The 70,786-nt window shown below is 36.3% G+C and overlaps 6 protein-coding genes across 13 annotated transcripts; 3 read left to right on the top strand and 3 right to left on the bottom strand.

Moving 5' to 3' along the window:
- The first annotated feature begins 10,339 nt into the window (after positions 1 to 10,339).
- On the top strand, positions 10,340 to 12,453 carry LOC137746593 (putative N-acetyltransferase HLS1). The gene is made up of 3 exons (XM_068486606.2): positions 10,340 to 10,728; positions 10,855 to 11,051; positions 11,292 to 12,453. Exons 1-3 carry the CDS (start codon positions 10,540 to 10,542, stop codon positions 12,154 to 12,156), a joined length of 1,251 nt encoding a protein of 416 aa, XP_068342707.2. The 5' UTR covers positions 10,340 to 10,539; the 3' UTR covers positions 12,157 to 12,453.
- A 9,387-nt stretch (positions 12,454 to 21,840) lies between these two features.
- LOC137748257 (phototropic-responsive NPH3 family protein NPY4) lies at positions 21,841 to 26,735 on the bottom strand. Of its 2 annotated transcripts, none has more exons than XM_068488381.2 (5): positions 26,304 to 26,735; positions 25,225 to 25,883; positions 24,421 to 24,490; positions 22,974 to 24,137; positions 21,841 to 22,752 (listed from the first exon to the last, which is right to left on the bottom strand). In XM_068488381.2, exons 2-5 carry the CDS (start codon positions 25,284 to 25,286, stop codon positions 22,165 to 22,167), a joined length of 1,884 nt encoding a protein of 627 aa, XP_068344482.2. In that variant the 5' UTR covers positions 25,287 to 25,883; positions 26,304 to 26,735; the 3' UTR covers positions 21,841 to 22,164. The 2 variants fall into 2 exon arrangements, with proteins under 2 accessions (XP_068344482.2, XP_088541164.1); XM_088685038.1 differs by having other exon boundaries at positions 25,225 to 25,880; positions 26,304 to 26,733.
- Positions 26,736 to 34,745: 8,010 nt separating this feature from the next.
- Positions 34,746 to 37,789, top strand: LOC137748303 (uncharacterized). 7 transcript variants are annotated; one of them, XM_088685028.1, is made up of 7 exons: positions 34,746 to 34,892; positions 35,335 to 35,515; positions 35,686 to 35,744; positions 36,280 to 36,439; positions 36,694 to 36,766; positions 36,880 to 36,945; positions 37,422 to 37,789. In XM_088685028.1, the coding sequence occupies exons 4-7, from the start codon at positions 36,408 to 36,410 to the stop codon at positions 37,506 to 37,508; spliced, it is 258 nt and encodes an 85-aa protein (XP_088541154.1). In that variant the 5' UTR covers positions 34,746 to 34,892; positions 35,335 to 35,515; positions 35,686 to 35,744; positions 36,280 to 36,407; the 3' UTR covers positions 37,509 to 37,789. The 7 variants fall into 7 exon arrangements, with proteins under 7 accessions (XP_088541154.1, XP_088541160.1, XP_068344538.2 ...); XM_088685034.1 differs by having other exon boundaries at positions 35,686 to 35,749; XM_068488437.2 differs by having other exon boundaries at positions 35,601 to 35,744.
- A 155-nt stretch (positions 37,790 to 37,944) lies between these two features.
- LOC137748302 (glucan endo-1,3-beta-glucosidase 12-like) lies at positions 37,945 to 39,711 on the bottom strand. Its single transcript, XM_068488435.2, has 3 exons — positions 39,553 to 39,711; positions 38,306 to 39,439; positions 37,945 to 38,210 (listed from the first exon to the last, which is right to left on the bottom strand). Exons 1-3 carry the CDS (start codon positions 39,614 to 39,616, stop codon positions 38,179 to 38,181), a joined length of 1,230 nt encoding a protein of 409 aa, XP_068344536.2. The 5' UTR covers positions 39,617 to 39,711; the 3' UTR covers positions 37,945 to 38,178.
- An 11,436-nt stretch (positions 39,712 to 51,147) lies between these two features.
- On the top strand, positions 51,148 to 55,587 carry LOC137747011 (formin-like protein 6). The gene is made up of 4 exons (XM_068487008.2): positions 51,148 to 52,867; positions 52,950 to 53,149; positions 53,940 to 54,181; positions 54,277 to 55,587. Exons 1-4 carry the CDS (start codon positions 51,456 to 51,458, stop codon positions 55,066 to 55,068), a joined length of 2,646 nt encoding a protein of 881 aa, XP_068343109.2. The 5' UTR covers positions 51,148 to 51,455; the 3' UTR covers positions 55,069 to 55,587.
- Positions 55,588 to 56,238: 651 nt separating this feature from the next.
- Positions 56,239 to 60,353, bottom strand: BT4 (BTB and TAZ domain protein 4). Its single transcript, XM_068487009.2, has 6 exons — positions 60,019 to 60,353; positions 58,875 to 59,154; positions 58,398 to 58,528; positions 57,730 to 58,036; positions 57,307 to 57,620; positions 56,239 to 56,629 (listed from the first exon to the last, which is right to left on the bottom strand). The coding sequence occupies exons 2-6, from the start codon at positions 59,133 to 59,135 to the stop codon at positions 56,488 to 56,490; spliced, it is 1,155 nt and encodes a 384-aa protein (XP_068343110.2). The 5' UTR covers positions 59,136 to 59,154; positions 60,019 to 60,353; the 3' UTR covers positions 56,239 to 56,487.
- Positions 60,354 to 70,786: the final 10,433 nt, after the last annotated feature.

Here is a 70,786-nt window from a genome sequence, read left to right as displayed (position 1 = left end):
GCTCTTCCAAATTTTCATTTGGTAAGAAAATGACAAGATTAAATTAAAATTGTCTAAATTAAATTAAATTATATAGGTAAACAGTTACAAACTCTTAAGGAAAGTATAACATTATTAGTTCTTTTTTGCCTTAACATACAATTTGTTTTGATATATTAATGCAATGATTTGAAACATTAATACATTTCTTTTTATTAATTTCTCCCTTCAAATCTGAATAGAATTAAATGTCTACATCAAAATGGTAATTAGGGGTATTTTAGGCATCTAAAAATGAAAAATGTGTAAAGGCAAACAAAATTAATGAATTTACTTATGTAGAGCCTAGTCATTGGGTTTTATTCAAATAAAAAGACTATGTTGGGTTTTATGTAAAGAAACTTGAGTTTCAGGGGCTAAAGTCATATTTTCAGTTTACTTTCTAATGGCTCTTCTCAGGTTCCTTGGCGTTTATTGGTTGATTGGGCAAATTGTTGCACCATTCTATCTTCCATGCATATTCGGCTTCCTCACATTTATCGCAAAGAAAATAGGTGGTGGATTGTTTTGCAAATTTTATTGTTGATCACGTTGAGTTTCATTGGTGGGATTCTTGTCCGCCATGCATGGCTGCAGGATTTGCTGATAATCTTTCGAGGCTTCCAAATTTTCGTTTCTCTTAGGAGTTGTCTTAATTGAATTTTGTTTCTAATAGTTTTCTTCATCTTGTTAGGGTAAGGCTTCATGTCTCCTCTAACTTATTGTTTTTTTTTTTTTTTTTTGTTCCCTTCAAAACATTCATAACAATAACTTTTATTTATTTATTTATTATTTTTTTTTATGATAGTAATATTGGAGTTGAAGTGACATTGTCATTTTAATAAAAAAAAATGGCTAGATTTTTCTTCAATATTTCGAAGGATGGATGATGTCAAGTGCAAAAATTAGACGACTGTAATAACATGCATCTTTTGCTGCTGTAATTGGAAAATTATCGAGTGATTTTTTTAAAAGAATATTACTCATGTGTTAGAATATATGAGAAAATACTAGTTATTTTACTATTTTTTAGTGAAATGCTAGGAATGCTACATTTGTAGGCTAAAGTTTGTAAATTGAATGAAATTGAAGTTGATGATTGGATTATTACTAAGTGTTGATTAACGTGCTTATTTTTTTATTGGTGACACGTCATTTAATTTGTAAATTTAGTTTACAAATTTAGTTTACCTAGCATTACTTCTTTTTTTTTTTTTTTAAATATATATGCAAGTTGTGATGGAAAGTTGAATACAACCTCATGTGAATGGGTAAGTATTCTTTGGCTAGTGCAAAATTCATCCTTCCAGAACCATCAACGACCTCCATGAGACCATGAAGCAGATGGTGGCAACGGGGTTCTGGAATGAGCAATCGCACATACACATTAGCTATCGGAAATCCATGAAATGGACACTGCAACACAATGTCTGAATCTAAATGTAGAAAGCAGAACCAGAAAACGAACACGAAGTTACAGCGTTTGAATCCAAATGTAAATATAGGAGTCGCGTGAGGTGTGAAGTGATGTAAGATCCCACATCGCCCAGGGGAGTGATCCTTATATGTATATTCACATCCCTACCTAGCACAAGGTTTTTTGGGAACTCACTGGTTTCGGGTTCCATAGGAACTCTGAAGTTAAGCGAGTAGCGCGCGAGAGCACTCCCATGATGGGTGACCCACTGGGAAGTTCTCGTGTGAGTTCCTAGAAACAAAACCATGAGGGCATGGTCGGGGCCCAAAGCGGACAATATCCTGCTACGGTGGAGTCGAGCCCAGGATGTGGTAGGGGCCCGGGTCAGGATGTAACAATTTGGTATCAGAGCCTAACCCTGGCCGTGGTGTGCCGACGAGGACGTCGGGCCCCTAAGGGGGGTGGATTGTAAGATCCCATATCGCCCAGGGGAGTGATCCTTATATGTATATTCACATCCCTACCTAGCATGAGGCCTTTTGGGAGCTCACTGGTTTCGGGTTCCATGGGAACTCCGAAGTTAAGCGAGTAGCGCGCGAGAGCACTCCCATGATAGGTGACCCACTAGAAAGTTCTCGTGTGAGTTCCTAGAAACAAAACCATAAGGGCATGGTCGGGGCCCAAAGCGGACAATATCGTACTACGGTGGAGTCGAGCCCAGGATGTGGTAGGGGCCCGGGTCAAGATGTAACAATTTGGTATCAGAGCCTAACCCTGGCCGTGGTGTGCCAACGAGGACATCGGGCCCTTAAGGGGGTGGATTGTAAGATCCCACATTGCCCAGGTGAGTGATCCTTATATGTATATTCACATCCCTACCTAGCATAAGGCCTTTTGGGAGCTCACTGACTTCGGGTTCCATGAGAACTCCGAAGTTAAGCGAGTAGCGCGCGAGAGCATTCCCATGATGGGTGACCCACTAGAAAGTTCTCGTGTGAGTTCCCAGAAACAAAACCGTAAGGGCATGGTTGGGGCCCAAAGCGGACAATATCGTGCTACGGTGGAGTCGAGCCAGGATGTGGTAATGGGCCCGGGCCAAGATGTGACAATTTGGTATCAGAGCTTAACCTTGACCGTGGTGTGCCGACGAGGACGTCGGGCCCCTAAGAAGGGTGGATTGTAAGATCCCACATCGGCCAGGGGAGTGATCATTATATGTATATTCTCATCCCTACCTAGCACGAGGCCTTTTGGGAGCTCACTGGCTTCGGGGTCTATGGGAACTCCGAAGGTAAGCGATTAGCGCGCGAGAGCACTACCATGATGGGTGACCCACTGGGAAGTTCTCGTGTGAGTTCCCAGAAACAAAACCGTAAGGCCGTGGTCGGGGCCCAAAGCGGACAATATCGTGCTATGGTGGAGTCGAGCCCAGGATGTGGTGGGGGCCCGGGCCGGGATGTGACAAGTGCGGAGGCATGTGAGTGATGGAAAAAAAAAATGGAACCAAGAAACTAACACTGCGTTGAAGTGTCTAAATTTGTGTTGACCTATTCCAAAATTTAAAAAATATGAAAAATGAGGATGTTAGTTGAAGTGGGTGTCATTCGTAGTGGAAGATTTTGTAATTTTTTTTTTAATTTTAAATGCATTTTAAATAACACCTACATGATTGATGCTCTATTTATAATCAACATAAATCTTGTTGGTATATTGTTTATATTGTAACTTTTATTGATTTTATATAAAATCACTCTTAATGTAAATATATTTTTGTATTAGAAAAAGTAAAAAAAAAAACTTAAATTTGAGTATGTGCATTAGAAATGATTAGAATATGACTCGAATGTTACTTTTCTTGTTAGCATATTTCCATGTTGGAGTGGACTAATTGAAACCCAAATGCAAGTTTCAATTTAACGCAAATGCTATGTGTAGGTTTTTAATTTTTCAGTTTGCAAAAGGAAAAATATTATAAACACTCTCGTCCATTATAGATAACTTACCTAAAAGCACATTGCACTACACGATCGAGCTACTGTTTGACACTTACTTTATCTAATAACATATAAGAATTTTAGGCTATCTCCAATGTTTTTGCATAAATTAAAAGTGATTTAAGTCATACTTGACTTTAAATTTAACTTGGAAAATTATACCATCTCCAATGTACATTTTACTTTAGCTTTTAACTCTTCTTCATTAGAATTGGTTGAACTTAAAGAATTTTTTATTTTAGTTTTATTTTATTTCGAATCATAAACCACCATAACACGTACATTTTATTCCATGACATAAAAATCCATCTTCAATATTCTCCTTGTTGATTCCACAAAGAAGAAGCATCTGGAGTGATCCAAGTCATGCCTTACAAATAGCAATGTCTTCTTCATGAGAAAATTATAGACCTCTTGGCTTCTTTGGTTTCCTAGCTCGAGTATTAGTGTTTTTCATATTGCATGTGATGAAGCTAATTGGATTGAGGATTACAAGTATTGTTACATGGATCTTTCGATGATGTGGGAGAATAAGCCTATTTACAAATTTACTACTATATACATACAACTTGCAATAATCTCACTCAAGTTGGAGCAAGGATGTCATGCATGCCCCACTTGTCAGGCGAACTCACTACTAGACACAACCTTAGTAACCATAGTAATCATGTTGCATCGAACTAGACCTAGGAAACCAAAAGAGCCATGAGGAGCAATGTTGGAGCACATATGTCACATATGCCGATCAACCTCCACATGTTTTGTACGATCATGTTGCTTCGAATTATGAGCAATATCAGCAATCGCTGTTGTTTTCACAATAGCGATTCATAGCACCCTTGGGTTTGAACACAAACTCCCTCACAATTTTTTCAACCACAGTAACTCATATACACTATGAAACATACTACGAAACTCAACTTCTGAAGTTGATCTAGCAACCATTTATGTTTTTTGCTTCTCAAAGTAACCAAATTACCACCCACAAAATTAAAGTATCCAGATGTAGATCGATGATCAATGATAGAACTTACCCAATCTACAATTGTATACCTTCTACATTCAAATGAACATTTTGGAGAAATTAAGCCTCCGTCAGGAGCCATCTTCAAGTATTTCAAAATACGGATTATTGCACCTATATAAGCCTCACTAGGCAAGAGCATAAGCTGACTTACCACACTAACTACATAAGCAATCTTAGGTCGAGTGTGAGACAAGTAATTTAATCTCCCCACAAGCATTTGATACCGTTTTGTATGAGTAGGAAGTTGATCCGTAAATAAGCCCTGATGATGATTTAGCTCAATCGAAGTATCAAGAGGTTTGTAATCTAATATACCTGTTTCAACCAACAAATCAAGAACATGTATTCATTGAGACAAATAAAAAAAAATAAAAAAAAAACCATGCTTGGATCATGCGACCTCGATTTCAAATTTATAATTTAGTTCACTTAATTCCTTCATCTGAAACTCATTAGCTGGGTACTTTTGAAGACGTTGTACCTCATCTTGATCAACATCAGTCATTATTATGTCATCAACATAAATAATCAATGCATTTAGCTTGCTAGCTAGAAGATTCTGAATGTCTCTCAAAGCGTAAGGTCGTCACGATTCAACAGCCTGCACTGCTCTCGTTCTTTAGATGACTTCGATTCATCAAAGTCAAGATGTTAGGGTTTTGTGCGTTGATCTCATGTAGTGTCCAAGGGATCAGAGTTGTGTTAGATTCAAATCCTGCCTACAGAGGTATGATTGATAATCTGGCCTTCACGTTTGCTCTGCGCGCATGTTTGAATTAGCAATCTCAGTTGGGATCGAAACGGATGTCCACGTGATTAGATGTGCATTCGGAGTTATGGTACTCAAGTTCCGAAAAAAGAAAGATAGGGACTTAAGTTTGCGAAGTAGTCCCGGCTAAAGTTCTTCAAGACCTTCATTTGCCTTTCAATGACCATGAAGTTAAGCGGTTCTCTACACGAATACCATGTAAGTCTTTTGAAACTCTTCAACAAATGCGTTGATCTTTAGTAAGGTCTCCTATATCTGATCCATGATGGGAGGAATTCTAGTAATGAGAGCACTGTTGTTCCCTGGAACGGTTGATGCGTCATAGACTTGATTCGTTGCACCTAGGGTAGCAAGGGCATCAAGAAGCGGATTATTTCTTATCATGGCGTTAACTGAACTTTCTTCGACAAACATGATTGTGGTAGAGTAATTTGGTTGGGAGAATATGAGTTCACTTTCATTGAAAGCACCAATTGTTGGAACCAAAATCGCACACCACTGTATGTAGAGGACATGCACAAACTTGACTACCTGTAAAAGAACAAACGATAGTTAGATCACCATAGCACTGATGGGTGTTGGCCAAAGGTTCTCCGACGGTCAAGTTAGTGATATATATAAGACTTAAGCAGTGGGCAAGAGGATAGAGTATACGATAATTGCGTAAGTATAGATGTACCCTAGATGGGTGTATTTATACTAGTCGAGAGAAAGACCTTTTAGGATATATATATATATATATATACCATATTAAACCAGGAGAATCTCAGAGTATATCTTGCATCATTCTATAAATCATTACTTGTAACACACGCCAATCACTAGATTGTAGATATCTCCAAGAATGTAGGAAACTTATTTGATCCCAAGTTGGATTAGGTTTACGTATCTTTCGAAACAAGAATGATCAATCTCCACGAAGTCAATGAACTTACCTACCTTTCCGAAACACAGGATGATGGTGGCACCGTTGGTCTGTTTGTGCAGCTCAATTTGATCGGAGTTGTTGAGTCCATAATCGGACTTCTAAAGTATTCGTATTCCCATTCATCTTGCTCCAGCTCCAAAAAATCATGTCCCACACCATTTTTTACATAAATAGTCATTGCTCTTTATAATCTAGTCACAAGCTTATAAAGGGATGAAACCTTTCTGCATATAATTCATAGTTTATGGCAATCGTAAAATTTTTCTTAGAAGTGCTAATAACAATAATTGATGGTTTTCAATGGTAGACAAATCCAAAACTAAAATCAACCCTAATAATCTCAAAGCCAACCTCCACTTCACAAACCCTAAAGTAGAGCCCCACATATATTCTAAACCAAACCCACACAAGTAGGAACCCATTACATCTTAATCAAATAATCTATTTCTTTTATTTTAATTGAATAATATGTTTCTAGTGATATTTTTTTTTCACTTGTAAGTGAGAGGTCTTAGGTTCGATTATCGTCAAAGAGAAATTTAAACCACATTGTTATTGGCTTATTGTAGGGTTTAGCCCACTTATGTATCATCATAGTGTGAATAATATTGTTTGTTGAAGAAAAAAGCCTCTCACACAAGTTCCGCGTGTGCAATTTGCTTTGTGATTAGAGAGTATATTAAGAGAAGGAATTAAAATAAAATCCTTTTAAATTTATTTGAAAAAAAAAACTTTTAAATTGAAAGACAAGGGCACCGTGTCTTTTTACTGGAATTTACTAGTCAAAACCAAGTTACAATTATTGGTTAAAAAATCGAAAAACAAGGGCGACTTGAGGTTTTGTTGTTGCAGACAAAATGACCCAAGGTCAAGACTTTTTACTAAAATGAGTAATTTTCCCTTAACATAATTTCTTATTCTTAAGATTTTTATTAACTAAGGGTATTTTGGACTTTCAAACTATTAAAATGACTGAATTGTCTTTAAGATATTTGATTGATTGTTAATGAGATTTTTATTGACCATATATTGAGTGGTGCTATCTACACACATTTTTTACCTTCCACACACTCTTTGTTAATTTATGTCATTTGATTTTTCTTCAATTCATTCAATTTAATGGCCGAAAATTGGAAGGAATGTGTGAGAAATAAAAAAATATTCGTGAATAACACTACCTTAAGTATTTTAGGGTTCTGCCACTATTTTGTTTTTTTTGTTAAGGTTGTTGGCTTTATAAAAACTTACAAAAAAATGTCTACATATGTCTATAGTATAAATTAAGTCTAGTGTACAAAATAATGTGTATGAGATATTGCCTCTACGCCTTGCGTGTCTATTATTTGCTTTTCTCACATTTTTCCTCTTTCTCATGTTTTTAATTTTAATGTGCTCAATAATTTTGGCCCATTATCACAAAAGTAGTAATATTATAGCAAACGAAACAAATTTGAAGAGTTTTTTATGCCCCACTTTAACTTCTTCCTCCGCAATCTTAAGTTGAGCCAAATAGGATAGAGAAATGTGCTTCACTATCTATACCAAAGTTTGAGTACCCTCATTGTAGTCTAAATGAATTTAAAATAGTTATTCTATAATCACTAAGTATTTCGGCTTAAGATATTTCTTTCACTTATAAAATGAGTGGTTTTTAAGTTTAATTTTAACGTGCATGACGAGTCCAATACTAGTTTATTCCTTTATCCTATAGGCCTTTTGCAGTAAGCTAAAAAAAAAGTGAGCGTGATACCAATATATTGAACTAATATAAGAATCACACTTCTACAGTAGGTTAAAAACTTGAGTGTGATACCAATTTATTGAACTCATGAGTTCAATATATCAAACTCATGAGTCTGGTACAAACATATTGAACTCACACTAGTATAGGAGTAGTGTTATAGAAATCAAATTCAAGATGTCTGATTCCTACATATAGGTGTTACACTCACCTGAATTGTTGTGGAATGCCTTAGACCTTTTACAATAACTCGAAAAAAAAAAATGAGTGTGATACTAATATAATAAACTCATATAGGAATCGCATTCTTAGAGTAGGCTGAAAATTTTGAGTATGATGGTAATACATGGAACTCATGAGTGTGATATCAATATATTGAACTCATACTAATGTAATAGTAGTGTTATAAGTATTAAATTCAGATGTCTGATTCTTATGTAAAATTATCACAATCATTCAAACTACTATGAAAGACCTTAATATATATCTGTCATTGTATATATACAAGATTATTCCCTAAACCTTGAATCATTTTGCAAGTTTGTCCAAATATAATTTTGGTTTATTGACCCATTTATAATGTTTTAAGAGAAAATGATTGAATATAAATGATTAATAAACCCAATATGCATTAATTTGTTGGCCAAATTTATGGCGACGTGTCCACTTCTTTCGAATTTCCAATCATTGTCGAGACGTTGCATGTAATCTAACGTTCTCTATGGATTGGAAACGGCAGCACTTGGATGCTGCGGCGTCCCATCCACCACGGTGTAAACTACTCGAAAAAAATCGAATCAACGGTTGCGAGATGATCACTTTATAAAAAAAATCACTTATCAACATCTTTTTAAATCGGCGTAGGATGGTGGCTGCCTATCCATGAGTAGGACGGCGTCGCTTAGCTGCCCGTAGAACGATACTATCTCAGTCGTCCATCTGGAAAATATAAAATGTTATGATGATGATATTGATGTGGTTGTCAAAAGCGAAATCCCGCTTTTGCAGGAGTTGCAGCAGCATTACTCATCCACTTCTCGTCGGTAGTAAGTCAGCAAGTACAATCGACGGCCCAAAATCCAGGAAGTTGCCTCCCTAAACAGAGGGCATGAAATGCGCCACGTCGTCAATTTTCACTTGCATTAGATTTGGGAATATCTAAAACCAATTCGTTCTATTCGCTTGTTCTCTTGTCAGGTCATGTCGAAAAAGATTTACATGTGAAGGACTATTACTTCGTGGTATTTTTTTTACTAATAATACATTTAATTATGTAAACAACTCTTCGTATAACAATAAATTATTTTTTATTATTAAAAAAAAATCAGTCGATGATTTTGTTAAGACAGTTTATTTTTTTTGAAGAACATAAATACTTGTATATTATTGAATTAATAAATCTATTTATTTAAATTGAGCTCTCTTACATACGTATGATGATGATGGGATGGGATGGATGGATGGATGAGAGAAGGGGGATTAAATTGAAAGGATAAAGATTAGAAATGGGATGATGATGGCAAACGCCTCCTTTCCCGTAGAAATAAATGATAAAAACTTGGAAAAAACAAAACCACGACTGCGCGCAGCCAAAGCCGCCATTTCCCTTTTAAGTTCTTTTTTCTGTTATGATTTTTTGTTTGTTTTGGATTTCTTATATATTAACCCCCCATTATTCTTTTTTACATTTAACATCATTATTACTTTTATTATCTGATCACATCATTTTGAGATTAAAATTTGCAAAAACAACCACCAAAGTTTTGTTTCCTTTAAATATAGAAAAACGAAAAATTTATATATAAGGAAGCACATGATGACAATTATGAAGTAGGAGTTATTATTAGTATTATTATTTTTATATTATCATATATAGTATAGAACTAGTGCTAGTGTGTTTTTTTTTTTGGTATTGGAGGGGGGACGGAAAAGCTAAAATAGACGGGGACAGAAGAGAAAAGGGGAGATAAAAAGACATAAAAACAGACAGCACTTAGCAGCACCACCGAATTTAACAAAGCTTTCTGCCTTTTGTGCATTTTGTTAATTTAATAAAATCCAAAAAGTAGAACGAAAAAAAGAAAGAGAAGGTGGAGAGATGAAATTCTAGAGAGAGAGGGAGGGGAGATGGGGAGGGAAATAGGGGAAAGGAAAAGCCCAAAAAATCAGGTATTTAAGGGGAAGGGGAAGGGCACTTGTATCTCCACAATCATGAACTAAAAACGGCCCTCTCTCTCTCCTCTTCCAAGTTCCATCCCAATTCCAAAAACAAATTCCCCAACTTTTCGTTTTTCAGATTAATTCTAACTTTAAATCAGTGGGGATTTTCCGAAATCTAATTCTAAATTGTAGGGGATGTTTTTTTTTTAATGTTTTCGAGGATTTTAAGTGGGGCCCGCAGAAACCTGAAGCCTATATATGGTATTGCGATGATGGAGGTGAGATGTACAGCTTGCTCTGCTTACCCTTTCTTGCTTACAACTCACGGTATTTCCGCTCCCTCCTCCCTCTCTCACTCCCCCTGTATAAACACACACCTTCTTCTTCCCTTCCCATTCACCTCCGTCCTGAAAAACTCAGGTGCGCCGAGTAACTAATCCGGACGACTTCGTTCTGATATACGCACCCCAATCTGATCATTAAATATGGGTGAGGATAACGGAAGGGTTTTTAGTTTAGTGGTGAGGGAGTTCGACCCGAGCAAGGACTGCGAAATGGTACAAAACGTCGAGAGGCGGTGCGAGGTCGGTCCCAGCGGCGGACTCTCCATATTTACCGACCTCCTCGGCGACCCGATTTGCAGGGTCCGCCACTCTCCTGCCTATCTCATGCTGGTACGTAATAACAAACAACCGGCCAACCGTATTTACAACTTCTTTTCTTCCCAAAAATTAAACGAAGAATTGATTGGTTTAACTTAGTTTACAAATATTTGGTGCTGATTATTTGAGTTTTTGTAGGTGGCAGAGCTGGTGGGGGAGGAGAAAGACAAGGAGATAGTGGGGATGATAAGAGGTTGCATCAAAACCGTTGCATGCGGCAAGAAACACTCTAGAAACGGTAAAAACGTTACCGCTGATGATGTTACTCCCAAGCCCCTCCCTGTTTACACCAAACTCGCGTACATCTTGGGCCTCCGAGTCTCTCCTTCTCACAGGTACACTACTTACTACTCTACACACCCTCCTATTTTGTCACCGCACCCGACTTAGATAGACGGGATACACAGTTACAGTAACGTCACATTATAACGTTCCAACGTGACATTGTGTTATTAACGACGGGTGTACCTAGTCATCCAAGTCCTTCTCAGCCCCACAGAAAATTAAAGAACAGAAGCTTCATTTCCCTATTTTTTTAAATATTAATTAATTTATTTATTTTTATTCTGTTACAGGAGGATGGGAATAGGGTTAAAGCTAGTGCAGAGAGTGGAGGAGTGGTTCCGAGAAAATGGGGCGGAGTATTCGTACATGGCCACCGAGAACGATAACCAAGCCTCCGTGAACCTCTTCGTCGACAAATGCGGCTACACCAAGTTCCGTACGCCCACCATCCTCGTCAACCCGGTCTACGCCCACAGGGTCAAACTCTCCTCCCGCGTCACCGTCATCCACCTCTCCCCCTCCGACTCTGAGGCACTCTACCGCCGCCGTTTCGCCACTACAGAGTTCTTCCCCCGCGACATTGACTCCGTCCTCAGCAACCGCCTCAGCCTCGGCACTTTCCTAGCAGTGCCGCGTGGAAGCGTGACGGCGGAGACGTGGCCCGGCGCGGATCACTTTTTGGCTGACCCGCCCGAGTCCTGGGCCGTCCTCAGCGTATGGAACTCGAAGGACGTTTTCACGTTGGAGGTCAAGGGCGTGTCGCTTGTGAAGCGCATGCTCGCGAAGACGACGAGGTTGGTGGATCGGGTCTTTCCGTGGATGCAGCTGCCGTCGGTGCCCGACATTTTCAGGCCTTTCGGGGTCCACTTCTTGTACGGGCTCGGAGGGGAGGGCCCACTCGCGGCGAAGTTCGTGAAGGCGCTGTGCGGCCACGCGCACAACTTGGCGAAAGAGCGCGGGTGCGGGGTTGTGGCGACGGAGGTGTCGAGCCGGGAGCCGCTTAGGTTAGGAATCCCGCACTGGAAGAGTCTATCGTGCGCCGAGGATTTGTGGTGCATCAAGCGGCTCGGGGAGGACTACAGTGACGGCTCTGTGGGTGACTGGACTAAGTCGCCACCCGGCATGTCTATTTTTGTCGACCCCAGAGAAATCTAATTCCGTAAAGAATCCAAATTAGTTTCCAACATTTTTTTCCTTTTTTTTTTTTTCAATTTTATTTTGGGTTTTAAATTTTGGGGTTGCCATTGTAACTTCCCTGTGGCCCTAGGTGGGTAGACTGAGCAAATGTTGGGGGTGGGAATAGAAGAGATGAAGGAAGAGGAAAGGATATGGGTTTTGTTTTTCGAGTTGTAAAAAGGATATGCAATCCCCTCAACTTTATATTTTCCTTTTGTTAGCCAATGTATCTTTTTTGTAAATTGATGTGGCTTTTTAGATCCTCTTCTAGCCAAACGCAGCCTTTGGTTTCTTGTGGGGTTCATTTATCTTTTCTGGGTTTTGCTTTACCAACTTTCCAAAACAACAATTCTCTTCAATCTCCAAAAATGCGATTCGGACCAGAGTTGATTTCGACACATCATTTTGCTGCATATTCTCTCTTTTTTTTTTTTTTTCTTTTTTTTTTTTGTCGTTAAATCAAATCAAATAAAAAAAAAATTAACGAGTGAAAAACAAGTGTGGATAAAGAGAAAATCCAAAAGTGGGTAGTCATTTATCAACGAGGAAATCTTGGGCTACGTGACCCTTGTTGGAATATCCTCTTGAATTTGTGCATGCAAAAGAAAAATTGGGAAAGCATATAAGCATAACTAAAGCTTTTTCCCAAATCACCTTTGGGGCCTTGATTATACCATATCATTTGTCCTTGATTATATGCTAGGTAGGAGAAGGGGATCCTTTTTCCTAAATTCTCTTTTTCGTTAATTATGTTCTAATTAATTAGTATCTTTCTAGTTATGGGCAGTGGCAATATTATAAACATTGTGACATTGACTAGACTCTAAATTTATGAGATGTACTAGTACTGATGTTACATTCATATTCACATGTAGGACAAGATGCACATATCATATATCTTAACAAACATTTATATATAAATAGGTACGAATTCATGGACCACTTTTTTATTTTGAAGCAGGTTTTTATGAGATTCACTTTGTAATATATTTCAACAATCCGAACCGTTCATCTTTTAGGTCTTCCCCCAAAGATCATGTTTACAAATCACTCAAATTTAAAATCATACGATCATTAGATTAAGGGTTAGACTTCCTTGGTAGAACTGTATTCCTACACTTTCTTCACTGCAAATGAATGTCCTAATGGTTTTGGGTTTGTCTAATTTTATGCAAGGATAAACATGAATGATGTTCTAAAAGATAGGTGATTAGGATCGATAACCTACACTACAGAGTAGGACCCACAAAAACGTGTACAAAATTATGTAAAAAAATAGTGCCACCAATTCGCCCCCATATATATATATATATGCATGTATCTTATGCATTAAGCTAGCAGGCTTTTGAACATTGATTTTTGGTGTTACATGCTTCACCAAAAAAAAAGTTTGGATGGAAATGCCTCTCAAACAAAAAACTTCAAAAGCAGTCCAAAATAATGCATCAAATGTGGCAGGAGTATTTTCGTCAATTTAATAGTGTTTTTTAAGAATTAATTCTTTTTGTGCAGTTTTTTATTTTATATTTATTAGTAGCTCACAATAGGCTAGCAATAATGTGATTCAATCAGTTGTTCATTAAATATTATTTTCTCTATTTTTAAACACGTTCAAAACATCTTAAGAGGTGTGTTATGCCGGTTATAAAAAATGGTCTTTTGCACGCGCATAATAATGTGATTAAATTAGTTGTCAAATAATTTTTTTTTTAACAAACGATATTATTTGACTTTCTTTTTGTCAATTCACGCATATAAATACATTTAAAACATACAAATCACGCTTTCAAAAAATATCTTGTGTACCTGTGTGAGCGCGTGCTTGAAAGCTAGTGTATATATATAATAGTGCCGTAGTAGTAACAGTAGTACACTACTCTTTGTGCGGATGAACTTTCAACTTTGTGGTTCGGTGGTGTCGGGGAATTCTTTTTTCTTTCTTTTGGGTTGTTGGTTGTATTTGCTTTTGCATAACGATGATGATGAAACCGATGTTTACTTGCAGCAAAAAGATGATAACGAGAGCAATGCAAGCTACATATAAATGGAGGAAGGTGAAAAGAAAGTTTTCTCTAGGTCACCGTCACCTTATGTAACCAATTCATTCATGTTAGCGCGTGGGTTTATTTATAGATATTGTAACTTAAAACGTAAATATGATTCGTATGCTTATATTATAACACATGAAGTAAAAACTTTACATAACGATGTGAGAGCTAAATTTTTGGCAAAGTACGATCAAGTGGTGTGTTTGAGTGTTCCTTTTTCTGTTCTTGTTCCTCGTCCTTTCCTCAACAAGCATTAAGAGCAGCCATCACTTTCCCTTCTCGTTATGGTGCTTCTCATTTGGACTTTGGGACATCTTGGTGCGTGCATATCATGCCTTGGATTAGGACGTTTTATATTGAAACTTCAATTATTGCTGGAGTTTAGAGACTCTTAGTGTCCCACATCAGGGAACTTTTAGTTCCCATTGCCATTTATATAGGTCTAGTCCTTTGTTCTAGTAATTAGAACTTGAACCGTTTGGAAATTGATTGAAACATTGGGTTTTATGGTTGTGTGGATTAGGTTTGTATAATATAGCTTAATACAATTAATATTAATTAATCAAGACAAGGACCTTGGGGCCTTGGAAGTTAAAATGAATCCAAGTTCATTAATTTTAATTTCAGATTAAGTTTTTTAATTAACATATTAATTAAGAAATGTTTGATTAAGAGACACAGCTCTTAGAAAGAGTTGTGTGTTTTCAAATACGCTCAACAGGTATTTGAAAGGGTGTGAAACAACCTATATATTTGCAATCACAGTTTCCAAATAGGATCATCTTTTTCTTCCTCTTTCTCTTTTGTACAAAAATTTCCAGAGAGTAAACACACAAAACAAGTCGCTAGAATTCTATAATCTAGTGTGGGTTATAGAATTAGGAAGTTGTATCCTTGTCAAGCAGACGTCGTAGAACCACAAGCACTAAAGTAGAACGGAAATACTGTTAGAAGGACATAGCTTTTGCGCTAGTCTCTACCCATGGTTAATCAAGTTAGTATAAATTTTATTTCATTTTGTATCGCAAGTATTTTTCGTCAATAAAGTATTTCAAGTTCTGTTATTTCTGTTATTTTTATCTATTTCTGAATTGTTCTCCAACAATTATACTATATATACACACATATATATAAAATAAGAAAATAAGGATATTGTGGAGCATTGTGCAGTGATCGGTTACGTGCCTCTTAACTCCAGCTCGCTATACCAAAAAACAGACGAAAGCTTTTGCATGGGAAAGTGATGGTACATTTACCCTTCAATATATCAAACTACACAAATTAAACAATGTAGTACTGTTGCGCATGCCCCAAGTGTTGTTAGTAAGTGCTAAAAGATAGCTTGGTACTAACAATTCTAATAACTCTCTTTTGGGTATGTAACTATCATTGTTTTGGTCCATTATCAACATCTTCAAAGTACTTTTGTTTGTTAATAATTATCGATATATTAATGCAAAGGATGACAAGTTACTATCAAGTGAGGACAATAAACAAACATGTTGGGTGGTGAAGAATCTATGAAAAATTAGAAATGGAGTGATTGACCCTATCGAGAGTTCTACAAATACACCGGTATATAGTATAAATGGATTAATTGGACGATTAAATTTGCATAATCACATTTTAACAGTTTTAATTCAATTATTGAAATATCAATGCATTACATACATTAGTGTATTCTAGAAAAGCTTTAAGATTATATTAATTTGTTGCACGCAAAAAGGTATAGACATTGGTGGTAAGTGAGTGAGTGAGTCTTGTGGCCTTCGCCGAGTTTGTGCTATAAAATATCATATGATTCATGAACAGATCGAAGAGGATGGATTGGTTGAAATATGAAAAATTAATGTGAAATCTGCAGTATGACTTGCTCAGTGATTTCCAGGTCATGCATGAGAAAATATAAACATATAGAATCTTAATTACCAAGTCCTTTATGCAAAGGGATTTTTATTGTTTTCAATAAAAAGGGATTATGTGTGAGGCCCACTCCATGTCGAACTTCAATGATCCGAACCATTTATTTTGTAAGTTTCGATTCATAGATCATCCTTGCAAAAATTCAATTCAATCCGAAACCATTTGCTTGTTTAATTATCAAAATAAAATTTCATTGTTTCTTATATGACAAAGTATTTGTTAATTTTTTTGAACCCAATTAGATGTCTTAAATATTTCCGATTTGGCTAATATTTTGTAAGGATGATCTATGAGGTACAACTTGAAAAATAGACGGTTTGGATCGTTAAAGTTTGATGTGGTGTCAACCCACAACTAATCCCCATTTTTATAAAATAAAATAAAATAAAAAATGAGGATCCCTTCCCTTAAAGGCTTCCTCAATGTAATTGAGGGCAGATTTAAATATTCTATATGTAGGACTCACTTAAGTGGATCATGAAGAAATATCAATCATACTATAATGTAATTGTAAAGAAACCTTTTAATTTAATAATTAACCGTTGCTATATGGGAATACCTCCTCCTTTAGTTAATTTGGTCAGGTTTTCTGTTTAACAACGTCTAGAATCGAAAACTGAAAAAGTTTGCATTATAAAAAGTAACCCATCAGTTTGATCACTTTCAGAATGATTTAGAAATTGGGCAATGATCTATTGGGGCTGTTACCAACTATTGGTTTACTATAATCTTGTCAGTTAACAAACAGAGCGAGTGCGAATCGGCTTCTTTTATACAGATTAAGAGTGAGCAACAACATGTATATGACTTGTTTGGTATACATGTGTTGAGTTTAGTATATAGAACTTATGTGGCACGCAAGGCGAGTAACTACTAAACTAATTACGTTCTTCTACGATATTGCCGATGCAGGTGTGCCAATTCGCTATTGATCTTGGACGGGGGTGGATAGGATGAATGTAGTGTTGTGGTGATGAAACGCGTTATTGACTTTTGACCAAGGAAGGAACACTCTCAACCTTGGATTCTAGAACCTAAAGACAAGGCTATGCAATTCACTACTAAGTTTAGGATCTTCTGCACTAGGTTTGGCTGCTTTAACCATATGTGTAAAGATATAGGTGTGCCGAAGGAATCAGGTTGTAGAGACAAATATGCTCAAAGGAAATGAGCATCTTTACGGTAAAAGTAGTTCGGCCGTCTGAATGCCAAATTATGGAATTTTACTACCTGCAAAAATAAGGATAAAAACACTTTAACTTACTCCCAAGAGAACAAGGTAATAGTAGTATAAACAGCTCAAGTAAGGTCGTTCTCTACAAGAATTGATATGAATAATTTGTAATTAAATGAATCCTTAATTAATTATTTGAAACAGATTTATAAGAAGAATTGAGATTGTGAAATTAAAGATAAAAGAAGAAATAAAATAATCAAAAGTGAAAAAGAATTATGTTCGGCAAAAACAGAAAAGAATAAAATAGTTTTTGGAAAATTTAATTATAAATGGGACTAGGATTTACCGTCGCCATTAACAATCTTATATAATTCTACCAATTAGTTATGAATAATACATGCAAACTTTGAAGATTGGGTTTTTTAATGCATATTCTCCTCGTGATGTTCAAGCAAAAAAATATATCTAACATGCAATTTGTCTGTAATGTTCAGATCAAATGTAAATGCAAGACTCATTAAGTTTTGTGAAAACCCTTCGAAAGGCCATGCAACCCTTAAGAGCGTAATGTTTGCCGTAGGTGAAGTTACAATTATCAATCACAAAAAGCCCTCCTCAATATTTCAAGGTGATGTTCCAATAGAAATTACATCAAATTACTTGTCTAAATATCCTAATGGTGATCAAGCATTAAGAAATATATAGATAGTTTAAACGCAGTGATTAATAATTCAAAGTAAGCATGCATAATTTCATAAGCAAATTGATAAAAGACTACATACTCATGCTAAGACTCGTGACCTCGCCCTAGTAAAAGGGAATTAGTTATGCATTACCATAATTGAAAAGAAAAAATATCATTAAGAAGAAAAGATAGAAAACACCCCTGAAAGAAAAATACAAATTGTCAAAGCCAACCAAGTTCTCTGAATTGATGCGTAGAGAAACCTTAATGGTCAGGTGGTGCTTATAAACAACACCTTATTCCTAAACCTACCTAATTAAGGTCTTCTAAAAAACAAGAAAACAAAATAACAAAAGGATAACTTAAAATTACAATCCTAATCTAACTAGGCAATCTACCTAGTCATAAATACTTCACGTTTTTGGACCGAACCAACACCAAATCTGGCTCAAAAGATTTTATTTTTAAAGATCAGGGCGTCCTCTACAACTTCGTAGAAGGGTCCAACTCCAGAGAATGTCATATTCATGCTCAAAAGTCACAACTAAGTCCAATAGGTCAATCTGCCAACATTGAGCGCTGGTCCTTTAACTACTCCAACTAGAGATTCTCCAAAACTCCATCATTTCACCACTTTTTGCATATAATAAAGTCACATGTACTACATTTGAAATATAAAACAAAGTATTAAAATCTCACCAAAATAATAACCAAAATATACTAAGAATAGGGTAAAATATATAATATGAAATCGTCATAACCAAAATCTGTAATGCACTTGTGAGTAACTAATCATGGGACACCTCACTTCACTGGGAAAACTGATGAGGTGACCTCTTTCAGCGAAAGTATCTGTAGGCTCTTCACCGGCTAAGACTTAGGATAGATAACTAATCGAAATGGTAGTGTTGTTTAACCAAACTGAAGGTACTCCTAGATCGACTGATTATAGGGCTCAAGTGATGTTCAACCGAACTGAATGTGTATAGACAAAGGAGTTAGTGAACCAGTTAGTGTCTTTATCAGATTTAAGAAGATTCCGTATAGAGCATTTGTATGTTGAGTTGAAGATCCTTTCTACGTTGTAAAATCACTTGTATTTATATAGACATGCTTTGCCTTGGATGGTAAGTTGTAGAAACAATTTTAGTTCCGCGTAGAAACAATCTGGAGCTTCATCCCATCCTAATTTCACGAATCCTCGCAAATAATTATAACCATTTGATGGTGACTATCCCACCTTGATCCTGATCTTTATTTGAAGGTAATGATTATCTTATGAGAAGCCTAGAACAAAACATCATCGGACGCTAGCCATGTATTTTAGCCAAGACCACGTGACAAATGTGTACATGCTAATCCCATCTTTTACCAGCCAAAGATGACCATCTTTTGTCTCATCTTCGTGCTAGTTCTTTGGCTGATCCCAACCTAAAGCCTATGTTCTCCTGTTTGCATATCCATATACACCCAACCAACCTCATGCATAGTAAAACTTCTGTCGCAAATAAATTGTATATATACTTGTTGACATCTGATTACGTACTTGTCTTCCTTTTGTCTGAAAGTAACATCAAAATACATGGCAACAACACACATAAATTCCTTGCACCATTGGACTCTTCTTACTCGTCCGTTACGCAAAAGATAATTCCACAATATCATCATGGTAATTCATCCAAGATAAAAATTTGAATTTCCCTCAATTAATATTCATTATTATATTCGATCCAACGACCTCGATTGCACGATCCAATTACATAATATTGAGTTCAAACAACATGATTGAACTGAAATAGAGAATTCTCAAATTTTAGGGCATACTTAATATGGAAGTAACGGTTTTTTTATTTAGAGAGAATTAAAAGAGAATTAGCTATGAAAAAAATTTCATCTCTTCTAATCTTATCATTTTAAGGAGTTGTGTTTTTTTTTTTTTTTTTTTTTTTTTTTTTTTTGGTCAACACATTTCAAAGAGAATTAAAATCGATAAGTTTTCTTCATGCGCAACTCACCTTCTATCCTTTAGGTGGCCATAATTTCGTATGTTCTCCCTTTAACATCTTTAAATTTGTGATCCATTTCAATGCAATTATGTGTACCAAACGATTAAAAGTGGTAGGATTAAACACTTCGGAATTTTTAGTACATATATTAATCTTTAATGAATATCGTTGATTTGCTTTTCCAGGTTGTGTTCTTGTAATAAAGTTCGTGTGTTGTACACATCTCTTATGTATTGTTGTCTTTTTTAAAAGAATATCTTGATGAATAAGAGAAAGTTATTAACTATATATTTCAAATTAACCAACTATTTTACCCTTATTTTATTTATTGCAACATCTTTTTCAAGTGGGATTCAAGGAAGATTGTGAATACATAGATGGACAAACATAGGGAGATCTTCTCTTCATATTTTCCCCTCCCTCTCTCTCTCTCTCTCTCTCTCTCTCTCTCTCTCTCTCTCTCTCTCTCTCTCACACACACACACACACACAAAGTCCAAAGTGAACTGGTACTGTACGTGATCTCTGTTGTCTTCAAAAGTTTCCTGGGTAATCCTGAGAAATGTTTCCATCGATCTTAGCTGACGGCCAATCAAAACCTAATCATGATTCAGTTGAAAATAAATGGTCATAAACGAAGAACCAACCCTGAATTTAAGCATCTCCATACTTATATGTACCCAACAAAGATAGATTATTGTAAGAAAGTTCGTATTGTATCCTAAATTCCTAATTAGTTCCTACGTGTACGATGCTCACGAGCACGTGTAATCCAACTTAGCAACAAAACAGTAATCTTGGCATAAAACCGATTATTTTAGGATTAACAAGGAGCACTATAAAAAGAATTAGGTAAGTTGGGTTGAAAAATGTAAGGCAACTTCTAATTACCAGGGTCGTTTTCATTAATATTTGGTAAACCAAACCTAATTGCATTTAATATATTAAGATATCTAGCTTAGCAAGTGTGGAAACTCACTATCCAAGTCCTGTCTTTTTTAAGTTGAGTGGGAAAAGATGTTCAAAAGGAAAAGGATTTTGTCAAATTCATTATTTGGGTTGACACTGCCCCTAATTTTTTTTGGTGGAGTTGTGGTAAAAAAAGTTTGGTTGGCCTTATCTTTTGCTGGTCTTCTTGGCAAGTCAATGGCCAAACGGCTAAATTAAAGCCTTTTTTGTTTAAGTGGTGGTGTTTTGTGGTGTGATGTGAGTTTTGTAGAGAGCATCTTCTTTTGAGGTCTTCCCCTTTGTTTAAGTTTCAATGGACTATGCTAATCATGGAACTTTTCTTTTTCAATCCTCGTTGAGGGGCCAAGACCAAGATTGAAAAAGAAAAGTTCCATGATAAGCATAGACATTAAACAATGGGAAGAAGCATGTATGAAGTTTTGGGTCACAAGCAACATAGGATAACACTCTCTGGAAAAGATTAGTTTGGCAATGCCACAATTTGCCAGACTCTGCGTCTAATCCATTGACGAGTTACTAACTAGAACTATATTTGTATCGAGTTCGATACCTAGTTGATGACTTGCGTATTGTGTGGCTTTATCTTCCTTCCCCTTATGGTAGAATATTGTTGCCTAAATAATGATTTGATGAATGGTTTAGACTCACAGTGCTTTATCACCGGAGATATATTCGTTTGTCTCTACCGCGGTTATCATGTGACTAGACACAAGAATTTACGCCCGGTTGTAGCATAAATTTTCTCTATATGGTGAGATTACTGGACGGTAAGACACTTGGATGCATATATAGGACATAGTCTTGCCTGAAAATCACCTGATATTGCAGCAGTTGCTCTGCTTAGACTAGAAGAGCTGATGACAATTGCCAATTTTGCACTAGAGTAAATAAAATCCCAGGGAAGATAGATAGGCAATTACAAGAAGAAACTTCTACTTAGCTGTTAGAACTGAAAACCAACAGGTAGTCTGGGAACATAAATGTGATCATGAGCTCTTCTTACAAGAAATGAAATACCGAATCTCTTTTCTTCTCCTACAACACGACCTCTTTGGCTCAAAATCGCAGTAGAAAAACAGCTAAAACATGTCAGTTGATTCTATTCTCCTGATGTCAGATACGCGAGGCGGTTTTACAAGTCAACAGTGTATACTTTTAATCTACTAAGCATGCCTGTAACTAAGATACCGAATTCCTCCTACTCCTCGAACGGGTGAATTTTGTTTCTTCTGCATTGCTAGAAGAACCAGGGCTCTCTGATGTATTAGAACTACTGATTTCACCACTCCCTTCTTTGCTTGACCACAGCTTAGAAAATATCTTTTTCGACATGAACATACCTTTCACTTTACCGGATGGAACTTTATCAAGATTTTTTGAAGCACCGGGGTTCCCATTTCTATCACTTCCAACTCCAACTCCTCCATTCACTTCGCCTAACCTTAGAGTAGAAATCTCACATTTTAAACCCTTGATTTCTTCTGCTGTCGGCACAGCATCCCATTCGTCTTCTGTGTTGGTTGTAGACCTTGAGCTCCCATGAGACGCACCAGGGAGCAAGGCCCTGATGGAGCCTTGTAGATCAGGTGTACTGTTGCCACCGGATGCCGAAGCCCTAATCTGTTCAAAGAAAAGGACCTGCACAACAACTCTTAAGGGCAGCCGCTCATTTTGCACAGCGTGCATGCAGGCATCTACTGACAACTTCCTGCAGTCCATTAATTTGCACATTCTCTTCCTCTCACCCTTGCTGATCCCCGGGTGTTCCTGCATCGACACGCAATGGATCAGTTACATTTCAAAACTGAGAAAGCTCCCTACTGTTAGCTTTTATGTGAGTCTCACATTTAGACATGAAATTATGTTTACAAAATTCAAGTGATTAATGATTATGGTAGTTGTGCAGGTTTCATTGGAACAAAGGTACACTGAAGCCTCAACAACCCAAAAAATGAAATGGGGGGGAGGGAAGAGTATCATGAACTAACCCTTAGATACATGTCAATGGCGCGGTAAAGACCATCATGAGTTGGTCTCGAGAAGCTTGATACCATTTCAGCAAGATGGACAAACTTTGACACGGGTAAGTTGGGATCACGTGAAATCTCAGTAAGATAGCCGTCAACCAGCTTTGCCACCTTCACCTTGGAAGAATCCGATAACCTTGGACTTCTAATCTCCTGGAATTCACTTTCCATTGAAGGATCAGTCTGAGCACTTCGATCGTGTGTCACAAACTCTTCAATTAAGCTCTGCACTATATCAACTTCATATTTTATTGCTTCATCAGTTGGGGCTTGAATCAAAAGATCAGAAACTGTAGCCTCGTCAAGCTGCTGGCCAATTTTGCGAATTAACTCACATTTTTCGACCTCTCCACATTCCAACAGTCTTGCCGCTTTTAACAATTTAAGTAAGAAACTGCAAGGAACACTGCCTGCAGGAAGTAAGGGGATTACAGTCTCCACCAATGATTTATTCTTTAGAACATCCCCCTGAATCATACCCTTGCTAAAACCTGACAACCTTCTGGTGGTATATGCCTTTAAGGCTTCCCCTATTACATCACCAGATATTCTTCCTTTGGTCTTAATTATTGTTATCACCCGCTTGTATAAATCAAGTTGAAGCCCACAGAGGTCTTCCACCCACCAGTCTTTTGGAACCATCTGTTGTTTTGCCACACCATTCCAGTGTGAATCATCCCCATTATTAGACGGTAGTTTTTTGTGGTTATATGTATATGACCACTCCACCTTGGAAGTATCAATGGTAGCCTTGGAAGCTATGGAATCGAGGCAGTGGCTCACCACCTTAACTTCCTCAGACCATGGAAGAAGAGACCTCGTAGTCTGAAGAACAATAATCAAGTCTTTCCAGCTCCGGAAGATGCTAGAGTTTAGGAACACTTCAACCTTGTAGACTAGGTTTCCTTTATCAATAGTTTCGTACATCTCCAGGTACTCTGCTGCGCATCGAGTTGCAACCACATTGTATGCATTGAGAGTGACAGTCATGCCATAACAGAACTTGGCACATATTTCAAAAGCAGCAGGTCCGCCAGGAATATCATGGATGTGGATTTCATCGCTGTTTTCATTTGTGGTTGCGACCAGTTTCTGCAGGCGTGCACTCTTGGACAGAAGAGGAAACTACAGAAGCATCACAGATATATTAGAATGGATCATAACTAATGTTTTATATTAGAATGGATCATAAGTAATGTCTTAAAGAGCCTAACAAATTAACTAAGGAACTATTGGTGTCCCGAAACACCATCAATGTGTCTAAATTCAATGCAAGTTTGGCTGGTTAAGTAGTTATGGCAATCAAACAGATGCCATTACTGTGTACCCCATCAATCCATAATGTTAGAAAACAACAAGCTACCGACCAAAAAGTAGGATCCTGTTTAAGACCAAACAGGTTTCATACCTTGTGCAAATAAAACTTCACATCTCCGACATTAACAGCTACATCAGTTGCCAACTCAGTTGCGACATATCTGGATGCACAAATGGTCACGCGTCAATCATAAACTTGACAAAAATATGCACTTAATCGAATTAGAGTAACCTGAGCAAACACATAACAAGAAGCAGAAATTACACGAGTAATGCTAAGCAGAAAAATGTAAATTTTCTTTTAAGTTTAACAGACAGCACGGGCCATACCCTTTTTAAGACTACAATTTTAAAAATTTAGTTTAGAAAGCATTATTGAACATGAACAGTGAATAATTAACTTTCATGGGGGAAATGGTTTTGCCTTAACAGTGAGATTTCACATAGCTCTACAATTTTATTTAAACTGATATCACGTTCGAACATTTCCATCATCAAAACTTCAAATACAGTAACACCGTTGAATCATAAGATGACACTAAAGTCGCATTCCATGACCTTGCAGAACTTAAATCTTGGTTCCTCATGTACCTACACAGGCAACAAATCTACACCTGAAAGGCGAGCGAGTCTAAAACGTGAAACAGGATTATTCAGAAATTCCGAAAGTTCTAACTTTTACCTAATCCATGTTGAGTAAATGAGGTCAACTACATTGTGCCTCCACTAAGAGTAAACATCTAAATTTAGGAAAGGACATTGGTACGCATCTCACAAACTACGGCAGAGGGCTAAATATACCTACAACCGGGTTAATAGCACACTTCGATTCATTTTCCAGCAAAACTAAAGAAAAATAAACCATGTTGCTCAGGTGACAAGATCTGATACTAACCTTATATTGTCTCCATCGGTCTGAAAGAAATCCGGTTTCGATCCAAGTTTCATGAACTTCATTTTTGGCAAGGAAGAGATCTACTTCTTAGTTTTCTCTCCTCCACAATTCCTGATTCCTACTAATGCTGCAAATATTCAACCACTGCTGTGAATTCGATACCAAAATCCCCCCAAAAACAAGGGGAAACTCCCCGAAAGTGGCGATTGAACAACTGACAACTTGGATTTTAAAGGGGGAAAAAAAAAATAACAGATCTTAGGAAAACTCTGGTGTTGTTCTACCTACTGTGACCGAATCCTTCCCACAAAATGTTCACTTCCCTTGAATGAAAAGAAGGGAAGGGGTTGCTTCCTGAAATGGTTACACGACCCAATGACTCCGGAGAAACAGGGCCAGCTCAGGAGACATTAGCCATTACCAACTGACCATCCCAAAACATATATAATTCTCAAAAATCCAGAAGCAAAAGAAATTTTAAATAAAAAAAAACCCCACTTGCTTAAAACTGACACCACCGCCCCTGGCCCTTATTTGTTTATCCTTCTCTCACTCCAGATATTTGCCTTCTCAATACTTTTATTCAGAACCCAAAACCCTCCACAATCCACATTCCACCACCAAAAAATGTTCTTTCCTCTTTGAAATCAGAACACCTGCTGCAATGGCAATTAGCAAACAATGTCTGTGGTATTAGTTGAATTAAACCACCAGGAAAGTAGACAGAAAGCATCAATGTTTGGGGTGTTTAAGAATCAGCATCAAACACCACCAAGTGGGGGGGAAAAAATAAAGATGATCAGAATTGGTCAGAATATCCCATGTCGCTTACCAAAAAAAAAAAAAAAAAAAGAATTGAAATTTCATCCAAAGCAACTCATGCTGCAGATTTCTAATATGCGACCACGTGGTTTTCGGGGAAGGATTCAATGACCAAGATTTAACGGCTAAAAATTCCTAAACATTTCGCCTATGCTGTGATACATATACTAAATGCAAGAAATCTAAGCAAGCACAACTCAATATTAATTTTTGAATTTGCATAAATTTATTTAAACAAGAAAGCACCGAAAACCCACCTGAAATGAAGATCAAGGGGACCAAAACGAGCAAAAAGTTGTCAACTTCTAAAAACTGAAGGATGGTTTGAAGCAAATGGACCAGAATGTGTGAAGAGGAAGAAGAAGGAAGCGTGAGAGTGGGAAGTAGTGGGTTGTGGTCGGTAAAGTACAAGGAATCAAATATTCAGTGGCAGAAACAAACAAACGCAACGAGGCTGCACGATATATGAGTATATCCTTTATCAGAATTAGGGGGAGAGAGAGGGGGAGAGAGAAGGCAGCAGCTAGCAAAAGCTGAAATCAGCCCAGAAAGTAGAAAGTAGAGAGAAACCAGGCAAGCAGAAGCGAGAGAAAGAGACCATCCATAAAAAGGATGAGGTGTTGCTTATCTTTGACAGCCACCAGAGCTAGACAGAACACATAAAGCCAACCTCAGTCTGTTCCCACTTCATTCTCTCTCTTTCTCTCTTTTGTTTTAACCCCTTTTGAATCAGCACCACCGCCCCCACCACGCACATCATTTTCCGCTCCCGACACGTCTAAACGGTTAAAGATGAAATCATGCAACTTTTTTCTTTTTCTTTTCTTTTCTGTAAACATGCGACTTAACTATAAACATAAACTCATAAATCGACAAACATTACTTGTTGCTTTGTCGGTATTAGTTTAGTGGTACATACTAAGGGAGATGCAATTAGGATTAGAATGAAAATTAGTTGCAAGTTCGGCTAAATTTCCACTAGATATTACTTGTTTATTGTTTATATATAAATACTAAATTTTATCAGAGTTGAAATTGAAACATTTCACTTACAAGTAAGAAAGAATTTACTAAATCGTATCCTAATTGCAAGATGATTTATGTTTTTCATTTCTCAACCACTGAGGTGGGCCAGAAAAACATAAGAGCCAATATCTAGCTCCACCCTTGTTTATTTTCTTTTGACAACAATAGAGAAATCGATTTGCATATATTCAACTCAGTTCGACTCTAAAACCGATTTGCATATTTACAAAAGACCGATCGCCTCAACTAGCTTCATATTTTGATTGCCTTCTTCATTAAATTCGATCGATTTACAAACCCAATTACTCCGTAAGAACACTGTAAAACACATCCAAAGAACTAGCTATATGCCTCACTCCCTCCCTTCACTAACACCATGTCTTCTTATTCATTAATTCCTCATTCTCTCGCAGCCACACCTCGTCTTCTTCCTTTTGACTTATTTCATTTGTGTCAAATCTTATAGGTTTAAGTACGAGGAGGGTTGGCTTTTTTGTTTTAGTTGGTACTTTGTTTCTCTCTATGAGTTGTTTCGTGCTTCTCAAGGGGTTTTTTGCATGATGCATATGCACTTCTGTGTTGCTTCTCTTTTTTGTTATTTTCTTAAAAGAATTTGTCAAATATTGTCGATCATGTCGAGGTTATAAGAAAAGTACGTAAGTTACCTCCCTTTAGGAGCATTTTATATTTTCTCAAGTACTCTCGAACTCTCTCATTCAAGGCACTAAACGAATAAGTTTTTTTTCACCTCTCAAACGGATTACATTTTTTATTTTCTAATTTTACACTATTAACGTGGTAAATTTGGGATTTACATATCGGATTTTATTGAGCTCGAGCAAATTGAAAGCGCAACATCTGTTGCTTGAGCTAGAAAATAACCAACTAGGGCTACAAATATGGTCTGAAAACCAAATGCACATGAAAACCACGTGATCCATTGATGCATTCCATTGCTATGTACTCTACTGATTCAGTGAACCTAGGGCAGGATATGACTTCAGTCAGTCTTGTTTTCTGGAAAAATCTGATTGGATAATACCTCAATTGTTTATTGTCTGGTCCAATCAAAATGCTGGACCTATTTTTCTTTTTATCTTATCCAATCTTTTATATTCCCTCACATGTAATGCTCCAATCCACTTCTCCAATGTCACTACCAGATTAACCAAAGTTTTATTCAATCACTAGGGTTAGTTTTATCATATATCGTATATATATATTCTCCTCTAAACACACATCCCCAGATTAATGTCTTCATAGTTTAATTTTTAATGCATATATATATGTATATATTTCTTAGCATCGAGAATCCAATGAACGTAATATATATACACACACACAAATATATATATATATATATGTATGTATGTATGTATGTATGTATGTATGTATGTATGCAGCAGATGGGAATATCAAATGTGAAAGAACGTTGCACCCTTAATTAAGATCTATATACGAAGATCCATGCAAGATGAGATTGATTCCTGAAAAGATGTCTGGACTCTCAACAAATTCTGAAACAAAATTTGAGTCACAAATCTTTGGTAAGATCTTCTCCATGAGAATTGGTCGGGTTGAGACAGGCATTATATTAGGGTTTAGTCAAAAGGTTTTCATTATATCGTCAGACATTGCAAATTTGCACAACATGTTCTACAGGTCATTGGAAGTTTTTAATTAGGTCCTACATTATCAATGGAATTGGAATACCACAGAAATCTTATAGGGATGTGACCACAAGAAGAAGATAGGGGGAACATTGTGGATGCCAATTGTACTTTGATTGACTTATATATGTACACTGTGACCCATACCATGTGGCCTTGCTAGTTAGTTGAGTTTCTTTGCCCAACATTATCTAATTTATTTGTTTTTGTTTCTGATAAAATTATTTCCTTCCAGCTTAATGGAAAGTTCGCTAGCTATCAAGGTAAGGGACCACTTGAGTAACTGTAATTAAACCTACTTATGAACCTGGTTGTGTGTTTGTGTGACTGAGATAGTTCAATTTATCTTCATGCAGATGATAGTGACTTTTCAGATTCTAAAACAACTAGATAATTTAGTGTTGAAAATCAGAATAGTGCAAAATAAACGAACAAACGAATTACAAAACTACGATATATTAATCAATTAACTGAGGAACAAAAAAACGCTACAAAAAATCTAACAAGATGCAAAACTCGAAGAGGCAACATCTTGTCAGACTTACATCTAACTGAGTTACAAACCACCCTATTAAAAAAAAAAAAGCTAACGCTAATCTCAATAAGTAAGCAATACAAATATTCACTTACAAGAAAATTTTAAGACATAAAATACCACAGATCCCCTTAAATAATAATGAAGCAAAAGGCTAACTAATATTATTTTTCCAAACACTAGGGCTTGAGTGGATTTCATACGATCCAAAGTAGCTACTTAATTTACGTGACTTGTAGTCCAAAATCAACCAAATGAAAACCTGGGTTAAAGCAGAGATGATGAACTGGGCTTAAATTATTTGCAGACAACATTATAAAGAAGGGGGAAGAAGCGGTTTATGCGAATTCAGGTAATTATGGAAAGGCACATGGCCACAGATTGTTTTATAATTCAATGGCATCAGAAAATTTAATTATAAATATGTTGTTATAATATTGTGAGGACCATATGGAGTCATTATGGTAGCTAATGGTTTCATGACAATATATATATAAATATATAGCTTAATTAGAAAAAAATATTCTGACATTATAGTCTGCGATCTGTTATCTGTAATCCTTGTATTTTGATGCTGAAATCTTTTCCAAAGTTCATATATATTCAATATTGTAAAGCCGTTCCATCCGTTAAGCCGTCCTAATTCTTTCCTTTTGATCCCTAGCTAGCTACTTAGTTAGCTAGATCGATGTTAACAAACTAAATCATATCTGCCAAGATTAGACAACATACAAATTGCATCTAGAAAATGGTAAGTTAAATTCACTGCCAACTAGTCTGGTGTTGATAACCCTAAAAAAACTTTAGAATCTTTCCCAGTTGGATTTCATGCCTTTCTTAATTAATTTTAAGTTTAGGAGGTGTCCACTCTGTTTAGCACATCCTTTAGGAAGTACTACTTCTATTTCCTTAGCAAGCCAAAAGCATGAAATGATTTTTTCCATCATTTCTAGGTTGAGTATGGGCACAATATTATTCATTCCTATGGCTGCCCTGTTGGCCTAGAGGCTATTGTTTGGCTTAGTGACTTATAATCCTAAGTTTTTGGAACTTGCTTAACATGTTATCCGATCCAAGCCATGTTTCCAAGATGACATGTCCTATTACACCAACTTCTTGTTGGTTTGCACGTACGATGCGTAGTGAGGCTACATCTATATGTTTATCTTTCGAATGTTCACTTTTTACATGCATGATGAAAGTATAGTAGTAATTTGATATACATTGTTGACTTATTCCTAACAACTTAAAATTTAAAATTATTGTTGTCTAGCAGTAATTAAGTTGGAATAACGGTTGGCTTAATATTAATATAATATAGTGTGCATGTCAATGCCCCAAACGTCAAATTTTTTCTCTTTTGGTTGTAACCTTCAAGTTTTTGGTCTACTGAACACTCCATGAGCAGCTCCTATTGAGCCCATGAACTCAAAACTAAAACAAGCATGTCCTACAACATGATTTCTGTATTGTTAATTACTTGGTTTCTTTACATTAACCTTAATTAAGAGTTAAAGATACTTTGTTGCGTGGAACTTGGTTGTGTGGTCCAAATCCTGAAAGTTAGGCTTTCGTTTTTCAGCTTTATAGCTTTTTGCCGAGTGCCAGCTGCCGAAGTACTTACCAAAATCATGAGTTCATGACCATGGTTTTGTTCCATAAATAAAGTACACAAAACCAAGTTCAATTTTTATGTATTCCGTCTTGGTAGTATGGCAGTTTGCCCGCATTGCTTAGAGGCCAACTCAAACTCAAGTCCATAAGAGTAAACATCTAAGAAATTCGCAACATCGTTCCATCTTGGTGCTTCTTTTGTCACCCTGTTTTTCCATAACTTAACCTGTTAATTCATTTACGAATTAAATTATTTATTTGAATAAAAATTGTTTATATGAGTTGTGATAATGATATATTTATACTAAGAGGTGTGGAGAATAAATTGGTATCAAGCTCTCTATTCATAAGATTCAAATCTGAAACCCCTCACTTGCAAATAAAACAGAATATCACTAGACTATAAAACTAAACGGTGACTTTTGTTTTTATTTTGAAGAGATGCAACTTTTGCTTCTTCAAGAAAGGACACAACCTTTCTGAAGTATTGCATAGGAGTGAGTTCAATTCAGTCTTAGTTTAGTTCGGCTTTTTTTTTTATTTGGTTAAGTTTTTTATAAAATTGGAAAATTATAATTATTTTTTAAAACATGAAAATTCGTTCTAGAGTCGAAGGCGAAGAGGCTGGAAGAGAAGGCCCAATTTTTGGGAAAATTGTGATTATTTTTTAATGGATTGTGTCGTGCCAAACCTATTGAACGGGTAATGTGACCTGATTCGAACTTGATCCATTGAAATTAACGAGTAATATGACTCAACCTATTACCCGTTAAAGAAATTATATTTTACTTTAATAAATAATCAAATGAAAAACGTCATTCTAAATTAGTATCTACATACCACATTGCACTAAATTAGTATCCACACACCCCAAACCTTAAAACCCTAATCCTAAAAACCTAAACGACGATGTAACCATTGTCAAAGCATAGAAAATGAGATCACAAGTATCAACACAGTTTTTTCATTTTTTTATTATGAATTATTATTCATTTTCAACTTCACCTAAAAAATAGGGTTTGGAGGGTTTGAAAATTAAAACAACAACGTACCCATTGTCAAAGTGTAAAGGATGTGATCACGAGCGTTTGCATATCTTTTGACATTTTTCACACTTATAAATTAGTTATTATGAATTTTAACGTAATTTTATTTTTCCTACAAAATACAAAAGCACATTAAAAGAATAATTCATTTATAAGTGTGAAAATGTCAAAAGATATGCAAACACTCGTGATCTCATCCTCTATGCTTTGACGATGGGTATAGAGTTGTTTGGATTTTTGAAACCTTCAAACCCTCATGAACAGTGTTTTTAAGGGAGTTCAAAATAAATGAAAATTCATAATAATTAATTTATAAGTGTGAAAAATATACAAACACTCATGATTACATCATTTACGCTTGAAGATGGTTACACCGTCGTTTCAATTTTTAATTAAAGCCCTCCAAACCTCATGAATAGTGCTTTTTGTCTGAGTGCAAATTAATAAAAATTCATAATAATTAATGTACAAGTGTGAAAAATGTATAAATATATATATATATATGTATACAAATATTCCTAATGACAAGCTCTACAACTTTCGTGGAGAGGTCAACTCCGAAATTCAACATTATAATCTATAAATCCTAGATTTATATTTAATCGTATATTTTATGTTTATACTCCATTCTTCTTACTGGATTTTGTTTTTTCATATTTTCATTTTTGAAAACATGATCTTTTAGTTGATTCAAAAAGATGAATTGTTTGGATCGTTGACATCACGTTCAAATTTTTACAATCAACGAAAATATTGCTCGGAGTTTTTAAGATTTATAGAAATTATAAAACATTGACTCATATTTCAGTTAATCATAAATATCGGAACCTAATATTAACAATCTGAATTGTTCATAAAGGAAGCATTAAAGCATATGGCAAGGGGCCATAAGTAGATAGTCTTCAATGGAGTCTGGAACTTCAAGACCTTAGAGGGCTTTCGATTCAACAAAAAAACAATAATAACAACAATATTATTCCAATAACTACGAGGAGCATGTGATCCAATAAGTAAAGCACGTGCAGTTTCAAGAATATGTCGAATTGTACCCTTGACCACACCATTTTGTTGGAATGTATGAGGGCAAGTCGTCTCATATAGAATGTCATGAGCCTCAAACTAGTGTTCAAAATTGTGATTTACATACTCTCCACCATTATCAGAATGCAAGGCTTTTACTCTTAATTATCAATACGTATAAACATGTCATATGTGTGCAATCAACCACGAAAACGCAATGTAAAATGCCATCCTAAATTAGTATCTACATACCATGTAGTCACTAAATTAGTATCCACATACCCCACGCCCTGAAACCCTAATCCTAAAAATCCAAATGACGATGTAACCATTATCAAAACATAGAGAATGTGGACAGTATTAACATAGTTTTTTCACTTTTTATTATGAATTATTATACATTTTCAACTCCATCTAAAAAATAGGGTTTGGAGGGTTTGAAAATTTAAACAACAATGTACCCATCGTCAAATCGTAAAAGATGCAACCACGAGCATTTACATATTTATTTCACATTTTTCACACTTATAAATTAGTTATTATGAATTTTAACATAATTTTATTTTTCGCACAAAATACAAAAGCTCATTAAAAGAATAATTAATTTACAAGTGTGAAAATGTCAAAAGATATGCAAATGCTCGTGATCACATCCTCTACACTTTGAGGATGGGTATATAGTTGTTTGGATTTTGAAACCTTGAAACCTTCGTGAATAGTGTTTTTAGGGGAGTTCAGAATAAATGAAAATTCATAATAATTACTTTACACGTGTAAAAAATGTGAAAGTTATAAAAACACTCGTGATTACATCATTTACGCTTGGAGATGGTTACACCGTCATTTCGATTTTTAATTAAAGTCCTCCAAACCCTCATGAATAGTGATTTTTGACTGAGTGCAACTTAATAAAAATTCATAATAATTAATGTACAACTGTGAAAAATGTATATAAAAAAAAATACACACACAAATACTCCTAATGACAAGCTCTACAACTTTCGTGGAGAGGTCAACTCCGAAATTCAACATTATAATCTATAAATCCTAGATTTATATTTAATCATCGATTTTACGTTTATACTCTATTCTTCTCACTAGATTTCGTTTTTTCATATCTTCATTTTTGAAAACATGATCTTTTAGTGGATTCAAAAAGATGAATTGTTTGGATCGTTGACGTCACGTTCAAATTTTTATGATTAATGAAAATATTTCTCGGAGTTTATAAAGTGTTTATAGAAATTATATAACATCGACTCATAGTTCAGTTAACCATAAATATCGAAACCTGATATCAACAATCTGAACTGTTCATAAAAAAAACATTAAAGCATATGGCAAGGGGCCATACGTAGATAGTCTTCAATGGAGTCTGAAAATTCAAGACCTTAGAGGGCAATCGATTCAACAAAAAAAAACAATAACAACTACGAGGAGCATGTGATCCAATAAGTAAAGCACGTGCGGTTTCAAGAATATGTTGAATTGTACCCTCGACCACACCATTTTATTGGAATGTCTGAGGGCAAATCATCTCAAGTAGAATGTCATGAGCCTCAAACTAGTATTCAAAATCATGATTTACATACTCTCCACCATTATCAGAATGCAAAACTTTTATTCTTAATTATCAATATGTATAAACATGTCATGTGTGCAATCAACCACAAACCATCAGAATCCACGTGGTATTCATGTGCTAGATTATAATCCCTCGTGCTCATGCGAGGTTTGGGCCGGGTTGTACACCTCAATAAAATGGGCCCTCTTTTTCAGTTAACTTGAAGAAAGAAAGACAAGGCCCTGACTTGTAAGGCCCAATACCTCCTCAAACGTCAAGCGTTCCCTCCGATAAACGCAGTCGTCGAATTCCTTCCCGCGGTTGCGTCGATACTCTTGAGCCGCCGTCAAGGCGCATTTGCCCATCTGCTGGTAAGTTTCAGATTTGATGATATTTTTTAATTCCTGTAATTATTTTAATACCCTTTTTCGTTAAGCAAATTCTGATTTTTTTTTTTTTTTTTTTTTTTTAATAATTTTAGATTTTCAGATCCTGATATCATATTTGTTAGGGTTTAGGGTTTACATAAAACCTTGAAAATTGTGCTAAGTTTCCATTGTTTTCTTCATCAACGCATGCAATTTTATAACTTTGATGATCTCGTGCTGTTTAAATCCTAAAAACTTTGGATATGAACTGAAACTTTCTAGCTAATCTTGAATTGGTGTCAGCATTTGATATGAACTTTTGTGATTGAATTTGTAATGTTTTATTGGATGAAATAGTTCTGGGAATTGAGATTACATTTGGTTTCAAACAAAGCATTAGGAAATGTGTAACTGTAAAATTGAAGTAGGCGAATTTTTTTGACAGTCCCGTCAGCTTAATCATGGTCCGAGCAACATTTCCCCACTAAATATGGACCGAAAATATTCCGGGTCAAACTCTACATCTTCAAGTAGAGGACTTATTTACTCCTGCTGATATTCTGGCAGCTCATGAATTTCTATATCTTCTACCATCCAGGTGACCTTTACCGTCATGATTCTTCATGGTAAGTCAATAGCGCGCCAGGACGTATGGTAGCATACCATTAGCACTTAGCACTAGCAATTTTCATTTGAATTTAAAATGTGCAGGCTGATACACAGATCAAATGGCTAAAAAATTGGTATCGGATATTGAACACCCTCTGGCATTATTCTCTTCTTTTGTTTCTCCCAGCTTTGGCATTAGACACTTAATCACAAGAGATACGGAACACACTTTCATATTGGTGAACGGTACTGTATGGTTTCGTTTCTTTGATCATTTTGTTTTGCATCTTTCTGTACCTCGTAGGCTTGCTCTGTTCCTGCTTGGTTTCTCAGATTAACTGATTCAACAGTAACAGAAACTCTTTGTTTCTCAGTGACAATTTGATCGCATGCGTGGATAGCTCTTGATTTCTTGTTTCTTCTGTAATTAATTGGTGTTTACCGGACAACCTAAAAATATGTCAATTCAGTTCAATACAAAATTATGATCGAGACCTGTCTGGTGTACCTAAAGGAGCCTAATTTCACTCTTTGTCCTGTGCCCCCATTAGCAACTAGGATTTCAAAATTTGAACATGAACCCTAGTGTCAGCTCTTTTGTGGTACATTTGCTTTATTGTGTAGATTTGGGTTGTAAATTCATCATAGTTCTTTAAGTCGTACCGTCAGCTTGTGAGATGGTGTTATAGTTTAGTATTTTCTGTTAGTGCTGGATTTTATGTTTGAGTTCCGTTTGAATCTGTCTCTGATTTTCCTTTCTTTGCTTAATTGGTATTTGCAGGACAGAGCCAAATTATCTTGACCCAGTCCAAAACAACACCAGACAGACCCAGCCAAAGGTCCCTAAATTCGCAATCTTTGTCCTAAGCTCACATCAACATCTAGGATTACGAATTACAGATTATTAACATGGACCCTAGATACACCGGAGAGATTTTGAAGTAAGTCTTTTCAATCATACATGAGATTTCACCTCATACGGCTCGTCGTTCAATTCTTTTGAAGTCATTGGATCCTTTTCCTAGTTCAAGATACTCTTCCCTTCTTCCACTCCGTTCGGAAGCGTAGCTAGGGTCAATTCAGTCGCATTTTCATTCATTTGGAACCTGGGCTCTTTTCTTTACGTGAAATTTAATTTTGATAGGTATAAATGTTGTTTTTTGTAAGTTTATTTTGGTTTATTTTCTGTGTATAGGCATTTGGAGAAGCAAAACGAGCTCCTCACGGAAGCTAAAATATCAATGTCAGAGGAATTGCACCAACTGAAGGTTGTTTTTCATTCTACCAATTCTAAAACAGTCTGAATTAAAATATGCCTGCTTGTTCATATGTGCTGAGTATAAAACAAACAATCTAATTTAAATTGCTGTACAATCTGCAGGTCGAAGAAGAAATGCTGATGCGTAAGTTTTATGAGATAATGTCAGCTCATGGTAAAGTTAAAAAGGTACAACTCTTTCTTAATTCTGTCTTCCTATACTTCTGCTTACATATGTTGCGTAGTTCTGGAATCTGGACCAACTATTTTAAATGATCTGAGTTGTTTGTATATTTTGTTTTTTATATATATGTATGTATACACATATATGTATATATATATAAACGGTGAAGCTTTGGTTGTATCCAAATTACTCTTATCCCATTAGGATGTCAAAAAGAAACAAAAAATTCACCAAAAAAAAAAAATCCACGTAGTGGGAGTGGGGGGTCTAGGCGTGTGGCAAGGGGCTAGTATTTCCTTTGGGGATTATAAGATTGCATTGAAATAAGATACCAATATAGTCAGCATGTAAGGTTAACATGAATCTTTTCCGTTGATGATCTTTCCTCAAGTGAGGGGATACTTGTTGTTTTAATCCTGGCTGTTACTTCATGTAGTTATTTATTATGTTTCCGTTTGTCTGATTGTGTGCGTTTTTGCAGAATGAAGGTTGTGGTAAAGTTTCAGATGATGGTGAAATTGGAAGTTCCGCAGCACTAGCCGGTACAACTAACGACGAGGAATGTTGATGACTTCAATTTCTGTTTTCACATTGTCGAATGAATGTGTATGTGGTACAGAATATTGTACCTCCTTTTACTACTTAAGCCAAGTTTCGATCAACGTTATGTTGTCAAACGGATCAAATAGTTGCAGAGCGTGAATGCTATGAGATAAATGCCGCATTCGGTTTCAAGATCCGAAATTCTTTGCATCACACCGATGATGCTGGATTCTGCATCTGTAAATTGTAGAGTTACACTTTCTTGTTTAGATCATTTGTTTGATGCGATGATATACTCTTATCTTTCAGCAGCACCACTTTTGTTCAATGTGCTTCCAGGCTGCTTATTACATTGGGAGGTTAAGTTTTGATGTTCTTTGACCGCACACGACTCTAGCTTCGAGTCAGTGCTTGCGGTATTTTATGTTGCGGTTTTGCAAGTTCATGCGACAAACATATCGTTCAGAAAACCAAAAGTTCGATGTTTGGACGGGTAAGCTGAATCTCTGTGGTTATAGCAAGAGGAGCAGGATTACATATCAAAAGAAACCAGATATTACCTGGAACTGAATAATGCTATACTAAACTAAACTAGTAACATAAACTAATGGCTGAACAACTACAAGGTCACCTCAGAATCTGATTTCCCATCGTAGAAGAAGAGCTACCAGTCTCAGTTTCCGCTCCGACTGCATTCAGGTGAGAATGAATCGACACTGAAGATAACCTGCAATCGAAAAGATAACACTCCATATCAGCAAGCTTGCAAAAGAGGAACATTTACAGACTAATCAAAATTGGGAGATGAAGAGGCTTTTTTACTTGGATCATTGTTAATCAACATTGCAGTGCCATCGAAGCTGCAAGTCCCTCCGGTCTTCTTGTTCTTCTGCCAGTAGCTGTTGAAGGCGTAGGAAGCATGTGCCACAACAGAATCGGGGCTGTAGCAGTTGCCGTCCGGCATGATCTCCGAGCAGTCAGCACCGCCGTCTCCGCAGGCGTAGTCCATTGCCACCTGCAGAGTGTCTGAAGGAACAGTCGGCTTGGCCACACACCACAGCTTGTTGTGCACTGCAGTCTGAGGGGCTGGGGTAGGAGGCGGCACGTGTGTCGGCCTGCAGGGTGGAAATGTGGCAGGGGACGGCGGAGGGGAATCATCAACAAAAGGAGGGTTTTCTGGGGCTGAGGAGAACCCCGTATCTGGTGGAGAAGCTATTTGGAGTGGTGGTGGAGAGGCTGTTTGTGCCTCTGGGGAAGGCAGTAGGAGTGGTGGTGGAGAGGCGGCGCTTCGGGGTTGTGGGGAAGGAACTTGGAGCGGCGGAGAGGCAGTTTGGGGCAGTGGAGGATGAGGATTTTTAGCCACATTGGCGGGAACAGAGAGACCAACAGTGGAGTGAAGTGGGGTTTCTAAAACTTTAGGCAATGGCGTCGGTCTTGCTGGAAAGGGGTCCGCAGAGAGCTTCCTGCCTCTGGGTTTTCTCTCTCCGGGGTTGTCAAGAAGGACAGTATAATCGTCAAAGTTAAAGCTAACGCCGATAAAGTCTTCAAGCCTTTCGGAGTGAGAAGACACCAACGTTGGAGAGACAGTTTGAGATGCTCCCTTGAGAAAATCTAGGACAGGCCTCACAAATTTCCCAAAGATATCGGAGCTTCCGTCGAAACAAGAAGGAGCGAAGGCGGGTGAGAGTTTGATGTGTTCCTGGAGGCCCCACTGTGTGAGGGAGTGGTGCAAGTTCTTGACGGCCGGGAGGATGAGAGTGAGAGTGTGTTCTTGCTCTTTCCGGCAGAGAAGAAGAGGGACGCCGCCAACGCCGCCGACGACAATGGCGGTGATGGGGGTGGAAGGGTAGTGAGCAAGGACGTGGGTTTTGAGCCAAGTTTCTGCCTTTAAAATGCTGCTTGCAACCTCACTGAGATCTCCAGATTGTACAGAAACAATGGAGTCTTGCCCTTCACCTGCACAGAAAATAAAGACCCAGAAAATTTTCAGAAAAATAAAAGATAAAAAACCAAGAATTTTAATAACAAAAAGTGAGGTTTATTTGAACTTGGTTGAACCTTTTTCTTACCAGAAACACCAAAAGAAAGGAGAAATAGAAGATGCAAGAAGAACACCATCTTCTTCTTCAACATTGTAGCAGTTGCAGAGCCTTCAACTCTCTCTCTCTCTCTCCCTGGTTTTCCTTCCTACACTACTTTGTTGGAGTTGGTAGTGTTGTAGAAATAGTACGAAAATAAAGCGAAATGGTGCTTTTGTAGTGAAAAGACCAAACTGCCCAATAAGACTACGAAAGCAGACTATTTTGGCTTAGAGTCAAAGCAGAGCCAAAAATTAACAAAGGGGTAGAATTGTCCTTCGACCTATGGGTATATTTAGACGTGTGGGCCAAGAGTCCAAGACCCAACTAACAGAGTTGTCCCTCTGGCCCGTCTGCCCCCTCTGCAGATTCACTCTCCATAATTTTACATGTTTGTCTTTATTTGCTTTGAACGTGGAATGTATTATAGCATTCTCCCGAGTATTATATATTTTGAAGTTTTTAATTGTTAAATTGTTAAACTTTTGGTTAAGAATTAAATGATTAAAATTCATCAGCTAAAAACTCACGGTATATGATATCTCAAAGCAGTGGCAGGGAGTCAAAATTTCAGCCTAGGAAGGGTCCAAATATCTCAATCTGAAACGCTCTCTGAAACTTACAAAACTTACTCTATCATGTAATGAATAACCGACCAACGTCGTTTGGGCTTGATATGTTGTCATCTCATCATCTTCTTCTTATACCTAAACCCCAAGCCTCTCTAACTTTCTTCTTCTCTCCTCCACTGATCCCCATACTAAAATCCTCCTCAAAACTCACAACCAACTGATTGCCTAAACTCCATAGGAGCTATCAACCTCAAATCAAACAATGATGAAATAAATTAAAGTAAAAATGTGGGAATTGGGCCTGAGCCTACAAAAGCCTTGAAAATCATAAGCATAACACTACATTTTTACAACTGAAAAAATGTCAGGATGGGCGTGGGACTATCCTGGTCCTTTCATGGCTCCGCCACTGCCTCAAAAGATTGTAAATTTTTTGCAAACTATATAAGATATGACTACATTTTTTTCTACATTATCTACATTTTTTCTACATTATTGACTTCTTAAATACAGTATTCTTTTTAGTGTCGTTTAACATTCTAAACTATTCAGTATCTAAATTCTCTTTTAAAAATTATCTATGTAAAAATTAGTTAGCCCTAATTGTTTAGTCATTGTATTGTACATATCATATAAACTTTATTTAATTGATTACAGATTTTTGCACGTTTTAATGATTAAACATTGTTGGAGTCGGATAATCTTTTACAAAAATGATCTTTAAATGATAATATGAAAAAAAAAATAAACGACTCGAATTGTTGAAATACATAACGGAATAGTGTTAGAAAAGGATCTTTTTCAGTGTTAGAAAGGATATTTTTGTTAGGACTATTTTGAGCAAAGTAATTAAACTAATAAAACGAAATTATCTAATCTTGCCTAGAGATTTTTAACTCTCACTTTTATTGGAGTGGAGTGAAGATAGCCGTTATCGTTGTACGACCAGTGGGACCCTTATCATGTGGTAACAAAAGTTAAAAGGCACAGGTTTAGTGGGGCCAGAGATAACAGAGGAGAAGAAGAAGATTCCAATTTGAAATGGGCCTGCACAAAGATAATGGGTTGGGCCTGATCTTAATATTAATTCAACCCCTTTATCTTGCATGTGTTACAGTCACTAATTGAGTGTACAACCCATTGTAAGCACTTCAAAATACTCGCTATGCACTAATTTATTTTATTTTTTGGAAATTATTTTTGGTAATTCAAAATTTTACTTGTCAATTGCTCGTAAGAGACTTTTTTTTAATATAAAATATATGGAGTACAAAATTAGATTTTTGGAGGATTAATAATAATTTCTTCTTTTTTTGTTGTCAATTAAATTGTTATTAAGTATTGGTGCCTAATCTTGGTTTTTTTCTTTTAAAAAGAAACGATATTATCTTATCTACACTAAGGGGGGAGGAATAGATTTAGTCTCACAATAGGCTAGCAATAATGTGGTTCAAATTCGACTTTGGCGAGAATCGAACTAAGATCTCTCATACAAGTAAAGAGGAATATCACTATACCGTAATAATAAAAACCTTCGTTTTCTTATAGTAATTAGAATACGACTATTTTTCAGTGCCAAATAATTCCTGGGCTTAAAAAGATATTTTCTTGTAGTTAACACTAAATAATAAATTGTTAAAATACAAAGCGAACTTTCTATCACAAATTATTATGGACCAAACCGAACTTATTCGTGGGCCTCATACCCTTCTCCCTTCTTATGGCCCAACTCTGACTATTGTACCATTTTTTTCATTCCTACACGATTTTCATCCAATTCCTTCTAGGGTGGGCATCAATATGGCCGAACTAATCAGACCGACCGATCCGGACGATAGTGACCGGTTTGGTTTGTTTTTTACCAAAGAAAAAGTCAAGTGTTTAAAAGATGAATTGAATGAATTGGTTTGATTACAGATTGACCACTTACGTAATGGTATTTAAATGATTTTATTTTATACATGTATCTTTTTATGGGCAACTAACAGGTATGATCACTTGTTGACATGCATAAATGATTATTTGTAATTAACGATCACATATTGATCATACAACGACGACACAACAATAACATAACGATCACACAACAATGACGCAATGACACATGAATCCTTTTTGCAATAAAATATCAAAAAGTGATCATTCCTGCTCATTGTCTTTTTTATTGTCTAATAACTATGCAAGAACGATGAATTTGAAGGTTAATTGAACATTAAAGATCTTTGACTTGTAATTATTTTAGTTGTTAAACTTTAAACTTTGATGATGGATTTTAGAATAATTTGATGTGCAATAAGAAAAGTATGTAATGGTTTGTTGAATTTTTGTTATTGTTGGGTTTACCATTTTGTTTTGGTTCTCTTTTCTTAGTATTTTTGGTCAAAACTGAACCAAATCAAATCGTTATGGTTTAACTGGTTTGTTCTAGTTTTAGGGTGAAACCAATCCAATCTGGATCGTACACATATCTACTTATGTTTTCTTTTAAAATAGGAATTATGTGGTGTAAACTTCACAAACTACAAAATCTATGCTACTTGATATCATTTAAGCATAATGGTGGAAATACACATTACTTTGCAATTGCAATCTTGTGAATTAATCTATCTTTCTAATAATGTATATATGCACCTGAAAATAAACGAAAGATTATGATCTAATGCGACATACTTGACGTGTGTGTTTAGACCTTCTTTAATGATTAAACCTTGGTGCATGTTTTATTTCTGATTGCATGGCAATGAAGCAAAGCTAGATGCTTAACGTGGCATATGAGATTAGAACCTCTATACTCCACATTAATTACATGAATAATTAGTCCTATTTGCATCCATAAGACATCTCGTTATATGATGAGAGATGCAGATATAATCGTTGCATATAATAGTTTGTGTTAAATTTTTTTTCCAGAGTCTAATCATCTTGTCACGTAAACAGATGAAGACACAGCCAGCGCATACAACGGTTTGTGCTAAGTTCTTCTCTAGCTAGGTGGGGTTTTATGTACCATATGGCGAGTGAACTTCATTTTCTATCTCTATGGAAATTGGACTCACATTGGCAATTATAACTACTGCTTCTGACCGTTGCAAGCGATATTCTAATTACACTAAAGTAAGGAATTAGGGAAGCATGAAGTTGAAGAAGACGGCCCTAACCACATTTTAAATTTTTTTGTGTGTTCGAAACACAACCATATACGTAAAATGTCATTATACAAGTGGAAGGACACTTAAAATAAAAATTTCCTTCCACTTGTATAATGACATTTGGCGTACCGTTCCGTATTCCGAATATATTGAATAATCTCTCCAAACCACAAATCAATCCACCACCACACCCTTAATCTTGAATTAATTAGTAACATTTGCTTATTTGTTTAAACTTTAAAGGATATTCTTAATTCCTCTTGGAAACTCTGTTGCTTAATTATTTAAACCTCACTAATTAATTAATAAATCAAGTCCTTAACCATGAGCCTACTATTGCTTCCAAGCCAGTAGGCCCCCAAGTAGCAAAGAAATCACACTGCTTCGCTTGGCCCCAGCACATTCCATGATTAATAATTTATCTCGATTATTTTTTTCTTTCTTTTGTTTGATAATGCTGTCACAGCGACACTAAAAAAAAAAATACTAGAGTTAACCTTTTCGATGATTTAAAGGGTACAGTTAGGGGAATGAGGATCCTCTCCGGATACATTTTGTAAGGATCTCAAGAATTCACTAATGATGTCCGTTTATCGTATATCTTGCGGTCAGAAATTATTTTAAATTTTATATTTAAAATTGAACACAAATAGTATCTGATAAAAACTGACCGTACAATTTACAATTAACAAACACGATTAAAGGATCTCCTGGATCCTCACAAAGAGAATCCGGAAAGGATCCTCATTCCAGTTAGGGCTTATGTGATTAAATTTTAACAATAGAATATAGCCAATCACCATTTTTAAGATAAATCAACTCAAACAGCAAGTAAAATTGTCGGTCAATAGGATCTCATGGCAACTAAAAGAGCCAATTAATTTTATGTGATTAAGGAGTGTTCCTTTGGTCTTATTCTTAGTTTGTAACCGTTACACTATGTCAGAAGCAAACTCTACCATCCAAGATTCCAAAATATATATATATATATATATATATATATATATATATATATATATGCTCTAAGATAGTGGCATTGTGCATCATTTTATAGGATGCATCAATGTTTGAAACGTTAGATTGTGACTGTTACAATTCAATCATTCACATACCTGCAATCCATGCACGGGTACATTTTAGAAAAATTTTCATTATATGCAAGGAGTCGAATATTTTTTCCCTTATTAGAACCTAAATTGCATGGTGCAAGTTATTGAACTACATCAAATGTGAGAATTGGAAAAAGTGGTGTGAGAAAAAAGATGGATTTTTGAAGCATCTTGGACGTATCGTCTACATTGTTTTGTGGAGATTACATTGATGTGAACTGTTAAATTCATGTGGAGAATGGATGGTTTGAGATTACTGCACCATGACAAGTCTTTCAGCTTTTCAAATCTAGTAAATATAACCCTAAAATCTTAAATCTCAAACATTAACATGCAAATGGATGGTTTGAGATGCTTACATTAATCTCTAAGTATTAAATTTCAATTCGTATTTTGCCAGCCCAGTAAATGAAAAGTCTTTTGGTTTGAATATTACGATTTTGATATCAATTTATGTATTGCAATTCTCAGTATAAATATATGGTTCTATAAAAGAATTTTTCAAAAAATTCAAATATTAATTGTATGATTCCTTTGGAGCATTGAATAACTTGTGTGCAAGGTTGAATAATAGTATAAAAGAATAAATGAAGAGAGTGAATTGAAAAACACAAATTTGGACAGCCTTAGGGCATTTGGAGATTGACATAATTTTTCACTTTAGTCACTGATAATTAAAATTGATAAAACTAGTCCATGAGTTTGTTCACTATCAATCATTTTGGTTATTCCATAAAAAATCTTTGTTAAATAAGAAAAAATAACAAAATACCCTCAATTTTGGTCAAATCTTTTTGACCCAATGTTTAATATTGTTGATAATACATTGTCATTTTAATCCTTATTTAACAGAGATTTTTCAAGGAAAGGCTAATATAGTTAACAGTAAACAAACTCAGGAACCACTATTAATTTCAAATCTTAAGTATTAAAATGAGGATTTATACCAATTTTGAAGATCATTTTACAAATTTGTTTACTCGTATTACAGAACTAGAAACTATGCATACGAAGGACATATAGCATTGTATTGATTGTCCTACAAAAATACCATTACAAAAGAAAAAGTGACAAATAAAAGTGAGAAAGCATATGCCATTGGGCGTGTGCATGTCCCGTCCACACCAAAGAAAAGAGGAGAGGTATATAGAGAGGGAGTATGATTCTCTTCCTTCCTATTTTCATTTCTTCTTTTTTTTCTCTTATTTCATACATTGTTTTTTGTCTTATTCTCTTTATAAAAAAATTAATATAAAATATTGACATGATTTAACGGTAACTATTTAAGTATGAAACGAAGAAAAAAAAAAAAAAAAAGCGATTAAGAGGCGAGAGAATCCTCATTTTATTAAGAGTCGGTGGATATATCTAATCAGCAAAAGACATTAAGAAAAGCACAAACAAACAAAACGTTTACTTAGCAAAAGAAACTAAGAAAAGCACAAACAAACAAAACGTTAACTTAGCCCATTTGGCTTTGTCCTAAAGTCACAAAAAGATTTGCGTTCAATAAAAAAAAAAAAAAATCACAAAAAGATTTTAGATTTTACAGTTACAATTATACGAGAAGTTATTAATTCACGTGTTATAAGATAAATAAGATATATAATGCATAAATTCCTTAAAAATCACATGCATGTTGCCTCACATACATAGGCTTACAGTGTCGTATTGTAAATACATATATTATTGAATCATTCATTATGTTGATTTTTCTTAGATAAGACGTGAAACCTGACCGTTTATATTTTGCATGTAGATGCAAAATAAATCGTGAGGATTTTACAAGTTGCGGAAAAATTTGTAAATAATGCCAACAGTTTATGTGTACATTTGAAAATGTTTTTACAATGATTGAAAATGTTTATTTTTTATTTTTTATGAAAGTGTTTTTGAGTAAGCACTTGAAGTGCATTTTGAGATAAGCACTAGTTATGTGCTAGGGCTAATTGCAGAAAAATCAAGGGGTGTGTTATCCACACACCATTTTTTCTCATACACCTCTTGTTAATTTATGTCATTTGATATTCTCTAATTCAGTTGATCCGATGATCGTAAATTAAGAGAAATTTGTTGAAGTAAAAAGGAAAATATAGATAATAAGCCCCTAAAACCATTCTTATCGTGAGTTAATTGACCAATAATTATCAACTAATGATCAAAATAAAAGGGGAAAATATTTCAGGCTTCGTTTGGTAATTCGGACTGTATTGACTATTTCAGTCAGATATGATAATTTGTCGTCAGATAGTACTGACTAAATTGATCGGGTGTTTAGTACAATATTGAACTAAAGATTGACCTATTTAACATTGTGCTTGTAAAAGGTTTTCCATATTATTATTTTTTGTTTGTCCATTGCACCGACAATAATTAAAAAAAAAGGAATGAAAATGGAAAACCCTGGTTGTCCTCTTCCTTTATTCATATCTTTTCCACCGGTAAACCCATTGATGGACCTTCCAATCCAGTGAACCCAACCTCCTAGTTTCTCATACCACACTCTACAAGAAATGGATTAAAGGCTTCAAAATGGCAAAAAAGAAAATAAATAAATAAAGATGGTTCGCTTTTAGACCAACTCCAATGGTAGGCTAAAAGTCAAATTACCCTCCAAACCCACTCTAATCCAAGGGGAAAATTTGGGCTAAATGCTAAATGCTAAACCAAGGTCAAATTCCCCCCAAAATTTAGCCCAGAGATCGGAGTGGACTCCATCCACTATTTATCGGAATATAAATTTTTTTATATTAAAATGTTCATAAAATTAATTTACCATAGTCTACATATTTATTTTTTTTTTAAATTTAATTTAACAAAAAAAATAGCCTAAATTCATTCTTTAATAATCCACGACTAAAATTTTAGACTAGAACAGTTGAAGCATAAAAGTTATTTCTGGACTAAAAATTAAATTTTTCAAATTAAAATATTTATCTTTTAACCCAACCATTAAAGATGATCTTAAATAGAATATTTTCCTATGTGAAATCCAGAAAAGCAGATAACATCTACTGCATTTTCAGATCTGCAATCATCCATTGATTACTGAAGAACACTACAATACAAGCTCCAAATCCCAAAAATTTTCAATTTCCAGGAAACGTATTTCCCGATTCAATGATATCCACTCCAAAATCTAGCATTCAAAAATGTAATGGCCACAACGGCCCGTAATTACCAAAAAGAAAATCAATATCGAATTATTGAAGTTTTATACTTTAATTAAAACCCTCAACCCTGAAGAGTACAAAGCTCAGATGCACATGAAAAAACAAAAACCAAAATCTTTGTATTGAAATTGGTGCTGCAATAAAAATAAGGAAAACTAATAAAAAAAAATTGAAAACTTTGAGTTTAAATGATAAAAGTAAAATGAATAGTACTAGGATTAACTTTTTAAGTGTAAAAATGTAGTTTTTCGTTAAAATGAACAGTACTGCGAGCTTTTCGTTAAAACTCCTATAAAAATACCCAGGTTCTTGGTGATGGAGAAAACCCAGAAAACTCAAACAGAAAACAAATTAGAATTAATCCACCAAGAAGAAGAAGAAGAAGACGACGAAGAAAAACTTGGTTAGAGAAGAAGATGACGAAGAAAAGCTTCGGCCGGAGAAGAAGAAGATTGAACATAGCAGGCGGTTTATATATGGAGCCGACTAATTATACAGACACTTTGGAGTGGACTATTTAGCAGGTGTGAAGCGTATTATTTAGGTGGGGCCAGATTATTAGTCAGGTGACTATTTATCCAATTGGGGCACCAAATAATTGGCTTTGTATAACTAGGCCTATCGAGTGCTTTATATGGTGTGTCAAACCAGGCCTAATGTAGTGTCACATCCTGGCCCGGGGGGGGGACCACTTCCCACGCCCGCTCCACCACCGTAGCACGATATTGTCCGCTTTGGGTCCCAACCACGCCCTCAATGTTTTGTTTCTGAAAACTCACACGAGAACTTCCCGATGGGAATGCTCTCGCACGCTTCTCGTCTAACTTCGGAGTTCCTACGGAAACCGAAGCCAGTGAGCTCCCAAAAGACCTCGTGCTAGGTAGGGATGAGAATATACATTTAAGGATCACTCCCCTAGGCGATGTGGGATGTCACAATCCACCCCCCTTAGGGGCCCGACGTCCTCGTTGGCACACACGCGACCAGGGTTAGGTTCTGATACCAAATTGTCACATCCCGCCCCGGGGGGACCACTTCCCGGGCCCGTTCCACCACCGTAGCACGATATTGTCTGCTTTGGGCCCCAACCACGCCCTCATGGTTTTGTTTCTGGGAACTCACACGAGAACTTCCCAATGGGTCACCCATCCTGGGAATGCTCTTTCGCGCTTCTCGCTTAACTTCGGAGTTCCTACGGAATAAGAAGCCAGTGAGCTCCCAAAAGGCCTCGTGCTAGGTAGGGATGAGAATATACATTTAAGGATCACTCCCTTGGGCGATATGGGATGTCACAATCCTTCGGCTTCCGTAGGAACTCCGAAGTTAAGCGAGAAGTGCGCGAAAGCATTCCCAAGATGGGTGACCTATCGGGAAGTTCTCGTGTGAGTTCCCAGAAACAAAATCGTGAGGGCGTGGTCGGGGCCCAAAGTAGATAATATCGTGCTACGGTGGTGGAGCGGGTCCGGGAAATGGTCCCCCCCCCGGGAGAGTCAAGTTCTAACTATTTATAATGATTTAAAACTCATGTTATTCGTTGTATAAAAAAAAAAAAAAAAACTTGTGAAAAAAAAATTGGGTAAAAAGAAAAGTCATTTTGGAGTTTTATCAACAATTTGTTTGTGTAGGCAAAGGTCTAGTAATTTCTGAATCCTTATGTAAGGAATTACAAGAAAAGAACCCTGAATTTTATTATTATTATTATTATATAAAATTCTTTTTATTTATATAATACAACTATTTATATACAATAAGGTCCAGATATTGATACAATTCCTCTAATTATTCTTTGTAATACAATACTTCAGTAAATTTTGATTAAATTGTTTACTCCCTATTCCAATCGGGGAGAACAGGGCATTCAACAAGGAGATTCCGAAATTGCAGAGGCTTGGTTCGATCAAGCCACCAAGTATTGGAAACAAGCAATAATGCTTACTCCTAGTAATTATATTGAAGCATATAATTGGTTGTCGTTTTCTAGATTAGAATTTTTAAAAAAGGTTTATGGAATTCTCTGGTTTCTTGTTCGTATTTTGACTCTTGTAGTGGAAATCATAATAGGCGTACTGGTACATTAGCCCATGCCTAATTAACACAAATGTTTTATTGATTAAGTGAAAGAAAAAATACAATTAGTAAATTGCTAAACAATAAAGTTTTTATTAACTTTTAAATTACTTTATAAAATATCATTAAATCATAATTCAGATATAAAAAGACGGTAAAAGTAGTCGGGATAGTCGGGATCCAACGGCAGCAAGTGGAAACATGAAAAGAATATGTGCCTTGCCTTGTTGGGCCTCGGCCTCGATGAAAGGTAAAATAAGAGTTAAAAATAGAAAGGAACAACTAAAGACACGAAGGTGGCGCTTTATTAACATGGAAAGGATCCGGACCACTACGTCGTCATCATCGTCCATTCATTTGTTTGATAACAACAGCCACCAAACTAGATTCTCCTCGCTACAACAACACTCTCATTCTTTCCTTTTCACCACTATAAAATAAACACTAACAAAGTAACACAAAAAATCGTTCCATTTGTTTAGTTTATACACGTTATCTGTTAATTTATGTTCTTTAATTTATTCGATTCGATTGTCAAAAATTAAAGTGTCAGAAGGTAAAAAATGTATGCATAACACCACCATTTGTCTAATATAATGATAATTAAAATGAAAGTATTATTGTTAGTAATGCTGTTCACATTCTTTTATTCTCCCCTGTATTTTTATGTATTTTTAAGCTTAAATTTTTATTTCTGTCGTTTGTATTAAAAGTAATTCAAGTAAGACCGTCTATATAATTTATAACGCAATGAAAGAATGTATATTACAGGTGTGAGAAAGTCACAGTTAAGTTTATTTTTAAAGAATTTAAATATCATTCCTCAATTAGATTAAAATGCTAAACCTTTTGGTGACTGTATTGTATAGTTGTTTAGGACTACTATGAAGTTAAGCTCTACAAATTTCAATAAGAAAATCCTATGTGGTATACCACATCATATAATAACTGCAAATTAATAACAAAAATAAAACTTCGTAACCTAAAATGCCTCTAGTAGAAGGTATAAACAAACCGTTTTTTCTCGATTTAAAAGACGAATTTGTCTTTATAGAGGCAGAAAGTCTTTGAGTTAGCTCAAATGATGAATGCGAGTGAAAAAAATGAGTCAGAGATAGGTCACGTTCACGTAATAAGAATTTTGCATCCCCTTCACTCAAACCTAAAAAAAAAAAAAAAAAAAAAAAACAAATTATCTAAAGTATTATAAATTGAGATGTGACTCAAAATCTTCATATCTTCCATATCAACCACGATCATTACCCTACAAACTCAATTTTATTTGAATCATATGACATGACCTTAGCATAGTTCACAAGAGATTAATTTTTCTAGTGTTCTTGGTAGAAATTAGTTTTCTATTAGGGGGTTATTTAAAAGAAACCCCACTAATAAAATACTTAGGTATAATTTGATTAATTCATATGTTAACTTTTTTTAAAACTAATGAACAAATCCACATGACAAATAGGTGTAAAGAAAATTAAAAATAAAAAAAAGGAAAAAATAAAAAAAAGAGGGAATGCGGCTTACTGCTGAGATCAGAAGCTACTCTTGGGCATACGCATCCCAGATCTTGCAGCCAAAAAAGCTTCCCTTCCCCTCCAACTCACTCTCTCTCCCCTCTCTCTCTTCTCTCTCTCTCTCTCTCTCTCTGCCAATTTCTGGCTTTCAATCCAACCAAAACAAACAGAAAAAATCAAAATCCCAAAAACAAAATCACTGAAAGAAGGAAGGAAGAAGACGACGACGACGATGCATTGGGTTTATTTTGCGAAACAAAAACAAAACCAGAACCGAACACTCCGCCATTGAAACTCCACCATGAAATTGCGAGCTCCTCGTCACCAGCTCATCTTCTCCATTGTTCTCTCCCTCTCCCTCACTTCCCTCCACGCTCTTCGATTCCAATCACTAACTGCAATCCACAGAAGAATTCTCCACCAGCCCCTGTTTCCAGACAGCTCCTCCCCTCCGCCGGACGCCCCGTCGCCGCCGATTCCACCGCCGCCTCCGACCGACACTTCAAGCGACCAGCCCTTTTTCCATGAGTTGCCATCTGGGTCGACCCCAGATCAGACTCAACCCCCTCCGCCGCCGTCTAATGCCACCCCTGTGCAGAACCCACAAGCGCCGCAACCGACCAAGGGGACGAAGAAAGTCGCCATTGCCGCCTCGGTCGGAATCGTGACTCTCGGGATGCTCTCCGGCCTCGCCTTCTTCCTTTACCGCCACAGAGTCAAACACCCGTCCGAGTCTCAGAAACTCGTCAATGGCGGAGGACCCGATTCCCAGAGATACGCTGACGACCCAAGAATCCCACCCTCGAGCTTCCTCTACATTGGCACAGTCGAGCCCAGCCGCACGTCGACGACGAGCAGCGAAGCCGTGAGCGGGCCGACAACGGCGGAATTGAACCGGTCTCCTTATCACAGGCTCAACTCGGTCAAAATATCGGATCGGTACCGGCCGAGTCCCGAGTTGCAGCCGCTTCCTCCTTTGACCAACCCTCCTCAGAACCTCAACTCGCCGTCAGCCATGTCGTCCTCCGATGAAGAGAGCAACGAAACGGCGTTTCATTCGCCGAACTGCTCCTCCATCAGCTACGACGGCAGCTACTACACACCGAAGCAGAGCAGCAACAATGGAGTCGCCAATTGTGCTCCGATTCACGTCGCCGGTTCAATTCACAACTCGAAACGAACTTCTCCAAAATCCCGGCTTTCGGTTTCTTCCACCACAAGGAACCAGGCCGCGCCGCCGCCTCCTCCGCCCCCTCCCCCGCCGCCAATGCCAATTCAGACTCAAACCCACGACGCCCAACAGAGAGCTCCATCGTTTTCTCATAAGAGGCCGAAATTCTCCTCCCCACCTCCACCAAATTTGGCGCGTGTATCTAAAGCCCCTGTTCCGCCTCCTCCGCCACCGCCGCCGTCGCGACCGACGATATTAAGGCAAGTTGGGGATTCAGAAAGAGTGGTTTCTGCAAGGCCAGTTCAAGTTCCGGTGAAGCCACAGCCACAATCCTCCTTTGCAGCAATCCCGAAAGGGCCTTTCGAAAATGGGACAAGAAAACCTACTGAGCAAGTTGTTGAAAGCTTGGCGTCTTCAGAGAGTTTTGAGAATGAAGATTCAGGAGGGGCAAAGCCCAAGCTGAAGCCTCTGCACTGGGACAAGGTCCGGGCAACCTCTGACCGCGCTACCGTGTGGGATCAGCTGAAATCGAGCTCATTCCAGTAAGTAAAGTTCAGCTGAAATCAAGCTAATTGAATAATGTGTGCACATTCTGATTTTTGGTAATGTCTAATTTGTTTGCAGGTTAAATGAGGACATGATGGAGACTCTTTTCGGGTGTAATCCGGGGAATTCAGTCCCAAAAGAGACTACTAGACGGTCAGTTCTTCCTCCTGTTGAGCAGGAAAACAGGGTTTTGGATCCAAAGAAGTCACAAAACATAGCTATACTGTTGAGAGCACTGAATGTTGCACGAGATGAGGTCACCGAAGCGCTTTTAGACGGTGAGTGATTACTCCTTTCTCATTTCTGATGATTAAGTAACTCCTTAATTCTGCTTAGTGATATAGAAACTTTGTCATCAAATTGTTTGCCCAATTTACTGAAAGCATAGCAAGGTTAGGGATCCATTAGACTAAACATGGATATCATGAATTCTTAACTCGTTTCGGAGTAATAAAATTAAATGAGTTTCTAGTAACACAAATTGTTCGGAGGCACGAATTCTATATCGAGCCACTGTTTGGGAAAGGAAAGAAGACAAGGAGATAATGGAGGATTTCAAGACAAAAGTGACAGTTAAAAGCTTAAGCTGGAAGTCATTATTGTTACTTGGAAAATAAGAGTAAAAGCAACAGTATGTTCCACCCACAGACATGATCATGTCAGTAATGAATATGAGGAAGAAGAGAGAACGAAAGCACTGTAGCGCTATGAGAGCAAATTACTAACACGAGGACTCGAGCTGCTAATACTTTATTTTTTTATTTTTTTATTATTTTTTTTTTAATATTCAAACTTTACTTTCTAATAATCCTGCAATTTTTCCAACAGAATTTTTTTGATTCCCTACAACCTCCCTTGTGAAATGACATACTGTCTTTAAAGTTTTCCGTTAAAAGAAGCAATAGGTTCAGGTGAAATCTTTGTCAACAGAAATGGATTGCCCTTTGAAAGTTCGATCACTTGGTGTCAATGTATCACAGCCACTAGTTAACCTTCTCTCGTTCCCTCCGTGTTTTGGTGGTATTTATATTTGCTACATCATGTGCATTATTTGTTTGTACATAACAGGTAACCCCGAAGGCTTGGGCGTTGAGCTGTTGGAAACTCTGGTGAAGATGGCTCCAACAAAGGAAGAAGAAATTAAGCTTCGAGACTACCAGGGTGACGTCTCAAAATTAGGGACTGCTGAACGCTTTCTGAAGGCTGTGCTCGATATCCCATTTGCCTTTAAGAGAGTTGAGGCAATGCTATACAGAGCTAATTTTGATACAGAAGTGAAGTACCTGAGGAAGTCCTTTCAAACGCTGGAGGTACTTTGGCTGAAATTAAATATTTTGTTTTATGATCTCTTAATTCCATAAATATTGACATAAAAATTGATACATAATATCTTGTCATTCTTCAGGACGCAAGTGAAGAACTAAAGAGCAGTCGATTATTCCTCAAACTCCTTGAAGCTGTTCTCAAGACAGGGAACCGAATGAATGTTGGGACCAATCGTGGCGACGCTAAATCTTTCAAACTTGATACACTATTAAAACTAGTAGACGTAAAGGCAACTGATGGAAAGACCACATTGCTCCATTTTGTGGTCCAAGAGATCATAAAATCCGAAGGTGAAGTTGTTGATTCTACAAATGATAATGCTAAAAACATGCCTGCCAAGACCAAGGAAGATGGTTTCAGAAAGCAAGGATTGCAAATGGTTGCAGGGCTGGGCAGAGACCTCAGCAACGTCAAGAAAGTAGCAGGAATGGACTCAGATGTTCTAAGTAGCTACCTGTCGAAGCTTGAAATGGGGCTTGAGAAGGTAAAACTGGTTTTGCAATATGAGAAACCCGATATGGAAGGGAAATTCTTCAACTCGATGAAGGTATTTCTAAATGAGGCCAAGGATGAAATTCTTAGGGTCAAGGCTGATGAAAGAAAGGCTTTATTTCTGGTGAAAGAGGTCACTGAATATTTTCACGGGGATACAGCAAAGGAGGAAGCCCACCCTTTCAGAATCTTCATGATCGTGAGAGATTTTCTGAACATATTGGACCAAGTTTGCAAGGAAGTGGGGAGTATGCAGGATAGAACACTGGTGGGCTCTGCTAGATCATTCCGCATAGCATCAACTGCTCCTCTACCAGTTCTCAACAGGTATAACGTGAGACAAGACAACAGTTCAGATGATGAAAGCTTGTCACCGTAAAAATATGTACATGAAGCACGCGAAGACACATAAGTTAGAGGATAGTACCAGGGTCATCGACATGTCCAAACTGAAGAAGCGGCAGCACCAGTATATTTGTTTTGTTCTGTTACAAGCATGTAAAAGGAGTAGAAGAAACGCAGGAGGGAAGGCAGTTTTGAAAGTCTTCCAATATAAAGAACATCCCGATTCAGATCAGAGATTCCCCAGTCAGTTCATCAGGTAAGGCTCTCGGAGAAGCGAAGCAACAGATTTTGTATGAGAATTTCGGGTGCATTGTCGAAAAAGCTAAGCATCGAACGATACTTGGAAGAGCTGTACACTCATGCTAAAAGAGAAGAAAAGGGGGGGAAAATTGAAAGTATAAACATTTATAATTAGGATAGGATTCTTCATCCAGATCCAGAGAGTCCCACACATTTTGAAGGAAAAAGAAGAATGTTTTGGTGTTGTGGTCTGCATTAATTTCACAAATTAAATATAAATCAATAATAATTAGCAGCTATATATATTTCTTAATCATTGGCTTGTTTAATTTCTCCCCCTTACCCCACTTGAATAATGGAGTTAATTTATTATTTGGTGAAATAATTGAGGGGGAGGAGGAGACATATTGTCAATGTCTTCATATTTATGTTCTACTTTAAGGAAAGCAAACAAAGACTACATCGTTCTAAAGATCTAATCACCTTTATGAAAAGGCAAAATAATTCCAGAAGTAATGGATTCAATCTAACAATATTTTTTTGTTGCTACATTGGAGGGAATCGAGCTTTGTACGTATCTTGAGTTAGAGACGTATCTTAATTTCTAATTCATTACTTCACTCACGCTCAACGATGTAATGACATGTTACTTGGTAAGGTGCGACGAGAAGGAATGTGAATGAGAAGTACTGGGTATGATTTTTTGGTATGCCACCAAGATCAATATGGGACTCACTTATCTATTCATTCCTTAGGTTTTAGTAAACGCATGAATGAAAATGATCTTATTTTTTGTAAGTAAACATGACCTAAGAAGAAGTTCCCATTTCGAACCACACATTTCCAATCAAACACAAGTGCTGTGTAAATGTATTATTAAGGAATGACCCCACTAATTTTTTTGTCAAAAATTTCCCGATTAGTTAGGCATCCCTTTTTATTTGTACGTGAGAGGTCTCAAATATATGAACAAGGAGTTCAATGCATTCACATATATACTTGAGCTAAACATTATCTTACATATTTTGTAGAACCAAAATACATATTTGAAATTTTGGTATTTGTGAGTTTACCGGAATTCCGGAATTTCATCTCCGCGTCTTATTAAATTACAGATTAAAGATTACAACGGAACACTGGTTACATTGATAGCACAACAAATTTGTAAAACTAAAATCTGGTGTTCCATTGCGTGGGAACAAAGACGACGACTTCACTGCCACAAAGTGCTGACAAATGCCGATGAAACGAATGGCGCTCCGGCGATTCTCTTTGTTGTCAAAATCTTCTTCACTAACATTTTCCACCTAATCTCGTCCTTCTTGCTCTGCTTCTTTATTCTCTCCTTAAAATTCCTGAATTTAAAACAGTTTCCAGAATTAGACACAGGATGCGTAAACAAAACAAAACAATCCATAACGTGAAATATGAAGCTTTCGTGCTCAAAACAAAGCAAATGTTTTTGCTCACCGACCCATTGATTACCGTTGGATGAATTTGATTTTATCTATCTACTAAGCATTGCCATCACTTACCTAAACTTGTTGCGTATAAAATCTCACATCGGGAACTCTCGAGCCTTGTGTCACAAGTCTCAAAATATACATGGTCTCGGGCCTCTCTATCCCATTGACAATTGGTTTTGGTTGGATGCTCCTATTTCTAAAATAGACAGACCATGTAGACCCGATATTGGGCTACATGACCTAATGTAAGTTGTCTACGTGTTTGGCTCAAGTCCTACATGTGAGGAGGCATGTTGAGAGCATAGACTCTCACTTCAGGAATTCTAAAACTTGTGTCATTACAAGATTCTAAGCCTTTCCACCCATTGTCGGTTTATGTAAGATGGTCTAAAACTCAAATCTACAATGCTTATATGAAACTACGTGGGGAAAAGATCGGGGCATATAGGTCTAGTGGTTGGAGAACTTACTACCACCGCACCCACACCGAGAGTTTGACCCTCGCGTCCCCCACCCTAGAATCAAAGGAAAAAGGGGAAAAAACAAAGAAAGATTAGTAGGTACACCTGCACAAAGGAACCCTGCAGTTATGGGAACCAGAACAAAGGCGGGAGTGTAACTCCAGCAGCTGCCACATTCTCCTGCAATGGATGCAACCGCCTGGGGCTCTCAACTTGCAGCCAGCAAAATGGCGAACGAGCAATTCCAGTCCCTTACAGGCTACATACTTACAAGGTGCCTGGTTCTCTTTAAAGTCCTTATCAGATGGTCCAATTGTTCGACAACCATCTTCATATATATGCACAAGAGCCTCCATTGCCTCGTATAAGAGCATATAAATTTTTCTCTCATTTATCTTTTTGATCCTCTCCTTTTGCCTCTGAAAATAAATTCAAGCATGAATGAGTTTTAGCATGACTTTCCATGGCCCTGCACACAGATACAAGGAAACGAAAGAAGAAGAAACCAAACGCATACAGATCCCTTACAGTATCTTCTTCAATCATTGACTCCACGAGTTCTTTTTCTAGTGTCGGGTGACTCTTCTTCATTGTTTTCCATCCTCGAGTTGTACAAACAGTTTTAAAGTTCTTCAGGATCATACGGTGACAAATGAGGCTAAGCCGAGGGGCATCACACAGTAGTGCCAGTTGAAAGATGTCGACAACATTATCTATAGTAAGCAAACCATGCTCCAGCTTCTTCTCGCATTCTTGCTTCAACTGGGGAACCACATAAACATGAGCGAGCACCAACAAGTGCACAACAAAAGCCTCCATTTCCTTCATCTCGTAACTAAACACAAAAAACCAGTTACAATCAGTATACTATCACATTGTGCCATCTTACTATTACAACAAAAAACTCGTCGTAATAAAATTGGCATATGGATAAATGTTTTATTATTGCACTATGTTTGTGCAGGTTAATGAAGAATTCAAGCAGAAAACAACCACAAAGTTGATCATTCAACATTCATTACAAATGCCAGCTAGGTACGGTAAAAGCTTTTACCGTTTCATAATTCAAAATGGGTTCTCCATGTAAACCTCCTAGGTTCAGGTATGAAATCTCACCCAAAGTCCACTTTTAAGGCATCAAATGCACTCCAGGAAATTCAGTAAAAGAGAAGCAACGCTAGGGGAAGAATTGTTACCAGGAAGAATACAAGAATCGAATAAAAACCCGAACTGCATCCACTGGAACTCCACGAATTGAGATTAATCGTTGACGACGAAACCCGTGTGATTGCTTCAACTGGGCTTTGATTACAGGAGAAGCCATTCCCTGTCACAATAGCATCAAGTTATAGCGTTAGCATAAACAATAACTCCATTCTCACATCTTACTGACAGGTTACAATTTCAAACTGAAAAATCAATGTTTCCTTCTACAACCGGTACAACCGGTACATTGAAAAATCAATGTTTTAGAGTACTATATCATTTTGTGGTAAAACAATGTACAAATAGGTAAGCATATCAAATACAATTTTCCCACATTCAGATAAGGGATGTCCAGTTGGATATAATAAGGGAGATAAAACCCCGACTCCTTAAATCTCAAGGAGAGATGAAACAGAAAATAGAGAGGCTTAACATATTGTAAACGAAGTTGAATAAAATAAACTTACAAGAATGTTAGCATGGGCATAAATAATTCCACCGTCATCAGTATTAACAGAAACATCTGCTTTATAACCTTCATCAAAGAGGCGATCCCACAAATCTCTTGTTGCTGTAGAAACACAGCTGTACCCCTTTTGTGGTGATCCATCATTTGATGACCCCTTATGAAGACTGTTTGCCACTGGACCAGGCCATGGAGGAACCGTTGGGGAAACATCCTTGTTAACTGGGGCTGGTCTCTCGCAGATGTTTTTCACCTTACACATTGTCGCCTATGTTCCGGTTCTGCAGAATTATGAAAGCTAGCTTAAGAGTTATATCAGATCAAAAGGATTCACTGATTCATGGTATACGTTAATTGCATTTCTAAAATATTATGGCAGGAGAGGGCTCATCAAATTTTTTTTTTTTTTTTTTTTAATTTGAGAATCAACTCAACAGTCATCAGAAAATTGTCTGTTTCTAAGATTTGGCTGCAGATTAAGGCATTGTTGCTAAAGGATAAGGGTCATCAAAAAACATCGATCCTACTTCTAATAATTCACAGTTGCCCTCACATATTATATTCTGTAGAAACCGATAATTGAATGGTTTTGTTCATCCCAGTTAGAGTTCTACGTAATGCTTACAATAGCTATTGCAGAAATAAAGCTAATTAGAATCAATTATAGCGCAAATGACGAGCCTTACCGGTGGATCACAGGGTTTGAGGCTCTAACAATATTCGGAACCAATGAAACTAAGCATACAGGAGTCAAGCAACGCAAATGAAAATATATCCAACACCAGAACAAGATCTCTCCCAGATACAATGCAGACTTTTTATGTCTCTACAGAAACGAAATGCCGGCCCCAAAGCATAATCAAACATTCAACACAACTCAAATGCCTATCCAACAGACATTTCAGCTCCCATAATGCTTGTCAATTCATGGATCTGATTGTTCCAACAAAAACTAAATTATACAAATCTAGATTTAAAACACACCCTCTATGTCGCTTCCATGCAATTTGCATCACTTGAAGTATAAATTAAAAAACCCACCTGTAATAACCCATGAACCCATTTTTTCCCCAGTAATTTAATTGAATCTTCAGAATGTAAAATTATTAAAAAAAAAAGAAAAAAAAGGAACAATTTTCACATACCCTTTTGAAAAGATGGAATTTTGGGAGCGTAGCAGAGCAGTGGAAGAATCAGTTCCCCAAAGACGATGTCTGCGTTTCTCTCCCTCTGTGTTGAGAGGGAGGGTCGGGGCTTCGGGAACGACACGTGAGATTTCTGCAGCATTCAACTACCTTTATACAGAAATGGACGGCCGAGGGGAGGCGGTGAGAGAGAGGCAAAACGTGACCGTTTCGAGGGGGTCCATTCCGGTCCTGATGTACGCGCTTCCCGCGTTTTGCACCTCAACGTTCCTAACGACTTTGACCGTCGTTATAAAAGAGGAAACAGTTTTGCATGGGATTTTTGTGTCGAACTCAAATCCAGCTCATTATTTTTGGGTAGTGATCGAAACGAATGCATCAATTTAGGACTCCATTAGAAATGTTTTAAAAATGATCAAAGATTTTGTGAGAAAATATTTTTGGATTTCAAAAGCATTTGAAGTACTTTATGTAAAAAATATTGGCCATGTGCTTTTTTTTATGCAAAAAAACATCAGTTATGTGATTTTTCTAGGAAATACCAGTTGCATGTTTCTTTTAGTAAACATTTAAGTGTTTTTTCATGATTCACTTGAATTTTTACAAAATATTGATTTCAAAAATATTTTCATTAAAAACACTTTTAACCATTTTAAAAGTAAACAAGCTCGTAATTAGTTTGATGATCAAATTGTTGGTTGGTGTAAGATCTGTCTCATGTGCATGCATGCATTGCATGTCATGACAAATTGGCAAATATAATAAAAGTCGACGAGGGAAACATGTGACGTGCCTTATTATCAACCACATGACAAGGACATGTCACATTGGCAACAATATAAAATGACACAAGAGTCTCATGATATCCTGATTTCTAATATTGGGATGAGAAATTATCTTCGGATTCTCTTTGTGAGGATTTCGATGATCAATCGTGTCCGTTTATTGTACATCATGCAATCAATTTTCATTAGGTACATTTTGTGTTTAATTTTAAATAAAAAAAAAATCAAAATAATTTTTGGCTGCACGATGTACGATAAGTGGACACGATTGATTGGTCCTTCAAATCTCTACAAAAGAGGATCCGTATAGAATCCTAATCCCTAATATTGTAACTCTATCGAAAATTTTCAATTTCATATGAATTATTTTGAAATTCAAACAACAGAATAATAAAATTGACGCTTTTTTTTTAGCCTCGTGAATTACTCTACAAAAGTTTATAAAAGATTTAGTTTAAACTGCAGATGGTTGAAAAAAACTGAAAATATGATTTTAAACCCTCAAATTTAAAATTTTCCATATAAAACCTAACATAATTTTTTTACTGAAAAAAAAACCCAGTGATTAGGATCTACCTAAGTGAATTCATTAATTACATATTACTTTACACATTTTACATTTTTAGATGCCTAAAATGCCCCTATTGCATATTTGATGTGCACAATTAATTCTATGCATATTTAATGTCGGATTTTATATGAAAAAAAATTGAATTTGAGGGGTTAAAGTCATATTTTCAGTTGTTTTATTCATTAATTTGGTTATTACTAAAACATGAATAAGAATAATACATATTCCCTTCAACTGCGAATTTTTTTTAAGAAAAATGTCCTTAAAACTCATCCTCCAATTCGCTGTTAGGTTGTCCAACTTTGCCGGTTTGGGGCTCAATCCACAAAACTAACCCATGGGCTCAACCCAATACCAACCAATTTTATAATTTCTTGCCAAAGTATTTTACAAGTATTCTTTTGATTCATGCCAAAATTAAACAAATTACTAAATTCGCTCAATACCTTTAAAAGTTGCAACCAAGGCTTGTTGCAGAATTGCAGACTAAACAACAACATTAGTGGTAAAGTTTCAAGATTCAACTAAACAAAAGCACAAAAATTTATAAGCTTGTTACAAGAGGCTTGTCGCACATGTAATTATATTTAATAATGCAATCAAGGTTTTGTGTTCGAAAATCCTCTTTCCGAATAATATTGAAGTTTAAATAAAAATAGAAATCCACCAGGGTTCATTATCCATTTATTTATTAGATTCGAGCAAGGAGTTGAACTAAGATTAGGTTAGTTCGAGCGGGCAAGGCCTGAACCCAAGCCAACTCGAAAATTGATCAGCTTGGGTTCATACTAGTTCTTACCTAATTATAATTCGCCCGATGGTGCTCGACCTGATAGTGGAAATTGAATCGGATTTGGACGTATTCAAGTTGATTGCAACAAACCCATATGGGCCGAGCACCTATGTTCTTTGTAGACCTAAGTCTCCATTTACTAGGCCCAAGTTTGATATTACACCGCCCACCCCAGTAGATTGATGATGTGCAAGAAATAAAAGACTCCAAATTCGAGGTGAACTTTCTTTTTCATATTTCTCATTTTCCCGGCAAAGTAACAGGACACTTGCTATTGGTTCTTCTTAGTGTAACTGGTGAATATATATCAAATTTCTATTGTTTTATGATTTGATTAAGAATTTTGGTGTTCTTAGGGTATCAGGACACTTATTGTTAGGGGGAGGTGTGCATAGATGTGATTGCTTTCCACCACTTTAGTAAACGTAATTTGCTTGAGAGAATCAAGTCAACGTTATGTCACATGTTAACAAAATTTAGCTTAAGTGATAAGACACGTGCCATGTCTTTGACTAACAAAGGTCCCTAACCAATGACCACAAATTTTCATAACGGTCAACTTACAGTAGCATTCTAACCAATCTATTTTGCAACTGCATTTAATCAAAACGCAATTAAATTAAATTTCACATAATCTGTGGGATTCAAGTAAATCCAAAATAAACCAGGATGAATTGAAGATTTGTCTCACTTACTACTTGAGTTATCTATAATCCGATCTTGGTTTAGTTCGATACTTTATGGTAGATTAGATAGTTACCGTTTAAATTCTCACCAAGAAAAAAGAAAAAACAACAACAACTAGGTTATGTTTAGATGAGGTATTTGCAAGTACCAAGATATTTAGGCTAAATAACTTAGAAATGCACTAAAAGAGATTAATTGAAGGGATTTGATCGATGCATTAACGGGAATTTGCAAATTAGTACTCGTCACTTGTGAATTCCTTGTTTATGTCCTTATAATGATCATGTAGAGTGCATTTTAAATCCCTCAGTATAAAGTTTCGTAGTTCATTCATTTCTAAGTAATTTTCCTTGCATATTTTACTATACTGGATGGAAGAAATCATTTAAATTTGGATCAAAGTTGGAAAATTTAATTAACAAGTACTTTTTTTTTTTTTTGTTTGGGTTTACAAACATAGAAATCGAGAAATTCTACGTAGAAAAAAAATATAGAAATTGGAGGTTGTAATTGATTAAATTCCAATAGAATGAGGTTTCATAGAGAAAATTAAGTCATGGAGGTGTGGGGTGAATTTGTCTCAGTTTATGGTAGGCCGTTGTACAATGTGGATTCCTAAAATTTGTTTCACGAAAAACTATTGGACCGTCTTAGGAACCAACAAATCTCAGGCAAGAATCACTATCAAAATTTTGAATTTTAACCATTTAAGCTGTGCTTGGTTATGGGACGAGTTCATTGGGGGTAGGAATGCATATGGGTTTTTAAATCTCACTTACTATTATAAACTTTAAGATTTATATACTTAGGCTTAGAAAAAAAGTGTATAGTTTGGAGTTGAGTTTGATCTTCCTTTTCAATTAGAAATTAAGGTCGTTTGATAACCATTTTGTATTTAGTTTTTAGTTTTTGTTTCACTTTCTTGAAAATTAAAACTCATTCGGTAACTACTTTCAATTTTCAGTTAAAAGAAAAAAAATGAAAACTACTTTCTTCAGTTAAAAAAAAAAAAAAAAAAAAAAAGAAGTAGTTACCAAACCGATTTTCAGTTTTAAAAAATGAAAATTGAAAACCAAAAACTAAATTGTTATTGAATGGCTCCTAAATTTTTCATTATACTGCTTGAATTTGGAAATGCTACAGAATGATAACTAAGTAGTACACTTTTTTTCATTCTCATGTTTGGTTTGCACAGTTGTAAGAGTCAACATTTGTTCAATATCTTATTAGACCATCTCCAACACTTGGGTTAAAACCTGAATTTTTTTAACACAAAAAATTTAGGTTCTAACCCATAAATAGTTTTTCTACTCTAACTCTCCTAGGTTAAATTTTTAGCTCGAGATTACCAAAGAATGAATTTAGGCTAATTTTTTTAAAAGTAATTCATAATTTAATTTTATGAACATTTTAACTTAAAAATATTTAGATTAATTTTTTGGGTGAATTTTGATTTAAATGATTTTTTTTTAATTGTTTAAGCCGTGGGATTTAATTTTGGGTCGTTAGGTTTTTTTTTTTTTTTTTTTTTAACTATTAGATTTGATCATATTGGATCTCAACTATGTGTTTTAAATTAGATGTAAAAAAAAAAAAAAATTGAATATGGAACGTTGGATCAACCAACGATCCATTAATCTTGCCCATTCAATCTCGAAAAGAGCTGCTGGGAGGCTGCACGTGGCCAACATATGCCCTAACAATAGGCCAATAGGCCCCCCACTGTCATGTGCTGCAGGTAGGCTGCGGCTTTCTTCTTTTTTTGGGGAGTCCATGCGCAAGAGTAGGCTAAGCCATTTACCCTGACTGGTTTCTTGCGTTAAATTTGCTCCAAAAATCAGTTTTAACCTAAAATTAAGGCTAAGGGTTAGAGTAAGTTGGGGTGGGTTTAGAAGCTAAAATTTGAGTTTTACTCTAAAGGTTGGAGTAGATCTTAATTAGGGTGTACACAAAAGGAAATATAAAAAAAAACCAAGGTCAAAAAGTAACATTCATTAAACAGAAATGAGGTTACATGCCAACTCAAAGGAAGGCAAAATAACCCAAAACACATTGGGGAAATGGATACATAAAGCCTAGCCCAATCAAATAAACAAAAACTCTAATCCTTAATCTCCAACCAAAGAAAGCAGTGCCCGCTTCCGTCGCTGCCATGAAAGTTTTGCCAACAACCACCGAGGGAGCAACACTAAAGAAAACGACCGAGTGGTCAATTCGACCAAGACATCGCAGCTCAAAAGTAACAAACTTGTAACAAAAAATACACCCCAACCCAGAATGTCCACCTAGACTCTGAATCGAGTTGTGTTGGCCGACACTAGGAAGGTGAGCCATAAAGTGTAGTGATGTGGAAAAATGTGAATAAATGTAAACTTAAAAGTGCCTAAACATAAGAGTGCGCATGTGAACGGTATTGAACCCAATTCACACGTGATGTAGAGCATAAGTAAAGTACAGTAGAGGTACGATAAGAATTATGCCATCGAAGGTAATCAACTATACCAAGATTTGCCAAGAATCCTCGTCGACACGAAAGCTTAGCTACTAAAACCTAGAAGGGCGAAAAACAAGGGTGGGTGGACCTAAAAATAAAGCCTTGTAAAAACCTTTTCAAAAATATAATATCCCCTTGCTGTAAAACAAGTATAGTTTCCATAATATACATACTACGTATAATATGAAAATACTTACCGTAGCCTGCAATATCTCAAGTATTCAATACGTCACAATATTTTGTAAATAGACATCTAATGTTCGGTAATCACATAATCTCGCATACACAAACATATCATATCGGGTGCTCATCGACATATGCTCACACACGAGTTCATGCATAGATATTCTGACATGAACATGACTGAGTGTAATAATGATATATGCTCTAGTACTACAATCATGTGAAGACTGGTGTTATGTGCATCACATATGAGTCCTATTTGCCTACAACAATCTTAGACAGGACTGGCACCTACAATGGATCCAAAGTGAGTGTACGATGTGATGCGAACATACACATGAAAGACTGGTCCTGGCCCGGGCGAGTACTAACACAGGTGCAGCAACTTTGAGTAGATAACGTAAAACAAAATCATATAGTGGTAAATCAATAATTTACGTCGACATAATACTATTCACTGCCTTAAATATAAATAAGGCATCCCGTAAAAATATGCATACTTATGCATCCCATAGGATTCATAATAATCTCAAAATTTCAATTATCGCGACAATTTTTATAACATCAATTTAATTATGGCATCACTTAGAAAATGCATTATTAATCTATGTATGGAAACTCAAATAATATATATATATACACACACACTATACAAAAGAAGAGACCCACTCACAAATACTTGTGAGGTCGTAGCCATTCGTACTACGAAAATTGTACTCTCTGATGGTAATTGCACCTAAGCATAATATTGGGATCCATTAGTAAAACCCAACTAAAACGATTAAATTTGGGAAAATGGAGTGCGGTTTTGGGATCAAGGCATCAAAATATGCTAAGAAGGGTTCCGGGAATTTTTGTAAAAAGTCAACAAAAAGTCAATGGTCAACATCGAAAAGTCAACCTAGGCGCTGAGCCGGTCAACTACGTTAAATCTTTAGAATTTCACTAAACGAATATCAAAAACGGACTCGGGGTGTCGAAATTAGCCTATAAGGGTTTCTGAGAAAATTTCGAAAATGTCAACACAAGGAATATTCTAAGAATATTCCAAATCCATTTAGGAAATGGACCAGGTGGGATCCTAGGTTCGGATCCGAATCCGGTTGCGGATCTGGGCTTTTTCTTCTATTGGGTCGGGTTGACCTAGTCCTAGTTGTGGTGATAAATTCCGGCTCCGATCAAGGTAAAAAACTCAACCATTTTCAGCGTATAAATAGTCAAATTGAAGCTAGGGAGATAAGGAGTAAGATTATACCATTGTGGTCTCTCGCCATGACCGGACTTGGCCGAAAAAAAGTTGAAACTTGCGAACTTTGCCAAAATTTGGGAAATAGTTTCCCCGAGCTATTTTCTGTCATAAAACCAGTCTAAAACACACAAGCATGCTCAGAATCGAACCATGGAAACAAAAGTATAAGATTTAGAGTATTCCCGAGGCTTACCAAGGCCGTGAATGATGGAGGTTCATCGGGAAAATCATGGTCTCGACGAGAAAATATGAAAATCGAGTTTTGGGGTTCGAGTTCGTAAACCTTGGTTCTAGTTCTGGGCTGGAACGTTGATAACCTTCATCAACGTGGCTAGATTTGTTGGTGGCTTGAAGGTTTGACTCGCCGAAGATGGCGAGTAGTGGTGATTCGGGGCGGTTGCACCCTCTTGGTGCTTGCTGAGGAAGAAGAGAGAGAGAGAGAGTTGAGAGTTTGAGAGAGTTAAGGTGGCAGAAAATGAGAGGTCCAAGAGAATGGGGGGACACGGGATAGGTGGAGTAGGGATCCCACGAGGGTGAGTTCCCACCAGACAGAGAAGAAGAAAAAAAATCTCCCCTGAAAATATTAAAATAATCATGGCATATCTAGAATAGTGAATTTACCAAAATGTCCTCGATAACTGTTGTTTCGTATAATCTTCATCGAAGCTCCGAATTAGGTTTCGCTTGCGCCAACATGTTTGTATAATTGAGTATTACAAAGATGCACTAAAAGAATAGGTCATACATCTCTTTACACGACGGTTAACGAAAGTCAACATTCTCGTCTTTAGGGGTATTTTCGTCAATTTACTCTTTTAAAATTTATAAAATCGTAAAATTTGGGATTGGGTTGTTACACCACATCCAGATTTCTTCATGAAAGACGCAGAACCAAGAGATAGTCCCCCACAAATATATACAAGCACAATAACACATGGATAGAAGGAAATATCAAATGAGGGTCACTATTAACAATGTTTTTTCGGTCATCAAGTGACCATAAAATCATGGTTATTTACCATTAAATTTGATATCAAGGATGAAGAATAAAATAATGTATTTTTAAAGTTCTACCCTCAACCTTTAAAATGGACCAAAATATTTTAATTTTTAATATTTAATTTAAAAATAAGTAACTGTGAATCATTAGTCACTAAATGAAATCCAGACTCCTAAACGCATTCCCAATGCATGAGAATTGCATACAAGGTCAAATCCCGTCTTCATTCTCATGTGTTACCTTGATAAAAATGAATACCAAATTATGGTCATATGATAATAAGAAGCATGAGAATTGAATAACCATTCCAGCTCAAGGATTTCGAGTTCTTCTCTCATAATTATTGGATTACTAAACATAAGAATGTATTCTTTACCTAGACTCTTGCCACTTGAGCAAAATAGGGGAATCCACAGTTGCCATTCCATCATTTAACGGTCAAATTGATGATTTAACTAACAGATTTATGAAATTGCAACTAAATTATAAGTGTGTGTATAACATTGTAATATTTTAAAAATGATATATAAAATTGCAACTGCACCCAAATTTGAGCATGTAAAATATAACTTTACACCCAAAATTAAAGAAATGAGTATAAGATGAAATCGATAGAAAAGTGACAGAGGATGCCACAGTCGGTTGCAAAAACAAATTAGGGTCCGTTCAAAGGATGGTGAAAGAACAAGTAATAAAGAAACAAAACAACTCGCAATTTGATTGTATAAAAACCTGTATCTTGGAGCTATGATTTTCCCCACCTCTCTCTCTCTCTCTCTCTCTCTGTGCATGTAAGCAATACAACATCATCTTAACGGTCAGAGCTAGTTGCTGACCGTTGCTGACCATCTTGGGCTTCGCAGCCATTGCACGCACAGTCAAGGGAATTCCTTCCCTACTTCTGTCTTAGCATCAGGACCCAAGTTTTGCTCCCACCCATCTACCAAACTTTCAATATTATTATCGTAAATAATAATATTGATCATTATATATTAATATCAACTAATTAAACAACGTATTATATATTTAACTAATTAATTAATAATATTCAATAATATGCATTGATATGAGTGGGAAGCAATTGGATCCTCCTGAGAGGAGCGTCTTCTTGTTCCTTCTCCGCAGGTCCAACCTTTTTTACACGTGAAGACGCTCCTCCCCCCTCCCCCCTCCCCCCATCTGCAATTATAATTTTTATTCACGCGTGTTATGATCATATCTTCATCAATTTTTTTTTATTGTCTTGTTTTCTTCATAATTCCCTGGCTAGCTCCTATTTTAATTGTGGCCCAAACAATTCCAAAGCTTTGGTTTTTTCGGTCTCTTCCAATACAACTTACTGCTTTACAAGTGCGGTGGGACTATACGACTGTGTCTTGAACTTTCAAAGTCACAAGAGTTTGTATATCATTAGAGCGTGAAAACTTGGTCTTAATACGTAGTATTTATATTTTAGTTTTTTTTTTCTTTTTGGAAACTTAAGGAGAAGTTTTTTAAGGATACCTTTACAAAGAGCCAACACACTTGCAGCTCTATTATGCAACACTACAAAGATACTTTGTTCCCAAATCTATATATGCGGTGATATTGAGGAGAAAAACTTGTGCGGGGCTTTACTTGCCACTGGACTTTGCTGAGTGGCACTACAACACACTCAAAACTCACCACATGACCAATCTTATATATATATATATATATTTAAAGCTCCCATAATTATTTTTTTACTAATTATTATACACTATAAGATTAATCTAATAGTTAATTTTTTTTTTCTCTTAGATATGCATTTGAGTGTTTAAATTGGAATGCCTTTTAACGCTCTGCTAAGTAACTGAGTTTTTTGTAATAATTCAAGTATCTTTTGGAGCAATCAATTATGAAGAAGCACCATAGTTAGGCAGTCTCCCACAACATCAAGAAGAGGCAAAATACTGTTTTCACGATTCTGGAGTTAAATTAGATGTCTGCTTTACAATGATAAAAAACAAAATAGTTGTGAAACAGTATTTTGTGTAAAATATGGATATGTAATCTTTCTTTTTTTTTTTTTTTTGTAGCATCGATCATTTTGACCAAAGTGCATTTCAACGAGACATTTGGAAATTGATAGCTCGTCTTTGTTATGTTCCTTAAATTAGCTATTGTCATAATACTTCATTCAAATATTGTTATTCAAGTATAAATGCTTTCGTAGTAAACCGAATTATTACATTTATAGCAGGAAATGAAATCCTACATCCGTTGTGCTATGATTCAAGCATAAACATCTGCCTCCATTTTGTTGCCCTTGTGACCATATTTTTATGAAGAAAGAAAAAACACAAAGTAGGAAAGAAGACAATAGAGAAAGTTTGGGAAGAAATTAAAAGAAGAGAGAGAAGAGGGAAAAAAATGAACCACTAATTAAATTTTATGATATATATTAATTAGTAGGAAAAATAATTATAAGAGTTTTAAATATAAAAGATTATATTTAAGATTTGCCATGTGGCAAGTTTTGATTGAATTGTAGTGCCACTCAGTAATGTCCAGTGGCAAGCAAAGCCCCACACAAGTTTTTCTCGATATTGAGACCTTCATCAATTAAGTGAAGATTGTGGTAGTAAATATCTACCGTCTTTAGTCTTGACGAATTTATACCTATAATTAAACACATTTGGTTAAGGCCAAGAACCATGCGCCTTGAGAAAAAGGTGGTGGGAGATGAAAACAATGTGATAAATCATTTCCAAAAAATATGTTATATTATGGTTTTGTCTATTTTTTTCCTCATTTGGTGGTGATACAATTGGAAGCCAAATAACGGAAATATAGAAAGTGCCTTTATTGCGATATGTTAGACGTACGTATGTTACGATAACAAAATTGGTTTAAGTAGTAAGAGGTTTGCAAAAAAAAGGGATGCAATCAATCCTCAAATCCTAGACGTCCATAGAGAATCAAGAGGGAAACGTATCCTTAACCGAAAAGAGCAAAAGGTAGGGAAAAGATGACAAGCTTAATAAA

This window comes from Pyrus communis, chromosome 2, assembly GCF_041283825.1.
Source record: "Pyrus communis isolate YQ-2024b chromosome 2, ASM4128382v1, whole genome shotgun sequence".
NCBI lineage: Eukaryota > Viridiplantae > Streptophyta > Magnoliopsida > Rosales > Rosaceae > Pyrus > Pyrus communis.
Note: the sequence above shows the minus strand (reverse complement) of the source record. Positions and strands in the feature narration are given on the sequence as shown.

What these genes read in the sequence shown, in the direction of transcription:
- LOC137748302 (XM_068488435.2), bottom strand. Translation starts at nt 39,616, where the DNA reads ATGTTGAAGAAGAAGATGGTGTTCTTCTTGCATCTTCTATTTCTCCTT. An exon ending in CCTTTCTTTTGGTGTTTCTG is followed by an intron (nt 39,440 to 39,552) that starts GTAAGAAAAAGG and finishes TTTTCTGTGCAG; the next exon opens with GTGAAGGGCAAGACTCCATT. An exon ending in GTTGATTAACAATGATCCAA is followed by an intron (nt 38,211 to 38,305) that starts GTAAAAAAGCCT and finishes TTTCGATTGCAG; the next exon opens with GTTATCTTCAGTGTCGATTC.
- LOC137747011 (XM_068487008.2), top strand. Translation starts at nt 51,456, where the DNA reads ATGAAATTGCGAGCTCCTCGTCACCAGCTCATCTTCTCCATTGTTCTC. An exon ending in CTGAAATCGAGCTCATTCCA is followed by an intron (nt 52,868 to 52,949) that starts GTAAGTAAAGTT and finishes ATTTGTTTGCAG; the next exon opens with GTTAAATGAGGACATGATGG. An exon ending in CACCGAAGCGCTTTTAGACG is followed by an intron (nt 53,150 to 53,939) that starts GTGAGTGATTAC and finishes TGTACATAACAG; the next exon opens with GTAACCCCGAAGGCTTGGGC.
- BT4 (XM_068487009.2), bottom strand. Translation starts at nt 59,135, where the DNA reads ATGTGTAAGGTGAAAAACATCTGCGAGAGACCAGCCCCAGTTAACAAG. An exon ending in CAATGATTGAAGAAGATACT is followed by an intron (nt 57,621 to 57,729) that starts GTAAGGGATCTG and finishes ATTTATTTTCAG; the next exon opens with AGGCAAAAGGAGAGGATCAA. An exon ending in TGCAGGGTTCCTTTGTGCAG is followed by an intron (nt 56,630 to 57,306) that starts GTGTACCTACTA and finishes TTTTAAATTCAG; the next exon opens with GAATTTTAAGGAGAGAATAA.
- LOC137748303 (XM_068488438.2), top strand. Translation starts at nt 36,408, where the DNA reads ATGGACCCTAGATACACCGGAGAGATTTTGAA. An exon ending in TACACCGGAGAGATTTTGAA is followed by an intron (nt 36,440 to 36,693) that starts GTAAGTCTTTTC and finishes TTCTGTGTATAG; the next exon opens with GCATTTGGAGAAGCAAAACG. An exon ending in AGGAATTGCACCAACTGAAG is followed by an intron (nt 36,767 to 36,879) that starts GTTGTTTTTCAT and finishes TACAATCTGCAG; the next exon opens with GTCGAAGAAGAAATGCTGAT.
- LOC137746593 (XM_068486606.2), top strand. Translation starts at nt 10,540, where the DNA reads ATGGGTGAGGATAACGGAAGGGTTTTTAGTTTAGTGGTGAGGGAGTTC. An exon ending in CTCCTGCCTATCTCATGCTG is followed by an intron (nt 10,729 to 10,854) that starts GTACGTAATAAC and finishes GAGTTTTTGTAG; the next exon opens with GTGGCAGAGCTGGTGGGGGA. An exon ending in CGAGTCTCTCCTTCTCACAG is followed by an intron (nt 11,052 to 11,291) that starts GTACACTACTTA and finishes ATTCTGTTACAG; the next exon opens with GAGGATGGGAATAGGGTTAA.
- LOC137748257 (XM_068488381.2), bottom strand. Translation starts at nt 25,286, where the DNA reads ATGAAGTTCATGAAACTTGGATCGAAACCGGATTTCTTTCAGACCGAT. An exon ending in ACCGATGGAGACAATATAAG is followed by an intron (nt 24,491 to 25,224) that starts GTTAGTATCAGA and finishes TTGTGCATCCAG; the next exon opens with ATATGTCGCAACTGAGTTGG. An exon ending in CCATTGACATGTATCTAAGG is followed by an intron (nt 22,753 to 22,973) that starts GTTAGTTCATGA and finishes GTGTCGATGCAG; the next exon opens with GAACACCCGGGGATCAGCAA.